We start from the raw sequence: 70,865 nt of genomic DNA, 5'->3' as shown, positions 1-70,865 counted from the left end.
CTATGAGGAGATGAAGGACGATGTTTCTAGAAGTTAGAAGGGATCTTCTGCAACATTTAGTGAACCCCTGTATTTCTCAGATGGGGAAACAGGTTCAGAGAGGTTGAGAGACTTAACCCGAGGTCACACAGCTGGTGAGCACAGAGCCAGGCGGCACTGAGCGCTCTCGCCAGCATTCAGTGCTGCCTCTGCGAGGTTTCTGGTGCATCTTTTTGGGTCTTGCCCTTGTCCTCCAGAGAAGAGAAATCAGTGCTTCTTACATTTCTATTTCAGGGATAATAACATAGGGTCCTCATTACTGACTTATCCAACAGATCAGATTTGCAACAAAAGAGGAATGATAGTAATAGTGATAATAACAAATGCCATTGTTAAGTTGCCTGAGACCCTCCAAAAGCTTTGGCACATCATCTCACGGAATGCTCATCTTATGCTACTCATGCATTCATCAACGACTGATTAAGACTTCAGAGTGTTTCAGGCATGGGGGTGCCACAATGAGCGGACAAGCTCCCTGCTCTCGTGCAGCCTGCATTCTGCTGAGAATTGAGAGAGACTGACAAAGACAATCACACATCTAAGATGATTTCAGAGAGTGTTGAGAGCTTTGAGAAGACAGAACACGTGATGTGATGGAAAGTGCCTGGGAACCAGGGAACTGAAACTGAGCAGGACCCTGCGGGGCCCTCCCCCATACAAAAGCCCCTCTGTGTCCCTCACCCCCCTTCTTGTTTGTAGAAAAAGGCTTAAGTCTCCTAGGCCTTCTGAGAGTTCCAAAGAGCACACCCAAGCACTTACTAATTAGAGTGAATGCAGAAACAGAGGGAAAGCGGTCAAGAAATGATAGCTCAGGGATAAAACTAAGTCCTAGTTCCTCCTCAAAGGGTATGCGTAACAATCTGATACAGATCTTTGAGTTGTTTTTCAGGCACTAAGGCTCCCATCCGGGTGGAGGATGGTAACTACCTGCTGGGACCCTAGACTGGTCAGAACCAGTAGGTTCCAATTGAGATTCCTGGTCACCTCACCACCAACCCGAAGACAGTCATGCACCCTTCAGCCCTCACCCCAAATTTTGCCTTTAAAAAGTCTTCCTTGAAGCCATTGGGGAGTGCAGGTCTTTTAAGCCCAAGCCACCTGTTCTCCTTGCTTGGCCCTGCAATAAACCTTTCTCTGCTCCAAATTCCATCATCTTGGTTTATTTGGCCTCACTGTGTGTCAGGCACATGGAGTTGGGTTCAACAACAGAACCAAAGGCTTGTGGGTCCAGAAAAGCCTCTCCAAGGAGGTGACATCTGAGCAGAGCCCTGGACAATGAGAAAGAGCCTGCCACGCTAAGGTCTGGGAGGAGAGCTTGCCGGCCAGTGAACAAGGCAAGTCATCAGAAGTGGCTTGGTGTGTTCATTGACCTGGAAGGAGGCCGGTGAGCAGTAACAGAAGCCAACAGCTGGAGGGGAGATGCATCTGGAGAAGGCGGGGAGGGCAGCTCTGTGATGGTCCAGCCTGCCTGTCCAGCCCCTGCCCCAGGACATACCCTTAAGCAGGTAGTTACTTCCCTTCCCTTGGGAAAAATAGTGCAGGGAGGACTTTGGGGGAGGGGTAATGGGAGGCTTTTGGAAAATAGTGGCATAACTTTAAGAGGTGAGTATTATTTAACTTGTTTCACACAGGAGGCCCTGAGCCAGGGCGGGTTGAATGATGGCTTCTGTTTCCTTCCAAACCGTGCCTCTCATTTTCTCTCATCCATGCCTTTCGGTATACGAGAGGCTTACCCTCCTCTCAGCCCAATCCTGCCCCTCCCCAGCTGTCGCGGGGCCCCCCCTCCTCTTTGAGCCTCTCGGAGCTCAGAGCTGAGCTCTCAAAGGGACTCTGGTAGTCGGCCTTGTTCTCAGGTCCCTGTTCCTATTGGAATTAAAACCCACTTCCTTTTGTGTACATGTCTATCGCTAGTCTATGCCGAGGCCTTTTCTCTTCTCTGTTTATTAAGTGACACCATCTGTCTTCCAGGTTGTCTCTGGACTCATGCTACCCCCTTGAAGGCTTCCCGAGGGGCTGCTGGGGATGAGGGAAGGGCCTCCTCACCTTGCCAGCAGCCTATATAGTGACAGTAGCCAATTAGGAATGTATTTCACTCTGGATTTTACAAGTAAACGACGTCAGCTTTGGTTTCTAAAGGAAAGAAACGGAAGACACTTCCCTCTGGGACTCGGTTGATGGTCATGTCCCTCACATAGCTTCCTACTCTCAGCCTGGGAAAAGAATTCCCTCATCCAGTCATACATTTACACAAGCCCTACTACATGCCAAGCCCGGGGACTAGAATTCAGTCTTTGAACTTCATGGAGTCACAGCAGAATAATAATGTCGGGCACAGTCTATAATACTGTTCCCCTGTGTTCTTTCATTTGAGGGTCATAATCACCCTTGGCGGGTGGGGTAGCTGTGGGTATGGTGGTCTCCTTCTGTGTGTTGTCCAAGGTCACAGCAGGTTCCTGCAAGAACTGGGCCCAACCCAGGCCTCTCAACTCTGTTTTTATTCCCCTGGAACCTTAATCCTTTCGACTTTAGAATGGGTGAATTCAGGACATTGGGGGTTAGGTTTCAACATATGAATTTGGGGGAGATGAGTGTTCCGTCTACACCACCATCTCCCATCACTCCATTTCTAGCCACACTGGCCCCCTTGCTGTTCCTCAAACAACCGCAGCACACTTGCCTCAGGACCTTTGCACTTCCTGTTGCCAGTGTCTCAAATTCTTAGGTGCCTTCTTCCCTTTGCCCTTATCCCAGATGTGTGCAGCTTGTGCTCTCATTTCATTCAGTCTCCTCTCAGATGTGCCTTTGCCTGGCCATTCAGTCTCACGTGGCACCCCAGCACACGCCCACCATCATTCTCTCTCTCTCCATCCCGCTTTACTTTTCTTTGTGACATGGCTCACCTGACATTACTTCCTTGTATGTGTGTTTATTATCTGTCTCCTCCTAAGCACAGTTAAAGTCTGAGAGGGTAAGGATTTTGATTTTGCTCACTGCTCCACGCACTGTGCCTAGTATAGTACCTGGCGTATCAATAAAATTAATATGGGTCAACAGAATGGAAGAACTCACACATCATCTGTCTGAAAGAATGTATTTTTTGAAAATACAACCAAATGGATGCCTTAAAACCAGGCCATCATCACAGGGTTTGTTGTTGTTTTTTTTCCCATTCTACATATTTAAATTGGTTTAAATCAAGAATAAGATTTCATGAGGGCTTCCCTGGTGGCGCAGTGGTTGGGAGTCTGCCTCCCGATGCAGGGGACATGGGTTCGTGCCCCGGCCCAGGAAGATCCCACATGCCGCAGAGCGGCTGGGCCCGTGAGCCATGGCCGCTGAGCCTGCGCATCCGGAGCCTGTGCTCCGCAACGGGAGAGGCCACAACAGTGAGAGGCCCGCGTACAGCAAAAAATAAAAATAAAAAAAGAAAAAAGAAACCTCGGAAAGTTATTGCTTCACAACCAGGTAGGCCTCCCCAGCACAAAAGGAAGTAGAGATTGGGTAAAATAAACATCCTGTCTAGATAAAATCAGGGCATCTGACATCCAAATTGGTCACGTTATTTAGGTAATTGCCGAATGTCTATTTCATGTTGTGACAACCAGCTGAGCTCGCAAAGGCTCATTTATTCAAACAGTGGGGGCATGGGATAGAATATCTGTGCAAAATAGTGATGAATTGTAAACTTGGCCTTTTATTTAAAAAGGAAACAAGGGCCTGACACTGTCGTAGAAACTGACTGCTGAGAACTCTTTGAGAGGTGACTGGTTTGTCACAGTTGGGGGTGAATATACGTATGGGCGCAAAACGACTGTATGTACTGTGGTCAGCTGGATAATGGACCCACAGATACCCAGATCCTAATTCCCAGAACTTGTGCTGTCAACTTATATGGCAAAAGAGACTTTGTAGATGGGATTAAGTTAAGCATCTTGAGATGGGCAAGCTACCCTGGATTATCAGGATGGACCCTAAACGTAAATCACAAGGATCCTTGTAAGAGGGGGGCAGAGGGAGATTAGACCACAGAAGAGAAGGCGGCGATGTGACGGTGGAAGCAAAGCTTGGAATGATGTGCTTTGAACATGGAGGAAGAGGCCACAAGCCAAGAAATAGAGGCCATCCGTAGAAGCTGAAGAAAGCAATGAAACAGATTCTCCTCTGAGAGCCCCCAGAAGGAACCAGCCCTGCTAACACCTTGATTTCAGCTGGCTGGAACTGATTGCAGACTTCTGATCTCCAGAGCTGTCAGAATAAGTTTGTGTTGTTTTAAGCCACAAAGTTTAAGACCACTTGTTACGGCGGCAATAGGAAATTTACACAAGTGCATTGTGGGAATTCTTGGCTCCGGAGGAGTGGGAACCGGAGCATCTGAATCAGAAAGGAGCTTCCTAGATGTGACATGTGCACATTGGCTGCTACGTTAGCAACAAGCAGAACCTGAGGCTTTTAGGTGTGCAAGCCCCAGGCAGTGAGGGAAGTAAAGCAAGGAAGGAGGCGTAGACTCGCTCTGCGATATGTTACCGCCTGGCCTCTGCTCTGCAGTGAGCTGTGAAGAGACACAGCGGGTTGTTCAATGGCACATCAGGGTTGCAAAGAGGAGCTATTCCTCAGAGTAGTCCACAGAGAGAGGAAGGAGAGAAAATGTCTGTCTTGCTCAGGTTTCTCATTCCCAGTTGGTCAAGGTTCATCCATGTCGGGGTGGAGGGTGGCGTTAATGCCCTGGAACTTGGAGTTGATTCCATCCAGCCCTCAGAGGCTGCCTAGGAAATCCTATCCTAAGCCTCAGACTCTGTTGCTTCTTTTACATCCGAAACTGAAGTTCAAGTTCATACTGTGGTTGGGTAAGAGACTGAACAAAAGCTGGAAGCTTCTTGAGGCCCAGCCTCGGAACCCACACAGCGCCTTTCCAGCACATTCTAACGGTCCAAGCGGCCACAGGCCAGTCCAGACTCAGCGGGTGTGAAAATTGATTCCATCTCTTGACGGGAGAAGCTGTGGAGGACCTGGCTGGCAAGAGGGGAAGGAAGGATTGGGAGTTTTTTGCAAATAACTTACAACAGGCAGTTAGCAGAGGAAAGGAGTGGAGGGGGCCGGGCGGGAAGAGCACGGAGCTTGGACACTGGGAGGCAGAGGTACCGCGGGTGTGACCAGAGCTGAGACCAGCTTAGCGGCCGTGGCGCGGAGGAAGATGGGCGGAAGCCGAGAGCCGCATCACGAAGGGCCCCGGGTGCCGAGCCCGGGCATTCGGATTTTGTTCAGAAGGCAGCAAGGAAGCACGAAGGGGAGGGAGACCCGCAGGCTTTCCGTTCTGAAAGCTCTTCTGACTGGGACGCAGAAAGTAGGTCATCCAGGCAGGCCTAGGGGCCGGGGGCCGGCAGCACGGGAAGGAGATGACGGTGGCCTGATGGAGGGATGTGTGGAGGGGGACACAGTGGATGTGTGGCGGGCATATGGAGGAAGGAGATGCACCGGGACGTGACGGAGGCGATGGAGGTCTGGTCAACGTAAAGGAAGAGGAATGAAGGCAAGATGCTGGACCGAGAAATGGGTACCACGGTCAATAGTTAAGGAAAGGAGGTAAAGAGTAGGGTATTCAGACAAGGGAAAGAGCCCCACACTGGTCCGGAACGACTGAAAGATACCCTTCCCGTTCAGCTGGATACCAGGCTGAGCGTCAGAATTTCATTATCCTGTATCATCCAGGAAAGGGAATGGGAGTGGTTATTGCCACCCACCAGCCCTCAGAAACCACTATTTTATGTTCTTGATGCTCTTGAGCACAGTCCATTTCCAAGTGTATTTGTGTGGTTCTAACAGGCCTTTGAAGAAAAGGTGGGGTGGGGTTGGAGCAGGGGCCTTTGCTGTGGCCGCCACTTCCTGCTTTGTAAAGCTTGCAAACAAACTCACAGGGGTCTGATATAGAAAACTCAGAATGTCACTTCCTGTATGTTAAGTGAAAAATACAGAGTAGATGTGAAACTTGTAGTCACTGCCCAGAACATTTTCCCCCAAAGCAAAGCTATACAGGAAGTTAAGTGATCGTCAGGGTGCTTGGTAAATCCATCTCCTGAGCCTCGATTTCTCTGTCTAGAAAATGGGGGTAATAATTCCTACTTCCCATGGGTTGTTACAAGGATTAAACAAAATAATGTGTGTCACACACAGCACATAAACATGATTTTATAAACCTTGAGCCCAAAAGTCAATTGCTGAAATAAATTTAAAAACTGACTATATATAATTTTATAACTAATGACAATGTGAATAACCATATCCTATTAAGTGAATTCTTGGCAATCAGACCTGTTTGGTTCAGAAGTTAGAAAGATTGGACCCTTACTACAACGGACCCCAAGTCTGTGTCCCCTCAAAATTCATATGTTGAAATCCTAACCTCAGTGTGATGGTGTTAGGAGGTGTCACCTTCGGGAAGTGATCAGGTCATGAGGGTGGATCCCTCATGAATGGGATGAGCGCCCCTATAAAAGGGACCCTACAGAGCTGTCTTGCCCTCTTTCTGCCATGTGGGGACACAGCGAGAAGACGGCAGTCTGTAACCCAGAAGATGGCTTCACCGGCACCCTCATCGCAGAGTTCCAGCCTCCAGAACTGAAAGAAATAGATGTTTATTGTTTATAAGCCACCCAGTCCATGGTATTCTGTTAGAGCAGCCCAAACTGACTAAGACGGTTACCAAGGTTAATTCTGAATTATCTAACAAAGGCCACACTTAAGATGCAGGGTGGTAAATGCTGTGTTGCACAAAACTGTCCTATAAAATTCCCCTCAAGGCAACATTTTGCTTGGTGTTATGTTCGTATTCCTGGTATCAAGCCTTTAAGACTGTATGCTTTCGCTTTGCTTTCTGGTAATTCCCTGGAAATCTTTAAAAGTATAGCCTCCTTAGATGAATTTCACTGTAGCTTTTGCACTTTACTGCCTTTGTCAGCTCTAACTATGTCCTTTATCAAGGTCACCTCCCAATGAATAGTGTCTCATGATCCTGTTTACAGTCCAAAGTAGTTATTTGGCCTCAGGACTTTTTCAGTTTGGAAGAATTATACTCAGCGGATTTTCCTCAGTCACCCAGAATGTTAGCCCAGGGAATCTTAATTCCACTTAATTGCCCTCTCTGAATCCTGCTGTTTTCTCTTGAGTGTTCTGAGTTTTTCTGGAGATGAGAAATTTTTCTAGAGGAAAGTGTTTAAAGTCAGAGGACAAACAGGTGCAGAGTAAGGACGAGTCCAAAAGGAGATGAGGGAGAGGAAGCCCTTTGGTAAAATTCTAGATTCTCTGTCAGACAACAAGTGTCATGGAGCAGCTATTATGTACAAAACACTGTGCTCATTGATGGTAAAGAGAAGCATAAAGACGTGATATCAACACTAGATTTGAGAGATAAGATTTCAACTTATGAAAAGTTAAATAATATAAGAGAGGGACTTCCCTGGTGGTCCAGTGGTTAAGCCTCCACACTTCCACTGCAGGGGGCACTGGTTGGATCCCTGGTCAGGGAACTAAGATCCCTCATGCCACGCAGGGCGGCCAAAAAGAAAAATAATAATAACAACACAAGAGAAATACCAAGCTAGGCTGATGGCCGTTGCTATTAAATAGTGCAGTAATAGCATCAGCAGAGTCATTCTTTCACTACGTACTTGGTCCCAGCCACTGGGTTGTAATAGTGAACAAGCCACACGGTGAGGCATCCTGGAGGACTGGCCATCCATTCCAACTCAAGTGAGGAGAGAGGGAAATGACAGTGTGAACAGAGGCACTAAAATCTGGGATGGATTTATGGGACCAGGAGTAAATCATTTGAATTATTTCTTCCAAAGCACAATAGCTGACATGAGAGAAACTTGTTAGGAGGCTTAATTTTTTTTTTAAGAGAATTTTTAAAAATTCATTTATTTATTTTATTTTTGGCTATGTTGAGTCTTCGTTGCTGTGCGCGGGCTTTCTCTGGTTGCAGCGAGCGGGGGCTACTCTTCGTTGCAGTGCGTGGACTTCTCATTGCAGTGGCTTCTCTTGTTGCAGAGCACGGGCTCTAGGCACGCGGGCTTCAGTAGTTGTGGCACACAGGCTCAGTAGTTGTAGCTCGTGGGCTCTAGAGTGCAGGCTCAGTAGTTGTGGCGCACGGGCTTAGTTGCTCCGTGGCATGTGGGATCTTCCTGGACCAGGGCTGGAACCCCTGTTCCCTGCATTGGCAGGTGGATTCTTAACCTCTGCACCACCAGGGAAGTCCCGAGGCTTAATTTTTGATAGAGCAGCTCTGAGCTCTCCTCAAATTAGGTCAGTCACTTTCACTTTCTGGTCAGAAGAGGCCCTGTTGTGCTGGAACCTGGCATGACATGCGGGATAAAGGTCTAGGACAAGCTTGGGGCACAGTTCTGAAAGATGGGAGGAAAGTGGGAGCTGACACACCTGTGCTTGAACCCAAAAGGCCTGGGACCTGCAGCAGCGCCCTGTTGCACTCCCAAACTCCCTGTGTTCTAACTCCGGGCATCAGTGGCCCTGCTGAGCTGGGGCAGCTCTTCCTGTTCTAACCAGGGAAGCAGGGACTCCAGGGTTCTCTAGGGTGGGAGACCCCTGTGAGTAGACCTGTCTCACCTACCGCAGCACCTGGTCTGATTCCATTCCCTGGGACTCAGTGGGACCCTTTGAGGAGGAACTGGAGAAAGGCTAGGACACCATTTGCATTAACAGAGTCCGTCTTAAAGGAGTAAGGAAACTTTGAGGTCGCCCAGGTTCACGTCTTTGCTGAGAGATGGTCAGACGCAGCTTGTTAGTGACAGAGCCGACCCAGAGCTCCACCACGCTTCCCGTCTTTTGTGGGAAGCGTGATGTCATTCAACTCCTGGGCTAGTGTGTCACCAGCTGTTGTAGGTAATCTCAACTCCCATGTGTCTCTGACACTATTATTTGCCTTTTTCTTCGTCTCTGAGTCCTCTTTTTATCCTCCCTTGGTTCTTCACTTCTTTCTCAGAAGAAAAGGTAGTATCCTCCACCCCAGAGTTTATCTCATTTGTCCTTTGGTAAGCGATGGGTCGGCCATTCCTTCCCAGGGGCACTGCCCCCTCGCTGGCTCTCTGGCCCATGGCTCCATGTTGGCCTCTTTGGAGGTGGCTTCTCAACCATCACTCATCTCACTGTCCCTGGGAGCCCACAGCCAGAGCTGTGGACTCCCCTGCTGCTTGTATAACTTCAGTTAGTCTACATTCATTTCTAGCTCCTTATTTCCTGAGCTCTAGAGCCGTGTAACAAATTGACTTAGACACTTCCATGTTAAGTCTCTCAGACGCCTTAAACCAGCATACCTCAAACAGAAGCATCTCCTTTACCTGTAAGCTGCCCTCTTCCCCGCAGTCTCTGCTCTGAGTGGCACCACCAGACACCTTTGGACACAAGTCAGGAACCCAGGCGTCTGCCTCAACTACTTCTCCTCCACCTCCATGGTGACCAGTCAGGCTCTGTGCATTCTGCCTTGCTCACCTCCCCAGTTCCCACTATCACTGTCTTATGTAGCTCTTCAACTGGGAAACCTACATTGATTCTTCAAGACTTGGGCATCGCAAGTGTCATCTCCCCCAGGAAGCTTTCCAAAAGCCTGTTCAGACCATTAAATAATTGTTAGGTTCTTTTTTTTTTCTTTTTCATTAGACCATAAATCCCTAAAGGCAAAGTCTTTAAAGTCTTCTTTCCCCTTGTACACAACATGGCACTTAATCAGTGATGGTTCAGTCCATGAATGCATGAGTATATAAATGACCAAGGTGAGAAAATAATTCTTATTTTCCATAGCTGCACGTAGGATTCATGGTCGAATGTGGGTGTTTCCATTTTTACCTACCACTCTCCACAGGTTTTATCAGTTTTTTTCCTAGGCATGTTTTCTCTTGTTCTATTTCATTCTCTGCTTTTTACTAAATACAAAGGGAAATAAGACTCAAGACTCAGGATACACACTAGTGGCTGGAAATTCAATTCTGCTTTCCTGGACCAGAGAATTAAGTGAATATGAATCTTCAAAGGAAGTTAAATTTGCAAACCACAGTTAGACCAAATTAGCAATCAGAAACCCCACTGTTCTACACAGGAGAATCTTTTTACATCTCTCCCAGGGGCTGGCTGTGGAAACATCACTGTTAGGCAATGTACCTCCCTCCTCTTCTCGTGGGATAGTTGGCTGTTATGTTTCATTTTAAGGTAAAGTGTTGTTAGGGAGTGAGTGCAAATAATAAAATGTGAACTTCGAGACATTCATTATGGATAAGCCCTGACGGTGTTCTTGTGATATTCTCACAGAAAACGGAGGCCAGAAAACAACTGTCAGCCTGCTCTTGAGAATTTCCAGATTGGCGTCACTGATTATAATTTACCTATCACTTATTAATTAGTCACATCTTGCTGTGTATCATATAGTCACAACTGGGAAAGCCACCTGGCCATCCCACCAACATTTTTTCTTTACAGCATAAATGGAAAGCGAACATCACACAGAAACCATCCTTAGTTTTTATTTTTCCGTGAATTCTGATTAAAGGAAACATATTTGGGGAAAGGGTCATCCTGTTTGTTTATATAGGACTTTTTTTAATTTGGGAAAGAGACGGCTGAGTCAAAGTGTGGAGGGCATTCTCTTGAACTGATCAATAGGCCTCACCTAAGGTAAGTAGGTGAAAGGGTAACAGTGGTAATGTGTGTCCTTGTTGCTCTGGCTGTAGAATTTTCTCCAGGCTGCTGGAAAATCTAAATTAAGGACAGGGGCTCCTGGTCATATATTTAGGGACTGCTATCAGTTCAGAGCCCCTGTGTGATGTTAGTGGAACAAGTCTGGTATTTGTCCACTCTGAGAGGAAGGCATGTTCGTGGAAGGCATGTTCATGTGACTCAGCCCGTCAAGTGAGAACCGGCCTTGACCTGTGGGGACGGACGGTGATGATGAGAGAAACCCGACCCGACATTATCAGTTTCAACAGAAGCGTGGGGTGGAGACGTGGCTGCTGCTTGTTCCGCAGAGGACTTTGTTAGTTAACCAGCCCTGGTTGAGTGTCTGCTTGATTTAGAGTTCCTGTTATGTGGGCTGCCTAAAGGATGTGCTCTTCAACTCATAACTACAGTGAGCATTTTGAATAGACAATGTGTGTGTGGCTTGTATCTCTCTAGGAACCATCCGCTAATTATTTTATGTAGGGTTGCGTCGATTCTGTGATAGTTGTCTTTAACATAAGCAGTGATCAGGTATGCTTAACTGCGTCAATAATTCGGTTCTTCGCGTTCTTACTGCATGAAACCACGTCCAGCAGCCAACGTGAGCAGTGTCTGTGTAAGAGGCACATTCAGACATAAATTATTCCCTTTCAGATGCCTCCGCAGAGCCTAGGCACTGACCTGTGCAGAGGCTGGGTCCCCTTCGTGCGTCTCCTTAGCAAAACCCAACGTGATGAAAAAAAAAAAAAAACCCAACGTGATGTTTCAAACTGGAGATTGTATAAGGAGTTGTTGGAACAATTGGATGCCTCTGTGGAATGAATAATGTGCAATTCTTAGAAGTGTACTTAAGGCGATTATAAATCTATAAGACATATTTTGTTATTAGTTTTACGTATACACTAGTATATGTGTTAGTGTTACCACAGAGGAAATCTGCAAGTAATAATGCTTGCTTAAAGTGATACTTTTCTCATAGAACCAGAAGTCTGGAGGTCAGAAGCGGCAGGCATTGGCGTAGCTTCCCAACAATGCCAGTAAGGACCCTGACTGTCTTCCGGTCCTGCCCCTCTTAGCACGTGCTCTTTTGTTACCATGCTTGTCATTTTGTGATCGGCTGCCACAGCTCCGGGTACCATGTCTGTATTACAGGTGGGAGGATGGGGAAGGGCAGTGCCTGTGGCCGCTGCTCCTGGGCCTGGCCCTTTTATTAAAAAGTAAAAGCTTCCTCAGACACTCTCCCTTCCCCACAGGAGCGACACCTTTGTCTCTTTGGCCGGAACTTGTCACTTGGCCATGCTTAGCTGCAGAAGGACTGGGAAAGGAAGTATTACATTTCCCAGCTTCTGTACTGGAGGATGACAAAGCAGAGGAGGGTTAGGGAGAAGCTGTCCTACCAATAACATCAGAGAGCAGCCCATCAGGGAAGCAGCGAGTGGCCAGAATCCTTTGGGTTGCTTCCTTTTGTGGCACTTAAATCAGATTCTACCCAGTTTCAAGTCAAGACACCTCCTTAGGTGACTTCTACTCACAGGCTCCACAGGGAGGTAAAGGAAATGGGAAGACACTGGAAGTTGTCTCAGGCTACACCGTCAGGCAGAGTAAGATGGTCCCACGTGTAGTCTTTGCTCCATTACTCCGATAGCAGCTCTGGTGACACCGTCACAACAATGCCTGGTAGGCGACTCTTCAGAATGGGGCGCTGTGGATCCGTGCTTTGGGCTCTGCCATGATGGTGACTCAGATATTTTGCCTCTGAACCTGCTACTTCTGCCTTTTCCAGCGCTTTTCCTGTGTCTTCTATCAAATGTCCCAAGAGGGACTCAGCTGGACAGCACTCATTATCCACTGGAGGCACCCCTATGGGGCGGGTGCTCGTTCAAGGCCACCTCAGGCCTCTGGCTGGCTTGGCAATGGCTCCCTTGGTCTAGTAGTGTGACCGGGGTGAAGGATCGCTTTCCACCTACCAGTCTTGGTCATCTCAGGGGTGACCAAGGGGACCGTGGGGGAGGGAGGCTCCCTGAGACTTTACAGAGGAGTTAATGAAACTGTGGCTGGTCCTGGATTCCTAGTTCTAGGCTATTTGCTAAGCTGTGTCAGACTGGCCTTTTTTGGGGGGTGGAGGTGGGGATTGGAGCTGCTTTACTATTTACAAAGAGTTATCTGCCTTTCTAGCTTCATTTGCTCAAAGTTAAAACCCTAAAAGTTTTCTGCATTGACTACCCAGAGTATCAGAAATCTAGAATAAATAAATAAAACAACAACAAAAAACCCCTACATTGCTCTGGTGGTATGTATTCCTCCGGTTTTTTTCCATTAAAAAAAATTGAGGTGAGGGACTTCCCTGGCGGTCCAGTGGTTAGGGCCCCGCACTTCCACTGCAGGGGGCGCTGGTTCGATCCCTGGTCGGGGAACTAAGATCCTGCATGATGTGCGTTGTGGCAAAAAAATAAATAAATAAAATAAATAAATGGAGGTGAAATTCACAGAAGATAGACCTAACCATTTAAAAAGTGTATTTAGTGGCATTTAGTGTATTTACAATGTTGTAACCATCCCTCTATCCAGACCCAAAGGTATGGTTTTTTGTTTGTTTGTTTTTTAACATGTTTATTGGAGTATAATTGCTTTACAATGTTATCTTAGTTTCTGCTTTATAACAAAGTGAATCAGCTATATGTATACATATATCCCCGTATCCCCTCCCTCTTGCGTCTCCCTCCCACCCTCCCTATCCCACCCCTCTAGGTGGTCACAAAGCACCAAGCTTTGTGTCACAAAGCACTGAGCTGATCTCCCTGTGCTGTGCGGCCGCGTCCCACTAGCTATCTATTTTACATTTGGTAGTGTATATATGTCCATGCCACTCTCTCACTTTGCCCCAGCTTACCCTTCCCCCTCCCTGTGGCCTCAAGTCCATTCTCTACGTCTGCATCAAAGATACGTTTTTGAACAAGTGATCATGAATGCTGAGGATGATCTGGTCCTCTGTGTTGAAAAGACTGTTGGCGCTGCCCGCCAGCCTCACCCCAGGAGCCATGTGCTTATGGATTCGGTATAGACTTTAATGAAGAAAAAGCTATCTTTCTGACTGTTACCGGACATCTGTCCTAATTCTCAGAAACCTCTCACTCTCCCCCTTTCAAACATCCCTCAGCTGCAAAAGTTGCAGTGAGAAGCTGTTTGTTTGCTGAGGATTTGTTGTTTAACCACTTTTTTTTTTTTTTTTTTTTTTTGTTTAACCACTTTATGGTGGCTTAGATAGCAGTTAATTCACAGCAAAACCAGCAAATGATGACCAAACTGAGTCAGGTTCAAGGCCATGGGTGGACTTGGTGTGACATGAAAATAGAACCTCTCCTTTGATTCACCCACTGGGAGAGGAATTTTCCAGGTTAAGTCCTTAAGATGAGTTATCGGATGGCCAAGTCACTATTCAACCTTAACAGCGTTTGTCGCAGAGCCCTTTCCCCTTCTTTGGCATACTCGCCGAGTCAGCTCATGGGATCCTCACGGTAGTCCAACGAAGGAGGCAGGGCAGATGTTGCCATCTCGCGAGAAGAGGACCCTGTACTCTGAGAGCATCGCCCGCAATCAGACAGTGGTTTCCTCTCTTCTAGGCACTCACCTCCTCTAACTGTAGAGATAGGAAAGGAGGGCTGCAGAGGCCCCTCTAATTACAGAATAACTCGGAGAGAGTATGATTTGATTTGACTTTTATAACCAGTAGTTTTCAAACTGTGGGTTTTCCATTTAGTGGGTTATGAATAGTATGAACAAAATGAAAGAAAATAGAATAATAAATATCAGAGTGCATTGTAGTCATAGTAAGTATTCTTTCCTGAAATGTTTGCCTCAGTTGTATGTGTGTGTGTGTGTGTGTGTATATATGTATGTGTACTGGGTCGTGATGTACAATGTGTTTCTTAATGTGGGTTACAGTTTAACAAATTCAGATTTGAAAGCCGTGGAGAGAAATGGCTGCAGTCCCTTCAGCACTGTTCAGATCTGAGCACTGCCACCCTCAGGCCTCGCCTGCTGCCCAGACCCTCCAGATATTACCAGGATGGAAATGTCATGTGTGTGTTCAGAGTACTGTGCTCTTTATCAGGGGCAAAAATTTAGTGTGACCATCTGCCCCAAAGGCAAGTTCCAAGAACCAAGATCATGACTGTCACTGGTTATACAACTTTTTGACTTTCCAGTGGTAAAAACAGTGTCAGTCCTGGCTTTGCTGTACCCAGTTATTTTGTGAATGTCCTCGAACATTCTAGGGCATTTCTTTTTTTTAAATTTAAATTATTTATTTTATTTTATTTTTGGCTGCGTTGGATCTTTGTTGCTGCATGCGGGCTTTTCTCTAGCTGTGGCTAGCGGGGACTACTCTTTGTTGCGGTGCGTGGGCTTCTTATTGCGGTGGCTTCTCTTGTTGCAGAGCACGGGCTTTAAGCGCGTGGGCTTTAGTAGTTGTGGCTTGTGGGCTCTAGAGCGCAGGCTCAGTAGTTGTGGCTTGCGGGCTCTAGAGCACAGGCTCAGCAGTTGTGGCTCACGGGCCCTAGAGCGCAGGCTCAGTAGTGGTGGTGCACAGACTTAGTTGCTCTGTGGCATGTGGGATCTTCCCGGACCAGCACTCGAACCAGTGTCCCCTGCATTGGCAGGTAAATTCTTAACCACTGCGCCACCAGGGAAGCCCTCTAGGGCACTTCTACAGTCGCTGGCGAGCGCACAGACCTCCCTCCCGGCCCCAAGAAGCACGCTGCAGGGAGCCCTGGCTAAAATTACCCTGCAGAGGCTACCTGTTAACCTCCTTTTATCCTGCGCCTCTCGGCATCAGGCAGCCCGGATCACTTACACTTCCCCAAATCCTTTTTTGTGGAAAAAGCCATTTATTCTATCTACTGGAGATTTCAGTTGGCCCCTTTATTTTGCTTCTGATAAACTGAAGTCTGATAGTTTCTTAGGCAGTGTCTACGTGAGGGCACCCAGAAGGGGAGTAAAATATTTAACCAAATGATTGACTTAAAGAAATGCAGGACTTCCCTGGTGGCGCAGTGGTTAAGAATCCGCCTGCCAATGCAGGGGACACGGGTTCGAGCCCTGGTCCAGGAAGATCCCACATGCCGCGGAGCAACTAAGTCTGTGCGCCACAACTACTGAGCCTGCACTCTAGAGCCCGTGAGCCACAACTACTGAAGCCCGCGCGCCTACAGCCTGTGCTCCGCAACAAGAGAAGCCACCGCAGTGAGAAGCCCGCCCATTGCAACGAAGAGTAGCCCCCGCTCCCTACAACTAGAGGAAGCCCGTGCGCAGCAATGAAGACCCAATGTAAATAAAAATAAAATAAAATAAAAGAGAAATGCAGACAGGGACTTCCCTGGCAGTGCCGTGGTTAAGACTTCGTGCTTCCACTGCAGGGTGCGCGGGCCCCATCCCTGGTCCCGGTAGTGGGAACTAAGATCCCACATGCCGCTGGGCACCGCCAAAAAAAAAAAAAAAAAAAATGCGGACAATTCTAATTAAAGCCCAGAATGATTTTTTTTTCGGGGGGGGGGGGCACGTTGAATTGGCTAATTTTCATAGTGTTCCGAAGATATGACTTGCCATAAGAGCAAGTAAGTAGCCATTTTGGTTTCTGTTCCTATTACATTTTTGAAGCTGTATCACTCAATAAAAATTAATTGGAAGTGCTGAGTGTAAATCTCAGGACAAAACCACTAAGAAACATGAAAGCCTTTAATTTTAGACTCTTACCCTGTTAGCAATACTGGTTTTACTTAAATGGACCAAACAGGGATTGAAGCCAGGCCCTCGGCAGTGAGAGCGCAGAGTCCTAAGCACTGCACCTCCAGGGAATTCCCAATGGAGTGGGCCTTTCGTATATAACATGAAAGAGTCATTTGGAATAATGACAATCATAACGACGGTAATACTAACAGTGGCAATAGTGATGTTGATTATACACAAGGCACTGTGTTCACGATTCCATTTATTTCCTTTAATTCTTACAAAAACCCTCTGAAGAAAGTATGTTTATGATTTGACTTTGAAGAGAACTGAGAATTATAAAGAAGGTAAATAACTTTTAAAGTTCTCCTGAGTTGGATGCCAAATCCCCTCCTTTGTGGAGGCAGAGAAATTCGCCAGGCATGTGGACCCTTTGAGCCATCTTCATGGAGGTGTTTATACTTTTTTGTTCCCCCACCTACCTGACGGTTCTGCCTGTCAACTCACCAGGTGCAAAACCGGAGGGGAGGGAATTCCCTGGCGGTCCAGTGGTTGGGACTCAACGCTCCCTGGTCGGGGACCTAAGATCCAGGCAGTGGGGGGACCGGCGGTTGGGGGAGAAAGAAAAAAAAAAAAACTGGAAGGGAAAAACTTCAACACATTCCTGAGTGTTTATGGAGAGACCGGGAGAAGTGAAGGTCAGTTCCCAGGAGCAGGTCTCAGAAGACCCAGGCGTGGACCCGCCAGAGATCCAGATGTGCAAGGGAAGAACAGAGGTCTTGTTGGGGAGGGAGATTAGTTGCAGACCCAGCTGACATGGCAGGGAGATGAGGGTGGTCAGGGGAAGAGTCAGTGAACATGGGTTAGCGTCCTATTGCTGCTGTGACAAATTACCAGACTTGATGCTATAAAACAATAAACATTTATCTTTTGTTCTAGAGGTCAGAAGTCTGGACTGGAACTCATTAGACAAAACTCAAGGGCGTTTCAGGGCTGTATTCCTTCTGGTGGCTCCAGGGGAGAATCAGTTTCCTTGACTGATGGGGCAGCTTTGGGCGCTGCCCACCTTCCTTGGTTTATGACTCTTTTCCATCTTCAGAGCCGACAATGGCAGATAGAGTTCTTCTCACATCAAATCACTCCAACCTACTTCCACAGTCATATTGTATCTCTGACTTTTCCACATCCCTCTTTCACTTATAAGGACCCATGTGATTACATCGGACCCACTCACTGTCTCATTATCTTGGATAATCCCAAATAACCTCCCTACCTGAAGGCCAGTTGATTAGCCACTTTAATTCTATCTGTAATCTTTTTTTTTTTTTTTTTTTGCGGTACGCGGGCCTCTCACTGCTGTGGCCTCTCCCGTTGCGGAGCACAGGCTCTGGACGCGCAGGCTCAGCGGCCATGGCTCATGGGCCCAGCCGCTCCGCGGCACGTGGGATCGTCCCGGACCGGGCCACGAACCCGTGGCCTAACATAGTCACAGATTCCAGGGATTAGGACGTAGAGTTCTTTGGGGCTGTTACTGTGACTATCACAGTGGCCTCTTGGATGAAGCAACATTTGTCTTGAGACTAAAAACATGGGTAAATGTCAGGTTGTGAAAAGAGGGAGCAGGACGGTAGTATTCCAAGCAGAGGTGACAACCTGTGCAGATGAAGAAGAACTTGGCACAGTGGAAGAACCCACGTCATGCTGGCCTCCAAGGCTGGCATAAGGATTTGGGGGCTAATGTTAAGTACAGTGGAAAGCTTTTAGGCAGCAGGAAGACTTGATCCAGGTCACTGTGCTCTGTGGAGATGGATGAGGGAGGCAAGCGTGGACATGAGAGGCTAGCTATTATCATATACCTTCCCTCCTGGAAGTACATTCTGCCAAAGTGGGAAGAGATTCACCAGATATTCACCAAAATCCATTTTCTTTTCCTAGATATACAATTAAAGCACACTTCCCAGTATCTTGATATTTTAGTGGGGCTTTGGGACTAATTCTTGCTTATGGATTGTGACCAGAGGCAGTAAAGAGCAGGTGGGCCTTCCCCATGCTCTTTTCTTTCTTTTTTTAAAAAATTAATTAATTTTTGGCTGCGTTGGGTCTTTGTTGCTGCGCGTGGGCTTTCTCTAGTTGCGTTGAGCGGGGGCTACTCTTTGTTGCGGTGCACGGGCTTCTCATTGCGGTGGCTTCTCTTGTTGCAGAGCATGGGCTCTAGGCACGTGAGCTTCAGTAGTTGTGGCACGTGGGCTCAGTAGTTGTGGCTCGCGGGCTAGAGCACAGGCACACTAGTTGTGGCACACGGGCTTAATTACTCTGCGGCATGTGGAATCTTCCCGGACCAGGGCACGAACCTGTGTCCCCTGCATTGACAGGCGGATTCTTAACCACTGTGCCACCAGGGAAGTCCTCAGCTGTTTCTTCTGGCATTTACCTCCTTGATTTCTAATAAGCTGACTTATCTGCCATTTCCTGATTTTTCTCCTTTGATATCTATAGACTTCCTTCTTCTGAAGACAAAGATTTACGCCCATCCACACTCACTCTCACACCTACTCACACAGACACACAAAGCTCTTCACTATCCTCTAATTACAATTATATCACCAGTTTTGGTTAAACCAATATATAGTTTGTTTTTTTTTTTTATGAACATTTTTCTTTAGCAGTGCCTCACGGTTTGCAGGATCTTAGTTCCCAGACTAGGGATCGAACCCCTGCCCCCTGCAGTGGAAGCATGGAGTCCTAGCCACTGGACCGCCAGGGAATTCCCAATATGTAGTGTTTTAATTACTCTGACTTTGTAAATGTTATTCATAGCTGAGCCATGTAGTATACCATGATTATGTTTCCTCTTTTTATGACCTCTGGTTTTCCCTGGAATTAAAAATTGTCATCACTTAAAAGGTTTTTGGGGACTTCCCTGGTGGCACAGTGGTTAAGAATCTGCCTGCCAATTCAGGGGACACGGGTTCGAGCCCTGGTCCAGGAAGATCCCACATGCCGCGGAGCAACTAAGCCTGAGTGCCGCAACTACTGAATCCTCCGTGCTTAGAGCCCGTGCTCCGCAACAAGAGAAGCCACCACAATGAGAAGCCCACACACCACAATGAAGAGTAGTTCCCGCTCGCCGCAACTAGAGAAAGCCCGAGCACAGCAAAAAATAATAATAATTGGGCTTACTTTTCTGGGTGCCTATTTCAAATTCATCCCCAAACTCTCTCTTTGTAGTTAAAGCCCCCTATCACTACTTTCACAAACATCAGGTGATTTATCAGTCTCAGTTTTTCTCTGCAATATATTTCCAGGATCTCTTTGTATCCCTGCTCTGATCTAGGCTGGTTGCTGTTGTCCTGAGATTGATTTTCACCGTCATCTTAGGAAGTCCTTTCCCCACCCTCCTGTGTTGGAACTCCTATTTCCCATGTAAACCTTTAAAAAAAGTTTATTCCTTAGTTTTGAGGAAATATATCCTTTATTAGCTTTTCTGAGGACACATACAGGAGAGGCTAATTCTTTGAGACCTTGCACGTCTGTAGCTTTTAAATTTTTTTGGTTAGATATGGTGTTACAGTTTGGCAATCATTTTCCCTCACATTTAAGGCATTGTTTCGTTGTTTTCTAGCTTCCAGTATTGCTGTTGAGAAGTTTGAAATTGTTAGTATTCTCAATCCTTTAAATGTGACTTGCTTCTCTCTCTCTCTCCACCTAAATCAGGCTCTAAAACAAACAAATTGGGTTTGCTGAGGGAAAATGACCAGGGATGAAGATAGAGAAACAAAATTCCAAATGAAAGGCTTAGACTTGAGGTCCCTGCTACGTATCAGATACAGCTCCTCTGTAAAAAGGGAACACATAACTGGAGTGTATCTCACAACACTTCAAGATAATCTTATTGATGTCCTGATTTTTTTCATTATCTAGTTACTCAGCTGACCTGAGCTAGTAAATCTGCTATTAGTTGGGTACATTATTATATGATTATATAACCCCGAGAAGGTTTAGAATTAAATATAGCAATGGTGAGCTAAATCAAGCCCATAGTACTAATATTTTTAGTACTAACCTTGAAGTGTAACACAACCCTTACGTGTCTGTTATTTATGTGCAGTGCCTGTAATAAAAATAGAAACTATACTCTAGAGAATCTGACAGAATACCTTGTGATTTCAATTTGAAGTGTGTACTTGATTTTATATTTATGATTTTAAAGTGAAGGTGCAAGAGAATTTGGTTAAGTGTGTAAACTGCATTGATTGTATTAAGAGAATCATGGTACAAATCTGTCCTGTCAGGTGCCAGGGGTCTTTGTGAGGGTCTCGTGATAGTCGGTTCTGCTACCATCAGCTGTCACAAGGCTGTGCTCTTCCCCCTTTACCAAATGAGCCCCAACATGCTGATGACACAATAGCCAAAGCACAGCTGAGACCAGAATGGAATATTTAAACGCAAATATGCTAAAGGATAGAGCAGTGGTCAGCACGCTTCTTCTGTAGAGGACCAGATTGTAAATATTTTGCTCTTTAGTCCAGGAGGCAAAATTGAGGATATTCTGTAGGTACTTACATAGCTATTCAAAATGTAACTATTGGGAACTCCCTGGCGGTCCAGTGGTTAGGACTCTGTGCTTCCATGGCCGGGGTCACGGGTTCGATCCCTGTTCTGGGAACTGAGATCCCACGTGCCATGTGCGGTCTGGCAAAAAAAAAAAGTAACCATTAAAAAAATGTAACAACCATTTCTATGGCTATACAAAAACAGGCAACTGTCCGTATTTGGCCCATAGACCATAGTTTGCCAGCTCCTGGGCATAAAAATTAAAAGGATACTAAAAGGATACTAAAAAGGAAAACAATGCAGAGAGTAGCATAAAGGTAGATAAATGAGATCTCCAAGTACAGCTCACCAGAATTCATGTGAGATTCTCTGCACTATTCTTCCATTTTCTCTACTGAAGCACAGCTAGGGAAGCTTTGATCAAACAAAACACACAACTGATATCAATGAGAGGAAGACGGGGTGGACCATTTTGAAAAGCCTTTCATCTCTCTGCCAGATCCCAGATTATGTAGACTCTTCAAATGTGTGTATATTAATTGACTGCCTACCACATCAGGTGCTGGACTGGGTACTAGGAATACAGTAGTGAGCGAGACTGCATCCCCACCCCGAGGAGCTTACTGTCTGGCGGGGAGACTGACAAAGGAAACGTTAATTCTACTGAAGTGCCGTAACTGTTCTGATTGCAGGATGGGTGTGCATGGGGGCACCTACTATGCCTAGATTTCAGGAATCAGGAGAGACTTCCTGGAGGAGATGATGTCCAAACTGAAGCCTGAAGGATGAGAAGAAATTAGCAAGAGAAAGAACTTAGCAGGTGCAACTTAGCGTGTGCAAGTTTCCAGAGGTGAAAGGGAGCAATGGCATGTTCAGGGAGCTGCAACTGTTTTATACAAATGAACACTCACAGACTTATGCAAACGATGTGCTCTCAGAAGAGCACCTGTAACCAAGAAAAACATACGCCAAAAGCAACATTCCTACAAAACAGGATTTTTCAAACCTCAGCCCTATTGCTGTTTTGATAGTTCTTTGTTGTGGAGGCCTTTCCTGGGCATTGTAGGATGTTTAGCAGCATGTCTGGTCCCTACCCAAAAGATGCTAGTAGCCATCACTCAGTTGTGACAACAAAAAATGTCTCCAGGGACTTCCCTGGTGGTGCAGTGGTTAAGAATCCGCCTGCCAATGCAGGGGACACGGGTTCAATCCCTGGTCCGGGAAGATCCCACGTGCCACGGAGCAACTAAGCCCGTGCGCCACAACTACTGAGCCTGCGCTCCACACCCTGCGAGCCACAACTACTGAAGCCCGTGAACCACAACTACTGAGCCTGCGCTCTAGAGCCTGCAAGCCACAACTACTGAAGCCCACACGCCCTAGAGCCTGTGCTCCACAACAAGAGAAGCCACCGCAATGGGAAGCCCTCTCGCCACAACTAAAGAAAGCCCGTGGACAGCAACGAAGAACCAACGCAACCAAAAAAAAAAAAAAAGTCTCCAGACATTGCCAAATGTCCTCTGGGGGGCAAATCTCCTGGTTGGTATCCACTGCTGTAAGAGGTGAGGATAAAGAATTTCACTGGCTCATTCCCCGAGCATACCAGCTGGGAACACCGCCTATCCAGCTGTTCTTGTTAGGAGTAGCTATCGCTCATTACTGCTCCACTTTGCCAGGAGCAGGGGAAGGTGACCAGATGTCTCAGATACAATGTTCTCCTCCCCCACCGATCACTGAAGGCTACCCTAAAAGTGGTCTGATTCAGGCCTTTCATTCTGCATGGCATCAAGCATCCAGAAGAACTCAAGAGACTCCTTCCTGACAAATGTAGGGCCATATTACAATCTATCGATATCATTCCTGTAGTTTAAGTTAGTTGCATACACACTTATTAAATTCTAGCTGATTCCAAATCATTTGTTCTTCATCACAGTACAAATGTAACTACCAAGATGATGAAAACCAAGATGTGGGTGAGGAATGGTTCTTGCTGCCTCCTCATGAGGCCTGGCATAGCCCAACTTATAGACTGTGGCTTGTTTGAGGACCTTACTGTTCTAAACAGTGGCATACACAATGTGCTAATAAAGGGCCGAAATGGAAATACGGTGAAGAGTCCAGCTCCTTGAGATGATGGGGAACTGATTCCTGTGACTGGAAGCTCTAAAAACCACACGGGGAGGGGCTTCTCTGCCAGGCTAAGGGCTTATCCTTGACTCTGAGGACACTGGGAAGACAAGGAAGAATTTTAAGCTCGTGAGTGACATAGCCAGATGAATTTAGAAGATATTTCCACAGCACCTACATTTTACAGTGTGTTTTTGCACACATCACCTCATTTAACATTCTGTAAGGGAGGTATTGTTTGCACTTTGCAGCTGAGGACTTAGAGAAATAAATTAATCAAGGTCGGAGAGCTAATACAGTTTGGCCAAGATTGAGTAGAATTTAGGTCTTCATTTCCATATTGCCATCTGGGTGTCTTGACTGTAGTCAGATAAAACGCACATATGAAGGGCTGTTGCAGGGCAAAGGTGAGAGCAAAGAATAGGTGAGAAATTAGCTGTGTTTAGCAGGGACTGGCACTGAGTAGTTAGTAGATTTGTTTCTTGACTTACCATTTCTTTTTTGTTATTCTTGTTGTTTCAAAACTGGTTATGATGATGTAACCATGTTACTATTCCCTAGAGCAGTGATTTCCAACCCGTGGATCAGGACCCTTGGGGGAACCCAAGGTTGTTCAGAGGGTCCTCAAGTTCGGTGTGAATTTTCTTGATAGATGCTGAAAGTACCACCATCCATTTTATAGGGACTCCAAGATTTTTTTTTTTTTTGTCTAAAAGACAATTCACTGTGCACATTTTATTTGTAGTTTTGTACACTGTCTTAATATGAATGGGACCGCTTTTCTACTTGAGCCATTTTTTTTTTTTTTTTTTTTTTTTTGTTTGCTGTACGCGGGCCTCTCACTGTTGTGGCCTCTCCCGTTGCGGAGCACAGGCTCAGCAGCCATGGCTCACGGGCCCAGCCGCTCCGCGGCATGTGGGATCCTCCCGGACTGGGGCACGAACCCACATCCCCTGCATCTGCAGGCGGACTCCCAACCACCGCGCCACCAGGGAAGCCCTTGAGCCATTTTTTAACCAAAGCAAAATAACCTAAGTATAACAAAGTGTTAAAATACAGCATAAAGATACAAAAACAGACATACTAATTCTAATTAGGAATGTAATTATGATGTGACATTTTTTATAATCCACAATTAAGTTTAGGAAATCACACAAACATAGATCACTGATTTGAATGAAATGCATAAATTTGTAGCAAAGCTTTGTAGTTACAAAAAAAAAGAAATTACCAAAGAATGCACAAAATTGTTTATTCCACCTTTGTGTCGTATTCCTGGATCCTTCACCAATGTTACATGAGGAAGAAAAAGCAAAACAAATGAAAAACTGAAATCAGAATCACTAATGTTATCAAGTAGGGAAACAAATAAATTAAAATCTAGCAGCCATCAGCAAGAGTGCTGTAAAAAGAAACAAAGAAAATTGTTAGAAAGCTGTGTGCTTCATACTGTTTCAAACCAGCAAAATATGCTCCTGCAGACAATGGAACATAAACAGAATCGCTCTCTTGTAAGGTACAGAAATGCAAATTCTTTTAATATTGTAGATGGGTCAAATGTGTTTGTAAATCGTTAATTCTTTTAAGCTATTACAGAGTGGGCCAGGAACACATTTATGGATTCTGGGGACGATGTGTACTGTAATTCTTTGATTGGGATAGCGGACACTCTAGCCAAAATTAAAAAAAAAAAAAAAAGAACACAGAAGTACAAGACAAAGGCGAATGAGACGTCTCTTATATCTTAGCAACATTTAGATGGAAATCAAATTTAAATGCAGTCCACTCTGCTTTTGAAGAGGCTTTGGTTCAGCTCTCAAATCTCGATCGCTTGACGCAGTCTCCTATGAGAATACTCAGGAGGTGTCTTCTTAAACAACAAACCTATTTTTAGTGGTGGAGCCGCTCTTAGTAGCTGTGTCTGCGTGGGACTGGTAAGCAATCACTATCTTTGGAGGAAGTCCTAACCTTTCCTTGTATCCCCTCCCTATATGTGTAACTGCTTCTCTGTTTTCACATTCAGTAGTCCACATTGCTATTTTATCACCTTTAGCTCTAACATTAACCACAGCTCCACATACGTCATCGCTGTAGTCATCAAAAGACTCTCCAGTAAGACACAGCAGTGTCTCTAGCCAAAAGCGATGGAGGTCACTTCGTCTCTGCTGTTTGTTCAATGTAATTAGCCATCGTCCTCCTCGTTTGTTTTTCTCATCTTCCCACATAGGCACAATACCATCCTTAAAAAGTGAGTAGTCACAGCCAGGCATTAAATTACTAGACAACTGGATATGGTTGTACAGAGTCCAAAAGTCCTCAACAGTATCAAACTTAGAGATCAGCCGAAGGTTTGCTTGCCAACTTTTGCTTTTATTTTTATTTTTATTTTTTTCTGTGGTACACGGGCGTCTCACTGCCGCGGCCCCTCCCGTTGCGGAGCACAGGCTCCGGACGCGCAGGCTCAGCGGCCATGGCTCACGGGCCCAGCTGCTCCGCGGCATGTGGGATCTTCCCGGACCGGGGCACGAACCCGCGTCCCCTGCATCGGCAGGCGGACTCTCAACCACTGCGCCACCAGGGAAGCCCTGCTTTTATCATTTTTAAAAAAACCAGAGTGCCCATCTGTTCTGTAAAGGATGTTTAATATAGTGTTCTGTGTTAGCAACCTCCTGATTAGATTCTGTTTTCTCTTCTTCTGTAGGTGGGGGATTAGGAGTAGGGGTGGTTTCCGGTTCCACAGTCGGCATCTTAGATCGATCTGATCGCACAACCCAGGGACTCCAAGATTTTTAAAAATTTAGTTTGTATTACAGACGGATCTTTATTCTTGAAAGGGATCTTCATACTAAATATAAATTACTGGATATTATCTGTGTATTACTAAGGATGATATGCCTACTAGCAGAGGCTGGTGGGGCACGGGAAAATAGTGGAGTTTGGGTGTCTAAAGAATCTATAGGAAAGGGTGTGTCACACAGTCATGAGTCTGGAAAGGACTTGGTGAGGTGAGAGCTGGGGTAGAAAAAGTCATGTTCTTATTTCCCTGCCCTAGAAAGGAAAGCATTCCAATGACTTTCTCCACAGCCTGGGGATTACATTTGGTTTTTTGTTTGTTTGTTCGTTTTGTTTTTTTCAGGAACTGGTATTTATTATCAAAGTCATATTCGAGGGCTTCCCTGATGGCGCAGTGGTTGAGAGTCTGCCTGCCGATGCAGGGGACATGGGTTCGTGCCCCGGTCCGGGAAGATCCCACGTGCCGCGGAGCATCTGGGCCCGTGAGCCATGGCTGCTGAGCCTGCGCGTCCGGAGCCTGTGCTCCGCAACGGGAGAGGCCACAACAGTGAGAGGCCCGCGTACCGCAAAAAAAAAAAAAAAAAGTCATATTCGATGTCAACAAGATGCCACAACTACAAAAAACAGTGTGCACATTGCAGTCTCAATGCACGCGTACATTTGTTTTTTGTTTTTTTTTTGCGGTACGCAAGCATGTGGGATCTTCCTGGACTGGGGCACGAACCCATTTCCCCTGCATCGGCAGGCAGACTCTCAATCACTGCGCCACCAGGGAAACCCCTACGTACATTTGTTTTTACGGCAGGATTCACGTGAAACCTCAAACAGTTCTAAACTGTACTGACATCAAAACGGTGAGTTGACAAAACTCCAGGGTCTCACTTAGAGCTCAAGTTGGAGAGTGGAAATTGGGATTGTTTAAGCCCAGCCTGGAGCCTGAGCTACAGAAACTGGAAAAGGGAATGAGAGAGAGGGGACTTTGGTCTCTGGCTCTGGTATAGACCAGTTACCTCTTGAAACCTCAATTTCCTCATTTATATGATGGAAATAACACTTTTTTTGGCTTGAATGAACCATTGAATATAAAGATTCCTGGAGGAGCGCTTTGCATCAATAAATGCAGGTTTTGTACACATGCATTTGCTTTTTTTTTTTTTTTTTTTTTTGCGGTATGCAGGCCTCTCACTGTTGTGGCCTCTCCCGTTGCGGAGCACAGGCTCCGGACGCACAGGCTCAGCGGCCATGGCTCACGGGCCCAGCCGCTCCGCAGCATGTGGGATCTTCCCGGATCGGGGCACGAACCCGCGTCCCCTGCATCGGCAGGCGGACTCTCAACCACTGCGCCACCAGGGAAGCCCACATTTGCTTTTTGACCCAACAATCCCACTTCTGGGAATTTACCCTGAAGCTATACCTCCTCCAATGAACGCAATATATGCAAAAGTTTCTTCATTATCTCACTATTTGTCATAGCAAAAGATTGCAAACCAACTCTATGCCACATTTATTCGTTTTCTATTGCTGCATAATATAAAACCACAAGTTTAGCTTCAAGTGACACCCATTTGGTAGTCGATCAGAAGTGTGGCGTGGTGTGGCTGGGTTCTCCACTCAGGGTGTCACAAGGCTGAAATCAAGGTGCCGGCTTGGTTTAGTTCTCATCTAGAGTCGTCATCCTTATTGCTGGTAGAATGTAGTTTCTCGTGGTGGCAGGACCGAGGATGCTGCACCTCGTGGGGTGTCAGCTCGGGACGCTCTCAGCTCCTAGAGGCACCCTCATTCCTTGCCGTGTGAAGCCTCATTGTCAAGCCGGTGTGTCAAATCCTTCTTGTGATTTGAAGCTCTGACTTTCCTTCTGTGACCAGCTAGAGAAAATTCTCTGCTTTTAAAGGGCTCATATGACTAGGTCAGGCCCACTAAATAATCTCCCTATCATAGGGGCAACTGACTTGGGACTTTATTTTTATTTTTTAAAATTTATTTATTTGGTTGCACCGGGTCTTAGTTGTGGCAGGCAGGCTCCTTAGTTGTGGCATGCATGCGGGATCTAGTTCCTTAAGTAGGGACCGAACCCGGGTCCCTTGCATTGGGAGCATGGAGTCTTAACCACTGTGCTACCGGGGAAGTCGCTGGGACTTTAATATACATGGAAAATCCTTTCACAGACTTACCTAGATTAGTGTTTGATTGAATGACTAGGAGAAGGCACATCAGGGGCCAAGAATTTTAGGGGCCATCTTAGAATTCTGCCTATCACACTACAAGAAGCTAACTGTTAAATAACGTGGGTCCATCCACATGAGGGAGAACTATGCTGTAGTAATGAAGGATGAGAAAGGCCTCTGGGAACTGTCTTTTTTTTTTTTTTAATTGGAGCACAGCTTATTTACAATGTCATGTTAGTTTCAGGTGTACAGCACAGTGATTCAGTTATACATATACATACTTTTTCAGATTCTTTTCCCTTATAGGTTATTACAAAATAATGAATGTAGTACTGGGCACTGCTTTTGTTTCCGAGTCAAACTTGGGTCACCTGCTTGCAGTAAAGCCAGTCTACTGACATAGGGTTGTGGTGAAGGAAATTGCAACATTTATTGCAGGTGCCAAGCAAGGAGTCCAGGGCAGCTAGTGCTCAAAACACCCGAGCGCCCCAGTGGGTTTCAGGAAAACATTTTTGTTTATTTATTTATTATTTATTTATTTTTTGGCCGAACCACACTGCTTGTGAGATCTTAGTTCCCCAACCAGGGACTGAACCTGGGCCCTCGGCAGTGAGAGCACGGAGTCCTAACCACTGGACCGCCAGGGAATTCCCGGGAAAGCATTTTTAAAGGCAAGGTGGGCGGGGGTGGTGTCACAGGGTGTGTGATCAGTTCGGGCACAATTCTTTTTTTTTTTTTAACTTATTTATTTTATTTAATTTTGGCTGCATTGGGTCTTCGTTGCTGTGCGCAGGCTTTCTCTAATTGTGGAGAGCGGGGGCTACTCTTCGAAGCCTTCATGGCACACAGGCTTCTGATTCTGGTGGCTTCTCTTGTTGCGGAGCACAGGCTCTAGAGCACAGGCTCAGTAGTTGTGGCGCACGGGCTTAGTTGCTCCGCGGCATGTGGGATCTTCCCGGACCAGGGCTCAAACCCGTGTCCCGTGCATTGGCAGGCAGATTCTTAACCACTGTGCTACCAGGGAAGCCCTTGTGCACAATTCTGATTGGTTGATGGTGAGGACGGTGTCACAGGGGTCAACAGGATCCATCCTTAGGCACCAGTAGGTCTGGGGGCTGTGTGCTCATGGTCATCATGTAGTTAAAGTCTTCTATTTGGTAGGGGTTTTAGCATCTGTAAAACAACTCAGGAAATGTGCATCAGATAACTGTTATCTGGGTGCTTCAGGGAGGAGCTAAAGCAGAAGATGGGGGAGGGGTCTGTCCTGGGAAGGCCCCATAGGGTCCTGCTCAGTTATACTCCAGAGTGACTTCCAGGATACATTATCTACTGTTAAACAGCAAAAATAGCAAGGAAGAATAAAATGTGCTACCTTTCATGGAAGAAAAAAGGGGAAGTAAAATAAAATATATAAATCGTGGCAGGCAGCCTCTGAGATGGCCCCCCTGATCATTGCCTATTGTGTAATCCTTTCCCCTTGAGTGTGGGCTGGACTTAATGACTCTAGAAAAGCAAGTAAAATATAGCAGAAGTAGTGGGATGTCACTGTTAAATAATGTTACAAAAAGACCGCGCCTTCCATGCTGGAATCTCTCTCTCTTTTTTCCTTTTTCTCTGTAGTGCAAGCAAGCTGCCATGTTGTGAGTAGTTTTACTGAGAAACCACGATGCAAGAAACTGATATTTTCGGTGGTTGTGGGTTGAATTGTGTCTCCCAGAAAGACATACTGAAGTCCTAATCCACCTGGTATCTGTGAAGTGACCTTATTTGGAAACAGGGTCTTTGCTACTGCAATCAAGTTAAGCCAAGGTCATACTGGATTAGGGTGGACCCAAATACAATGACTGGTGTCCTTAGCAGCAGGAAATTTGGACACAGACACACACACACACAAACACACAGAGACACACACACAATGTGATGTAAAGGCAGAGGCAGAGACAAAAGTTATTCAGTTACAAGCCAAGAACACCAAGGATAGCTGGTAACTGCTAGAAGCCTGGAGAGAGGCAATAAAGGATTCTTCCCTGCTGACATCTTGATTTTGAACTTCTAGCCTTCAGAACTGTGAGAGAATAAACCCCCCATTTTTTTTTAACATCATTATTGGAGTATAATTGCTTTACGGTGTTGTGTTAGTTTCTGCTGTATAACAAAGAACCCCCCATTTTTTATAAACCATCCTGTTTGTGGTAATTTATTAAGGCAGCCCCAAGAAACTAATTCACTGCCTGACAGCCAGCAGCGACCTGAGATCTGCCAACAGTCACGTGAGGTAGCTTGAAAGAGGATCTTCTGAGGCCAACTAACAGCCAGGTTGAGTGAGTTTGGAGGCAGATCCTCCCCCAGTCCAGACTTGAGAGGATTGTAGCCCCAAGTGCCATCTTCATTGCATTCTTGGAAGAGACCTGGAGCCAGAGGTAGCTACCTAAGCCCTCTTGGATTTCGTTATTTTCTTTTTCTTAAAAAATTTATTTATTTATTTATTTTTGGCTGTGTTGGGTCTTCGTTGATGAACGGGGGCTTTCTCTAGTTGCGGTGAGCAGGGGCTACTCTTCATTGCGTTGCGCAAGCTTCTCGCTGTGGTGGCTTCTCTTATTGCAGAGCACAGGCTCTAGGCGCATGGGCTTCAGTAGTTGTGGCACGTGGGCTCAGTAGTTGTGGCTCCCGGACTCTAGAGTGCAGGCTCAGTAGCTGTGGCGCATGGGCTTAGTTGCTCTGCGGCATGTGGGATCTTCCCGGACCAGGGCTCGAACCCGTGTCCCCTGCATTGACAGGTGGATTCTTAACCACTGCGCCACCAGGGAACTCTCTTCTTGGATTTCTGATGCACAGAAACTGTGAGGTAATAAATGTTTGTTGTTTTAAGCTGCAAAGCATAATTATACAGCAATAGATACCAAACAAATAAATAAATATTCTTAATTTTTGGGGGGGGAATGGGAGAATAAACTAGAAACTAATGACAATGGTTAGTGATAGGAGGTGAGTGGGAACAGAGTGCAGGAAACAGGAAGGGAGAGCTTCCTCTGAATAAAACATTTGTAAGATTTGATTTTGAACCAGGTGAATGCTTTATACATTAAAAAAATAAAACTAGGGGCTTCCCTGGTGGGGCAGTGGTTGAGTCCACCTGCTGATGCAGGGGACACAGGTTCGTGCCCCAGTCTGGGAAGATCCCACATGCCACGGAGCGGCTGGGCCCATGAGCCATGGCCGCTGAGCCTGCGTGTCCGGAGCCTGTGCTCCACAACGGGAGAGGCCACAACAGTGAGAGGCCCGCGTACCGCAAAAAAAAAAAAAAAAAAAAAAAAAAAAAACTAGATAAGAAAGATGAAAAAAGCAAACTAAAATTATGCAAATAAAAATAACAAACCTAACAATATATCACATATATTGCACATCGTTGAGAAGGGCCATATTTATAAAGATAAAGAGAACTGCAAAGAAATCCTGAACTTAGAAGTTTTGCTGCTGGTATTAGTACTGAAGTCTCAGCTCTTTTGTGTATATTGTAGGATAGAATAAATGAGTAAATATATTGATGCTGATGGGAACCAGCATTTTCCTGCATTTTTACCCCTGCCATGTTTACTGTTTTTGACATCATATTTCATATCTTTTTGTTAGTAACCAGGGTTACTTTGTGGTAGAAAAAAGATATAAATATGGAAAGAGGAAGACTAGAATGAACCTCGCGGTGTTCAATTTTTAATTGGGGTTATCAGTATGAACTCATGATTTTAAAATATATTTGGGTAAATACTATACTGTTTACTGTTTTTTTTTTCTTTTTTCTTTTTGCGGTACGCGGGCCTCTCACTGTTGTGGCCTCTCCCGTTGTGGAGCACAGGCTCTGGACGCGCAGGCTCAGCGGCCATGGCTCACGGGCCCAGCCGCTCCGCAGCATGTGGGATCTTCCCGGACCAGGGCACGAACCCTCGTCCCCTGCATTGGCAGGCGGACTCTCAACCACTGCGCCACCAGGGAAGCCCTGTTTACTGTTTTATATCTATATGAATACATATACACTTGGTCCACTGAAAGGGCCTAGAAGAAATGACATCCCAGTAGCAAACACTCAGATTTAGTTTTCCAAGTACCATTTCCTACTAAAAGGAACTAAGGTTTCTCTGCATAAGGCAGAGAAAATGCAAGGAGAGCTTGGGAGGTCCTGGGTCAGAAAGCAAGGTAATGTTGAAAGACTGATAGGATATATGTAAGGAAAAAGGAGCCGGGTAGGGGGCTTCCACGGCTCACAAAAGGGCAATTTGAGCACCACAAATAATAATGGTATTTGATTACAGTAATTTAATTAAATTGAATTTTAAAAGAATGCCAGAGTTCACAGTTATTCAGAAGAAGGTGGGGGAGGGGAATTGTGAAGGGGAAGAGAAACAAAAAAGAAAAGGAGAAAGTGGGGGTCGGGAGTCCTCTTCTTTAGAAAGGAATGCCAGCTAATAAACGGAGAAGGAATGATAGAATTAGAAAATCTCCATTTTATAACGTTTGCACTAAGTGTTTGCTACCCCTATTGGGTGAAAATACTCATCTGATTTCAGCCTAGCATTGCAGATATCTGTTGCAGAGGGAGAGACGATCTTTGTGGAGAGAACTACCAGACCACCCTTGATCAAGTGATCAAGCTTGACATCACGGATAATAGGCCAAAAGGATACTGTGCCTGCTGATGGAAGTACATAGCATCACCTCCGACTTTTCTTACTAAAAAGTTTGACTTGAATCTAACCATGGAGAAACAGTTCAATAAACCCATACTGATATAGTCTACAATTGGCCTGGACTTTTCAAATATGTCAAAGTAATGAAAGTGTAACGGAGCAGGACCCCATGGGGCCTTCCAGGGACAGGCCTTCCCCCATCTCCTCTGTCCTGGCTCCTCTCTGAAGAACCTAGATAATAGTATTTGATGCACACTTCCTGAGTTGTTTGCAGAAGTGAACACCCCTTCCCGCCCCCGCCCCCCAACAAATGGAAGATGTTAATTACTTGACAACCTCTGTGAGCAACTAGCCCCAGGCCTCCTGGAGCCTGAGGACAGATACTGTTGACCCCTGTGACACCACCCTGCTACCTCACCGTCAGCCAGTCAGAGAACTGTGCACAAGCTAATCACATTCCCAGCGACGCCCCCTCTCTCACCTGGCTTTTAAAAGTGCTTTGCTGAAACCCTTTTGGGGAGTTCGTTGCTTTTAGGGCGTGAGCCGCCTGTCTCCTTGCAATAAGCTTTTCTCTGCTCCAAACTCTGATGTTTCAGTTTGTTTGGTCTCGCTGTGCCTCCACCCACGAACTTGTGTTAACAAACGATTCTTTTTAAAGTGAGAGTACTAGTACTAGGGTAGTAGACTAAAGGAGTTTGTACAGAGAGGCATGAAATCAAATGCAACGAATCCTGGGTAGATCTCGAACTGGAAAAAAAAAGTGTGTGTGAGACCTTTAGGGACAACAAAGGAAATTTAAATATGGACAGTATATTGGATTTGACTGAAATGGTATTTAATTTCTTGCATGTTCTAATGCCGAGGTATTTTGGGGGTGAAGCAGTGTTGTTTGCAACTTTCCAATGGTTCGGGGTAAAAAAAAAAAACTATACAATGAGAGAGAACGCAAATACTGTGAAATGTTAGCATTTAATTTAGTGCAGGGTATACTGTTCAAGTCTTCAGTCGGTTTATAAATTTTCACACTAAAAAGCTGTTTTTTTTTAAAAAAAGGAGTGCAAGTTTACTTCCTTCTGACTGCGGAGGTTCACGTGAACAAAAAGAATCAGCACCCTGAGAAGGCTCTTCCGTGGCTCTTAAGTTTCTCTTTCACCGCAGAGTTGACCTCGAGGCCGTCGGAGGCGTCACCGAGTCCGGGCAGCTCCTACCCCCGCCAGCGGCGAGCCGGAGTCCCGCAGTCCACTCCCTCTACGGCCCCTCTCCGCCGGCTGCCGGGCGCGCGACCTGGGCGTGGCCTGTGCCGGGAGCGGCCAATGGGAGCCAAGGCTGCGGGCGGGGCCGCGCAGGGCGGGGCGGGGCTGCGCGCGGGCTCTTGGGCCGCCCCCGCCGCTCCCTAGCCTTTCCTCCAGTTCCCGTGCGGCCGCTGGAGCCGGCAGCTGCTGCGCCTGGGGAGTAGGAGGTGCAGGGCAGCCGCCACCCGGTAAGTGTCTGACTTCCCGGCTGGGGCCGCGCTGGCCGCTCCGCGCCTGCTCCGGATCGCCCCTACTCCGGCCCGCCCTCCATTGCCCCCCGGTGTCCAGAACCACTGGCGCGGAACTCCCGGCCCCAACGCGGCGGCGCTGCCCCCCCTGGTCGGCCGCGGTCCCGGAGAGCCCCGGCGTCGGCGGCCCTACGGGGCCACCTCTGCTCTCCGGTTCGTTTGCGGGGCCTGGCTCGGTGGGGCGCGAGGTTCCGGCGTGGGCCCTGCTCCTCGGGCTGCAGCTGCCTGCGGCCGGGCCGGTTCTGCAGGAGAGCTGGCTCCCGGCCCTCATCACTCGGTGGCGTAGGGGGTGATTTCTCTTCCAGCGTCACCTAGATCAGGCGTGAGGCCCGTCTGGCATCTCGGCGTGTGTGCCCTTGCCACCGAGGTGCGTTTCTCCTGCCTCTGCATCCCTCACACCTGCGGTTCATTCAAGAGCGTGCAGCCCGGGCATCCGTGAGCTGCCTGCTATGGGAAAAGGCTTTCTGTACTTTGAATTGCTCCTGGAACACACCAGGCTGGCTCACGTTAGCAAGGACCGGTTGAATTCATTTGCTCGGAAAGTTAATGCAGCTCTGGATTTTAGCGTAATTCTAGGTGTGAGTAATTTCGTGTAAAACAGTTGAAATGGCATTGTTCCTGCGCAGGAATAGCAAAACGTGTCGAACTGCCCTGCAAGAGTCGAGATTCGGCCTCCTCTGGCGAGGAAAGTTGAAAGGCATGAATTCTGTTCTTGACTTTGCTGCTGCCAAGCTCTGTGACCATGGACTCAGTTAATTCACGTGAAATAAGATACATTTCTAAGATTCCCTTCAAATCGCACGTGTCATTAGTCTGATGAGCTTATTTTTCGCCCCGTACCTTTAAAAAGAATGAGAAATAGGAAAAAGCCATGAAAGGCAGCCCTGCGAGGAACAAAGATTTATGAGCGCGCAGAAGTTTAGAGACTGGATTGGGGTTTAAGATTGGGGACTGAAAAGGGAGCACAGTAAAAGAGAAAGAACTTAGCCAGAATCGATTGTATAAGAGAAACTTGGAAAGCTTTCGGAAGTTCCAGCAGCAATTACTGTTTTTAATTCCCTCTCTTTGTAGCTGTATAGATGAGGTAAGGAGAAAATAAATGCTGTTATAGAAAATGTAGTAGAGAGGAATGTAACTTTAGCATATATCTTAGGTGTAGGGAGAATCCTTTGTAGTTCTTAATTTGTATAGACACTTCTGCTCAGAAAACACTTTTTTTGGTTGTTAAATAGATAAAAATTTTTGTACATCCCGCTCAGGAAAACCCTACCTGTATTTTGAATATGTCGATTAACTACCCTCCCACTCACCGCTTTTTATTGTATTCTTATTATTTGCGCCAGTATTTTTAACAGCCTTTGGTAAATAGCGTTTGGCTTTGTAGTACACAGAGGAAGGATCAGCTTTCCCTCAGGGAGAGCTCAGTTTGAGTACTTCATAGCTGTGTGACTAGGCACAGTCACTTTCCCTCTCTCAGGCTGTCTTTCCTCAATTGTGAAATGCCTGACATGTTAGGTATTAATCATGACAGTATTGTGTTCATAGTGCAGCACAGAGAAGTGGTCTCTGGGTTTTAGTTTGGCTAGAAGGTAGGGCCCCAAGAGGAGAACAAAGTAGCAAGCGATCAATAGCCACTTCCGTGCCGGACGCTGGAACTTTTGCAGGTTGTAAGCCCTTCCTTCCCTGAGTCTCAGGCTGAGCTGCTGCTCAGACACTAGTGATCGCTAAGGGACACATCAATCTCCCTGACTGTGTTGGCCTGTTAGTCTTGACACTTGAGTAGCGTTGGGATTTTTCCCAAAAATTGAGCTAGCAAGTTAAGGAATGTGTGTGAGGAGAACCCCTCAAAGAGCTCAAAAACAAAGAAGTGGTTTAGTTTACTGAACAGAGAATTCAGCCCAAGATAACTGAAGCCCTTCACCGCTTGCCCTGGCCAGTACAGCTTACTTATTCTTTATTTGACTCTGCAAACAGTAACCTGGGAAGGCACGGTAGTCTTAACTGCTCAGGAAGCTAGGCCTAGCTTTGGGAAAGGAAAAGAGAAGAGCCCCAAAGTTAATTTACCCTCGTCTTAGTTAACTTTTAAACATTGTAGTGAATAGACTGTACTTTCTTACAGTTTAACCAGGGATACTGGAGGGGGGACCCTTGTTTGTGGAAGATAAGTTATTGTGGGGTAATATCTGAATAGGAACTAATGGGTGTGTGCTTCATCCCATGTGATTCAAAACCCTGGGAGGCAATTCCACAACAAGGTCGAGCTCTACTTGAGTAGTTGCATAAAACCCAGAACCTCTGGGTTTTAATATTATAACTAACTAAAAATTTAATATCAAAACCAACAGAAGAAAAAGTAGCCAGATCTCATTAAACTTAAACTGGCAAAAGTATTGGCAGGAAATCAGAAAGTTAATGGGTGAGATGGCATGAAGTCACATGACAATATAGTTTGTTTTTTTTAAAAATAAATTTATTTTTCGCTGCGTTGGGTCTCCGTTGCGGTACGTGGGCTTCTCATTGCGGTGGCTTGTCTTGTTGCGGAGCGCAGGCTCTAGGCTCACGGGCTCAGTAGTTGTGGCTTGCGGGCTCTAGAGCGCAGGCTCAGTAGTTGTGGTGTATGGGCTTAGTCGCTCCGCGGCATGTGGGATCTTCCCGGACCAGGGCTCGAACCTGTGTCCCCTGCACTGGCAGGCGGATTCTTAACCACTGCCCCACCAGGGAAGCCCCCCGACGACATAGTTTCTAAAAAATGTTTTGTTTCTAATTAGAGATCAGAAGTTGTAATCACATTCCGAATAACGTTTTTGCTGACATTTTAGAGGATATCTTGTGTGTGTATGTCTATTTTGTACATATACATTTATGTATACACTGTAGGAAAAAAAATCTCTACTAAATAAGATGAATGCCAAGAAGAACCGGCTATAATGTCAACACTACCTAATTTTAAGTGATACGTATTCCAAGGCCATCATTTATTTGACTCATTGATGCTTGGGATTTCCCTCATTCAGTGGCCGGGGCCCTGTGTGTCTACTTTTAAGAAGCTCCTCAGCCAGGTTAGGAACTGCTAATAAGGAGTCCTGTGTTCCACAGAGATGCTTGATGCATGTATAGTATCACAGCCAAGAAAATAAGAATCATAGAGGCTAGGGGGAGGGGGAATGGAGAGGAACTGCTTAATGGTTTCCTTTTGGGGTGATGGAATATTTTGGGGCTAGCTAGAGTTGGCGGTTGTACAAAATTAGAATGTACTAAGTGCCACTGAATTATTTGCTAACATGGTTTATTTTATTTTTGTTTGTTTGTTTTTGCCTGTACCACGCGGCTTGTGAGATCTTAGTTCCTCGACCTGGGGACCAGGGATTGAACCCTGGCCCGGTGAGTGAAAGTGCCCAGTCCTAACCACTGGACTGCCAGGGACTTCCCTGGTTTATTTTGCAGTACGTGAATTCACCTCAGTAAAAAAACTTTGGGAAAAAATACGAATACTATCTTTGTATACTGTGTATTGGAAAAATTAATTATAACTGTTTAGATTGACTACCTTCTGAATATATATTTTTCTCTTAAGACTTTTCTCTTAAAGCACATTTTCATTGTTTCTAAGGTACATCTTATCAGTAGTACCTTTTCCAAGGTGCTTGGTAATATTTTCTCCTTAATTAAAATGCCATCACTCCTTTTTGATCATGTACAGCCTCAGGTGGTAGCAGAAAGAACACTAAACTTGGGATCAAAGCATTTGGGGGTTGGAGGTCCACTTCTGCCCCATCAGCCATGTGGCCTTGGACAAGTTGCCTTCCTGAAACTGGGTTTCCTTGTCTCTTTTTCTGTCCTATCCCAAACTTGAGGGGGAATCCACTGAAGTCACTTATGTTGAACACTTTTGTAACGGCAAGTTACAGTGCGTCCAGACGCTAACGTTATGTAGTTATTTTGCTTTTTTTTTTTGCGGTGCGCGGACCTCTCACTGTTGTGGCCTCTCCCATTGCGGAGCACAGGCTCCGGACGCGCAGGCTCAGCGGCCATGGCTCACGGGCCCAGCGGCTCCGCGGCATGTGGGATCTTCCGGACCGGGGCACAAACCCGTGTCCCCGGCATCGGCAGGCAGACTCCCAACCACTGCGCCACCAGGGAAGCCCTGTTTTGCTTTTTAACTTGGACTCGGCAAAACCCAAGAATGGGTTGAGGACAGTAATGAATTATTGGATTTATTATTAATGTGTTTTATAGTCTGTAACTTATAGTGTTAATCGTTCCCTTAGTTGTGAATTTAGTAAGGCTAAGAATTAAGTACAGATATTAAACTTTTTCAAGGCTAATAGTGAGATGAGTTTTGGGGAACAGGACTTGTTCTTTGGTACTGAAATACATAAAACATGATGATTTTTTAAGTTCCATGCTCAGGGAGCCTTCTACCTTAGTCATCTGTAACCACTCTGAATTTGGTTAATGTCTGTAGATGAGGAACAGGTATCTGTATGTCTGTTAGGGTCCTTTTTGAGTTCCTTTGTTTTCTCTTGGTGTAAGGAAGCCCCTTGGCCATCTTGTGAAGTGACGTTCTTGGCAGTGGTGACTTGTGGTAGGTCTCCTGGGAAATACAGACTTGGGAACACTCCCAAACGTGCAAAGTAAAAACATTGGGCATATTGCTTGCCAATGACTATAGTAAATTAGGATTTTATTTTAAACTGACAAGAATTAGAGTTGATAGTATATACAGAGAAGTGTGCTAATTTCCATGTGTCTCCTGTTAATTGGCGCAAGGCCAGATCTGCCGACGGAAATCGCATAAAACTGCAGAACACGGAATGAATGTGGGGGGCCTGGCTGTGGCAGGTGCGTGCATATATGTCACAGTGAGGACCTATACAAGGAAAGGAGGATGGAGGCAACATTTGTGTCTTTTTTTTTTAATAGATCTTTATTGGAGTATAATTGCTTCACAATATCGTGTTAGTTTCTGTTGGACAACAAAGCCCATCAGCCATATGCATACACATGTCCCCATATCCCTTCCCTCTTGAGCCTCCCTCCCACCCTCTCTATCCCACCCCTCCAGGTCCTTGCAAGGCACTGAGCTGATCTTCCTGTGCTGTGCTGCTGCTTCCCACCAGCCAACTATTTTACATTCCGTAGTGTATATATGTCGATGCTACTCTCACTTCGCCCCAGCTTCGCCCTCCCACCCCGTGTCCTCATGTCCATTCTCTATGTCTACCTCTTTATTCCTGCCCTGCAACTAGGTCATCAGTACCATTTTTTTTTTTTTAGATTCCATATTATATGTCAGCATATGGTATTTGTTTTTCTCTTTCTGACTTACTTCACTCTGTATGACAGACTCTAGGTCCATCCACCTCACTACAAATAACTCAATTTTGTTTCTTTTTATGGCTGAGTAACACTCCATTGTATATATGTGCCACATCTTTATCCATTCATCTGTCGATGGACATTTAGGTTTGTTCCATGTCCTGGCTGTTGTAAATAGTGCTGCAATGAACATTGTGGTACATGACTCCTTTTGAATTACGATTTTCTCAGGGTATATGGCCAGTGGTGGGATTGCTGTGTCATATGGTAGTTCTATTTTTAGTTTTTTAAGGAACCTCCGCACTGTTTTCCATAGTGGTTGTATCAATTTACATTCCCACCAACAGTGCAGGAGGGCTCCCTTTTCACCACACTCTTTCCAGCATTTATTGTTTCTAGATTTTTTGATAATGGCTATTCCGACTGGTGTGAGGTGATAACTAATTGTAGTTTTGACTTGCACTTCTTTAATAATTAGTGATGTTGAGCATCTTTTCATGTGCCTCTTGGCCATCTGTATGCCTTCCTTGGTGAAATGTCTATTTAGGTCTTCCGCCCATTTTTTAACTGGATTGTTTGTTTTTTTGATATTGAGCTCTATGAGCTGTTTGTGTATTTTGGAGATTAATCATTTGTTGTTTCATTTGCAAATACTTTCTCCCATTTTGAGGGTTGTCTTTTTGTCTTGTTTATGGTTTCCTTTGCTGTGCAAAAGCTTTTAAGTTTAATTAAGTCCCTTTTGTTTATTTTTGTTTTTATTTCCGTTACTCTAGGAGGTGGGTCAAAAAAGATCTTGCTGTGGCTTATGTCAAAGAGTGTTTTTCCTATGTTTTACTCTTAAGAGTTTTATAGTGTCTGGTCTTAATTTAAGTCTTTAATCCATTTGGAGTTTATTTTTGTGTATGGTGTTAGGTAGTGTTCTAATATCATTCTTTACATGTAGCTGTCCAGTTTTCCCAGCACCATTTATTGAAGAGTCTGTCTTTTCTCCATTGTATGTTCTTGCCCTCCTTTGTTGTAAATTAGGTTCCCCTATGTGCGTGGATTTATCTCTGGGCATTCTATCTTGTACCGTTGATCTATATTTCTGTTTTTGTGCCAGTACCATACTGTCTTGATTTACTGTAGCTTTGTGGTATAGTTTGAAGTTGGGGAGACTGATTCCTCCAACTCCATTTTTCTTTCTCAAGATTGCTTTGTCTATTCGGGTCTTTTGTGTTCCATATGAATGTAAAATTTTTTGTTCTAATTCTGTGAAAAATGCCATTGGTAGTTTGATAGGGATTTGCAATGAATCTGTAGATTGCTTTGGGTAGTTATAGTCATTTTCTATAATATTGATTCTTCCAATCCAAGAACATGGTATATTTCTCCATCTGTTTATGTCATCTTTCATTTCTTTCATCAGTGTTTTATAGTTTCTGAGTACAACTCTTTCGCCTCCTTAGGCAGGTTTATTCCTAGGTATTTATTCTTTTTGTTGCAGTGGTAAATGTGAGTGTTTCCTTAATTTCTCTTCCTGAGTTTTTGCTGTTGGTGTGTGGGAATGCCAGAGATTTCAGTGCATTAATTTTGTTTCCTGCAACCTTACCAAATCCATTGATTAGTTCTAGTAGTTTTCTGGTAGCACCTTAGGATTTTCTATGTATAGTATCATGTCATCAGCAAGCAGTGACAGTTTTACTTCTTCCTTTCCAATTTGTATTCTTTTTATTTCTTTTTCTTCTCTGATTGCCGTGGCTAGGACTTCCAAAACTATGTTGAATAATAGTGGTGAGAGTGGACATCCTTGTCTTGTTCCTGATCTTAGAGGAAATGCTTTCAGTTTTTCACCATTGAGTATGATGCTTGCTGTGGATGTGTCATATATGGCCTTTATTATGTTGAGGTAGTTTCTCTCTGTGCCCATTTTCTTGAGAGTTTTTATCATAAATGTGTGTTGAATTTTGTCAGAAGCTTTTTCTGCATCTATTGAGAGCATATGTTTTTATTCCTTAATTTGTTAATGTAGTGTATCACATTGATGTGTGTATTTTGAAGAATCCTTGCATCCCTGGGATAAATCCCACTTGATCATGGTGTATGATCCTTTTCATGTGCTGTTGGAATCTGTTTGCTAGTATTTTGTTGAGGATTTTGCATCTATGTCATCAGTGATATGGTCTGTAGTTTTCTTTTTTTGTGATATCCTTTTCTGGTTTTGGTATCAGGGTGATGGTGGCTTCGTAGAATGAATTTGGGAGTGTTTCTCCCTCTGCAATTTTTGGAGGAGTTTGAGAAGGATCAGTGTTAGCTCTTCTCTAAATGTTTGATAGAATTCGCCTGTGAAGCCGTCTGGTCCTGGGGTTGTTTGTTGGAAGATTTTTAATTATGGTTTCAATTTCATTACTTGTGATAGGTCTGTTTATATTTTCTAATTCTTTCTGGTTCAGTCCTGGAAAAATTGTACCTTTCCAAGAATTTGTCCATTTCTTCGTGGTTGTCCATTTTATTGGCATATAGTTGTTTGTAGTAGTCTCTTAGGATGCTTTGTATTTCTGTGTGTCAGTTGTGATTTCTCCTTTTTCATTTGTAATTTTATTGATTTGTGTCCTCTCCCTTTTTTTCTTGATGAGTCTGGCTAAGGGTTTATCAATTTTGTTTATCCTCTCAAGAACCAGCTTTTAGTTTTATTGATCTTCGCTTTTTTCTTGTTTCTGTTCATTTATTTCTGCTCTGACCTTTATGATTTCTTTCCTTCTACTGACTTTGGGTTTCTTTTTTCTTGTTTCTCTCTTTTTTTTTTTTTTTTTTTGCGGTACGTGGGCCTCTCGACTGTTGTAGCCTCTCCCGTTGCGGAGCACAGCTCCGGACGCGCAGGCCTCAGCAGCCATGGCTCACGGGCCCAGCCGTTCCGCGGCATGTGGGATCTTCCCGGACCGGGGCACGAACCCGTGTCCCCTGCATCGGCAGGCGGACTCTCAACCACTTGCGCCCCCAGGGAAGCCCTTTTCTTGTTTCTCTCTAGTTGCTTTAAGTGTAGGGTTAGATGTTTATTTGAGATTTTTCTTGTTTCTTGAGGTGAGATTGAATTGCTATAAACTTCCCTCTTAGAACTGCTTTTTGCTGTGTCCCATAGGTTTTTGGGTTGTCATGTTTTCGTTGTCATGTGTTTCTATGTATTTTTTTTATTTCCTTGATTTCCTTCACTGATCTCTCGATTATTTAATAGCACATTGTTTAGCCTCCATGTATTTGTGGTTTTTACAGTTTTTTTTCCTGTAATTGATTTCCAGTCTCATAGCCATTGTGGTCAGAAAAGATGCTTGATACAATTTCAGTTTTCTTAAATTTTCCGGGTCTTGTTTCTGTATTCATCCAGTCAGTCTGTGTCTTTTGGGACATTTAATCCATTTACATTCAAGGTTATTATCAATATGTTTGTTCCTATTACCATTTTCTTAATTGTTTTGGGTTTGGTTTTGTGTGTCTTTTTCTTCTCTTATGTTTCCCCCGCTTAGAGAAGTTTCTTTAGCATTTGTTGTAAAGCTGGTTTGGTGGTGCTGAATTCTCTTAGCTTTTGCTTGTCTGAAAAGCTTTTGACTTCTTTATTGAATCTGAATGAGATCCTTGATGGGTAGAGTAATCTTTGTTGTAGGTTTTTCTCTTTCATCACTTTAAGTATATCCTGCCACTCCCTTCTCGCCTGCAGAGTTTCCTCTGAAAAATCAGCTGATAACCTTATGGGGATTCCTTTGTATGTTATTTTTTGTTTTTCCCTTGTTGCTTTTAATATTTTTTCTTTGAATTTAATTTTTGTTAGTTTGATTAATATGTGTCTTGGTGTGTTTTTCCTAGGGTTTATCCTATATGGGACTCTCTGTGCTTCCAGGACTTGGGTGACTATTTCCTTTCCCATGTTAGGGAAGTTTTCGACTATATCTCTTCAAATATTTCTCAGATCCTTTCTTTTTCTCTTCTTCTTCTGGGACCCCTATATTCCAACGTTGGTGCGTTTAGTGTTGTCCCAGAGATCTCTGAGATTGTCTTCCGTCCTTTTCATCCTATTTTCTTTATTCTGCTCCTTGGCAGTTATTTCCACCGTTTTGTCTTCCAGCTCACTTATTCGTTCTGCCTCAGTTATTCTGTTATTGGTTCCTTCTAGTGTATTTTTCACTTCAGTTATTGTGTTGTTCATCTCTGTTTGTTTGTTCTTCAGTTCTTCTAGATCTTTGTTAAACTTTCTTGTATTTTCTCATCCGTGCCTCCATTCTATTTCTGAGATTCTGGATCATCTTTACTCTCATTACTCTGAATTCTTTTTCAGGTAGATTGCCTATTTCCTCTGCATTTATTTGGTCTTGTAGGTTTTTACCTTGCTTCTTCATCTGTGATATATTTTTTTGCCGTCTCTTTTTTTTTATGAGTGGGATTGTGTTCCTGTCTTACTGGTTGTTTGGCCTGAGGCTTCCAACACTAGGGTTTGTAGGCTGTTGGGTAGAGCTGGGTCTTGGTGCTGAGATGAGGAACTCCGTGAGACCTCACTCCGATGACTATTCCCTGGGGTATGAGGTTCTCTGTTAGTCCAGTGGTTCAGACTTGGACCTCCCACCGCAGGAGCTTCCACCCAACTCTGGGCTCGTGAACGAGGGTCCCGCAAGCCGCCTGGGGTGGCAAAAAAAAAAAAAAAACCAAAGTAAAAAATAAAATTCGACTAGGAAACTAATAGACATGTTAGGAAGAATATAAAAATAAAAATATAGATGAATCAACAACCTGAAGGTGCATCTTTACCATAATAATAAATAAAGAGGAGGAGGGAAAAGAAAAAAAGCAAGTGTGGGGGAAGTCCTTGGCTGTGGAGGCGGGGCCTAAGCAAGGGCGAGGTTTGGGCGGGGCCAATGCTCAGGACGCACAGGACTGGAAAAGGGGGGCTGTGAGGAACAGAAGGGGCCTAGGCGTGCCCCCCAGCCCTGGTCTCAGAGGGCAGGGGACCTCACCTGGGAGCCCCGCAGGCTCCCCAGGCCCGAGTGGCTGGGGCAAGCACCCTCCACTCCTCTCGCTTCTCTTGCATGGCCTCTTCAGCCGGCCTCTCCTGATCTCCCCAGCCTCCCTCCTGTGCCCCCAGGACCCACGTGGCCTGGATGGGGTTTGGTGGGGGGATACCGGCCTGGGAGCTCAGCAGGGGGCCTGAGTGGGCAGGGCAATCGCCCTCCACTCCTCTCCCACTGCTCCAGGAGAGTCCCTCCTGCCTGCCTCTCCTGAGCTGGCCTCAGGGGCGCCGATCTTGTCTGGCCTCCGCTCTTTCTCTCCCCTCAGTCCCCCTACATCCTGGTTCACTTTGGGGTCTCTCCCGTCTCCTTGAGCGTCAGAGTCTCCAGGCAGGCGCACTAATTGTGGGGAGACGCTAACTCTGCGTCTTCTCACACCACTATCTTGACTCCACCTCCCGTGAGTGTCTTTTTTGTATTTAATTTCCACAGTAGGCATGAGTAAAGGTGCGGACTCTACCCCTAATTGGTTGTATTGGCTGCTTCAACTATGATGATGATGATGGAGAATTTAAAAACCTAGAGGTTAACAGGAAGTTTACTAGGAAGGGGGTGATGAGGCTCTGACTCCATAGTCTGCCTCGTTCCTTCATCCCGGGCCACCTCACAGCTAGTAACATAACGTGAGTAAGAGAAGAGAGCTAACATTTATAAACTACAGGTTCATTTTGATCATTTAAGTAATTATCATTTAGCTGGTGACACTGGGTTGCAACATTTTTCTGCTTCTGTGTATCTGAAAGACTCCAGTACCTCCTGGGAGGGACTCACTAAGACAGTGGCAAGCAAATAGCAGATATTTATTAAGTGAAGAACAGATTTAAGATAACATGGACTACCCAGAAAATCACCTCCATTGTACTACACTAATCAACGCATATCAAGATATCAATATATTGGCTTATTTAAGGCCTGTGTTAGAATTAAGGCAACTGATCGAGTGATTTGGGTTTAGGAAATAGGGGTGCTTTCCTTTATAAGGTGAGGATCATCTTGGGAACCGTGCATGTGTGGGTGGGGGCAGGGTTCAGGGGTAGCATCTGGTAGTGCTCACTCCTGAAACACGAGCTTAAAGAAACTGCCTGGGGCTTCCCTGGTGGCGCAGTGGTTGAGAGTCCGCCTGCCAATGCAGGGTACACGGGTTCGTGCCCCGGTCCGGGGAAGATCCCACATGCCGTGGAGCGGCTGGGCCCGTGAGCCATTGGTCGCTGCGCCTGCGCGTCCGGAGCCTGTGCTCCGCAACGGGAGAGGCCACAGCAGTGAGAGGCCCGCGTACCAGAAAAGGAAAAAAAAAAAAAAAAAAAAAGAAGAAACTGTCTGTGTGAGAAGTTACAGCATTGAAACACCTTACTTTTGTGTCCAGGAAAAACCCTGTTGGAGGCTATGCGTCTGTGAACAAAGGAGAAGGGACAGCGGTGAGCATGTCAGCCCTGAACTGGAAGCCCTTCGTGTACGGAGGCCTGGCCTCCATCACAGCGGAGTGCGGTAAGGAGCCCAGGACGAGGCCGGTCAGCTGCCTGCTGTACGTGATGAGGCTGAGACTTATGGGTGTGATCGTTGGGTGTCATAAGACTTATGGTGTGAGTGTAGTTCAGGCACAGAATGTGAGCTTATGAAACACTGAATCTCAGGATTCACAATTTCTTTCTTGCTTTGTGATACTTTTAAGACAAAATAGTGACTTTGGCTGCTTATTAGCAGTTTAGGGTTGAAAGTTCAGTGGGGAGACAGTTGGACCTGTTGCTCAAACGGAAGTTTCATGGAGTCCATTGTTGGATGCCATCTGTCCCCGTTCTCCTTGTCCTTTTCCCCGCTTCATCACTGTTAACACATTTGGCTTTAAAAGAGGTTTAGGGAGCCCCAGGGCCTTCCTGAGCCGGAGGCGAGTGACTGTCATCGTGTCATCATGTTCTAATCATGCCTGTTGTTCATGTCCTGCTGGTGACTTCCTCATCCGCTCAGCTCCAGTCAGATCCTATTTGTTACTTTGTTTATTCCCCGGATCATTCATTCAGCGCATGTTGATTGATGGGAATTCCCGGGCATCGGTGGTTAGGACTCTGCACTTTCACTGCCCCAGGGCCCGGGTTCAATCCCTGGTTGGGGGAACTAAGATCCCACGAGCTGTGTGGCGTGGCCAAAACCAAAACAAAACACATGTTGATCGAGATGCTGCCAAGTGCAGGTGCTGGGCTGAATCGCTGCTGTCCTGGGACAGAGGCTGCCCACTGAGGAGCCAGTGGGGAACCTGGGCTGAGGGGTTGAGGTACATTAACCACCGACCACTGGCTTAGGCTCCCCATGTGGATTCATCGACACAGTGACTCAAGGTTACTGTGTATGGGTTTATATGTTTGGATGGACTATCTCTTAGGTACTACATTAAACGTTTTTACCTACATTAACAGAGTCACTTTTAGGCTGCAACACACAGGTGAGAAATTCCTTTAGAAAACGCATTTATCTCCGTTCATGTTGAACCCGTATCACCTTCACATGTGTGAAAAATAGTAACTTACATTTTATTTTTATTTTATTATTATTATTATTATTTCTTGGCTGCACTGCGCGGCCTGCGGGATCTAAGTTCCCCAACAAGGGGTTGAACCCAGGCCCCAGCAGTGAAAGTGCCGAGTCCTAACCACAGGACTGCCAGGGACTTCCCAGTAACTTATATTTGAAAGTGGATTTCCTGTTTGTGTAAATCATTCCACGTACCTACTTTTGATAGCAGTGCAGCCTCCTCAAATCCTAGGTAGAATAAGATGGGACATAAATAAAAACGTACAGAAAACACAGTTATGCATTTTTAAAAAGATTTAAAAAAATCTTTTGGTTCCTAATTTTTTTTTTTAAATAGGAAGATTGCAGAGTATCTGCCATTTCTTATTTCTGTTTCTTAGTTTACGTTATAGCCTGAATGTTTCCTCAGTAATGTATCCCTGTGTATCCTTTGTTTAGTGAAATTTCTTTTTATTAAGTGGAACATTTCCTTCTTAAAAATTTTAAGGTACTTTTCCAATTGATTTAACCAAGACACGGCTCCAGATTCAAGGTCAGAAGAATGATGCAAACTTTAAAGAAATCAGATATCGAGGAACGTTGCATGCGTTAGTGAGGATAGGCAGAGAGGAAGGCCTAAAAGCGCTGTATTCAGGGTAAGTAGACCTTCGTGTGTTTATATTTCAGTGTTGAGCTTTCAAATGAACAGACTTCACACTAAGACTTCATAGAGAAAAAAATACAAGTTTGGGGTGTATTCAAGAGCAAGTAGCAATCGTGATTTTTTTTTTTATTTCAACTTTATTTTCTATATATGTGTTTTAATGTAGCGAGTGTTGTGGTGAAACTGTTTTTCATTATATTCAAATACAGATAATAATACAAAAATTACATTTGTTTTAATAGCCCTTCCCCTGGGTTATTCTGAATTACTGAGGTTTTTGCTATAATGAAAATGATATGATATTCTCCATAGGTAGAGTTGCAGTGAACAGCTTTTCTTTAATCCAACATTTAAACGACCAGTGTACTGCAGGCACTGGATAGGAAAGTGAGTAAGGCGGGGTCCTGCCTATGTCAGTCAGAGGCCCTGCAGGAAACAATGTGTTCGGGTGGTTTAAATGAAGGGAGATTAATGAAAGGGCTACTTAAGGGTTAAGGGAGCGAATAAAGGATTTTGAGGTACCTAGAAACTAGCAAAATGAGAAATTGTTACCAACCCTAGGACCAGAGAGACAAGGACAGGAATGATGTTAGCAGAGCCTACTAGGGCTGGAGCCTTGAAGGACCCAACAGGAGTTGTTGAGAGATGCCTTGCTAGTGCCCAGGGAGAGGAAGAAATACCTCCACTTCTTCCCCCTCTCTCCCTCCCTCCCTCCCTCCCTCCCTCTCTCCCATCTTCTACTGGCTGGAATCAGCTGGCAGGGGAGCCGGGGTGGTGTCCATCCATGGCGCCAGCCTCGGCACAGAGCAGCACGGAGAGGGGCGAGACTGGATCTGGGTGGACACATGGGAATCGGCAGCAGCCCCCTGCCCTGAAGGAACTGTGGTTGAGTGGGGACTGCAGATGTGCAAATGGGATTACAGTGGCGTCTGCCGAGTACTAGACTCTGGTTGAGGCAGGGCATCAATCCCAGACTAAGAGGCCCTGGATCTGATCTTGAAGGACCAGGTCCAGATCCCAAACTGATGTCTCACAGCCCTCCCACCCACGGGTCCCCAAAGGTTTTTGTCTTTCAGTCGAGCCAGTCTTTTAAATGCGAGAAGTTGAACATAAAAACCATTCGATCTTCTCAAGAAAGCTAACATCTGGGCCCACATTGGGTCACTTAGGATAATAGTAACTGGTGTTAAGGATGCTTTCTCTGGTTTACCAAACCTCTGGCACTTACATAGCTTAGGTGTGCAATTAGACTCAGCCCGCTTCACGCTCTCATAGCATCTGCCCGGTACCTGTAAATGTGTGAGTTTACTATACCTGTGGCAGACAGAAGCCACTGAAGGGTTTTAAGTAGAGGGACTGACATGATCAGGTTTCCGTTGTAAAAAATTCCCGCCTGCCATTGGGAGAAAGAGAGACAGTGACAGTGGAAGCAGGCTAGCACATAGGAAGCAGAGACAAGGATCTGACCTGAGGAATTGTCTTGGGGATGGAGAGAAAGAAGGCAGGCTGTTTAGGGCAGAGGATCGACATAGTGTACGACCTCATACATGAGGGGTGGTGGGCATGGAGGAGACGGGCTAGTGTCTCTTTCTGGTTCTGGCCAGTGTGCAGATGGAGGTGCCATTTCTTGGTCTAGGACACAGAAGAGGAGAGCGGATTGTTTGGAGAGGGAGGATAATTAGTTGGGTGAGACACTTGCTCTGGTGGTAGGTGTAGGACATGTGAATTGAAAAATCTGGGAAGCAGCTGGAAATGCTTCTTGGGATCAGTGTTGGAAACATGAATTTAGGAGTCATCACTCTTTGGACAGTTGAAGCCATGCGAGTAGATGAGCTCATCTGGGGAGTGTGTGGAGCCGTGAGAGAAGAGAGGAAGGACAGAACTCCTGGGCCCCTCAGAGGACAGAGGTAGAATGTACAGAGAAAGAAGAGGAATTGGAGAGAGTGAAGTTATGGCAGCTCAGGGAGGAGACGGCTGCACGCAGGACAAAGAGTGGACCATAGCAAATACTGGAAAGACAGAGAGGCTTTATAAGATGCTGATTGAAAAGCATCATTTAATTTAGCTACAGAGATGTCCCTTGGGCCCCTTTTGGTGAGGGGGCTATTGATGAAGAGGGTGGAAGGAAGCCGCACTGCAGTCTGAGAAGGAGGTGGGAAGTGTGGCAGGAGAGCCTGCGAGTATGAATGCCACAGGGTGGTTTTGGGGTGGGGAGGGTCCTGGAGGAGGGAGAGGGAATAAGTGGAACAGGGCCCCCAGGGAGGTGGGAGATGAGCTCGAGCAACCCTGGAGGATGCTTACAGGGGCCAGATTTCACCAGGTGCTTTGTCCTGAGAAAGGAAAGCCCTTCCATTATAATGTGAATGGGCAAATAGAACTCCGTGTGTTTTCATTGAGGATAAATACGAGAGGCTGAGCTATCACTTAGGGAACTAATAACTTGCACACATTTAACTGAACCCATATACACGCACACCACACACACACACACACACACATATACATATATTTTATTTTTTGTTCCACTGTGTGGCTTGTGGGAGCTTAGTTCCCCGACCAGGGATTGAACCTGGGCCCTTGGCATTGAAAGAGCGCCTAGTCCTAACCACTGGACTGCCAGGGAATTCCCAAGAACCCACCTTTTTTTTTTTTTTTTTTTTAATTTTTATTTATTTATTTTTGGTTGTGTGTGGGCTTTCTCTAGTTGTGGCGAGCCGGGGCTACTCTTCATTGCAGTGCGTGGGCTTCTCATTGCGGTGGCCTCTCCTGCCGCGGAGCACGGGCTCCAGGTGCGCGGGCCTCAGCAGCCGTGGCACACAGGCTCAGCAGCTGCAGCCCCCGGGCTCCAGAGCGCAAGCTCAGCAGTCGTGGCTCACAGGCCCAGCCGCTCCGTGGCACGTGGGATCCTTCCGGACTAGGAATCGAACCCATGTCACCTGCATTGGCAGGCCGACTCCCATCCACTGTGCCACCAGGGAAGTCCCAGAACCCACCTTGATAAAAAAACTTTTTAAAACTTTTTTCTTAAAATATTTTTAAATTAACTACTTATTTTTTTTAATTTAATTTTTATTTATTTTTGGCTGTGTTGGGTCTTTGTTGCTGTGCGTGGGCTCTCTCTAGTTGCAGCAAGCTGGGGCTACTCTTCATTGCAGTGCGCGGGCTTCTTTTTTTTTTTTTTTTTTTTTTTTGCGGTACGCGGGCGTCTCACTGTTGTGGCCTCTCCAGGCTCCGGACGCGTAGGCTCAGCGGTCACGGCTCACGGGCCCAGCCGCTCCGTGGCATGTGGGATCTTCCCGGACCGGGGCACGAACCCGTGTCCCCTGCATCGGCAGGCGGACTCTCAATCACTGCGCCACCAGGGAAGCCCCGGTGGCTTCTTGTTGCAGAGCACGGGCTCTAGGCACGCTGGCTTCAGTAGTTGTGGCTCGTGGGCTCTAGAGCACAGGCTCAGTAGTTGTGGCGCATGGGCTTAGTTGCTCCGTGGCATGTGGGATCTTTCCGGACTAGGGCTTGAACCCATGTCCCCTGCATTGGCAGGCGGATTCTTAACCACTGCGCCACCAGGGAAGTCCCTATTTATTATTTAGTTTGTTTATTTTTGGCTGCGTCGGGTCTTAGTTGCAGCATGCAGGATCTTCGTTGAGGCATGCTGGATCTTTCGTTGTGGCGCACGGGCTTCTCTCTAGTTACAGTGTGTAGGCTCCAGGGCACGTGAGCTCTGTAGTTTGCAGCACACGGGCTCTAGTTGAGGCGCAAGAGCTCAGTAGTTGTGGCACTAGGGCTCTAGTTGAGGTGCGTGAGCTTAGTTGCCCCACAGCCTGTGAGATCTTAGTTCCCTGGCCAGGGATTGAACCCACGTCCCCTGCATTGTAAGGCGGATCCTTTACTGCTGGACAACCAGGGAAGTCCTCCACCTATATTTTTGCTGGATTTTAAACTCTTAAGAAATCTGTCTTAGTGTAGTTTGATTGTGGAAGGCAGATACGTGATTACTTCTCCTATGTGTGTCTTCTAGAGGATTTTAAGTGGTTTTTTAGAATTTTGTTTGTCCCTTTGTCCGTTGGTTTGGCAGGATTGCTCCTGCGATGTTGCGCCAGGCTTCCTATGGCACCATCAAGATAGGCACCTACCAGAGCTTGAAGCGGTTATTTGTCGAGAGCCCAGAAGGTGAGTGGGGAATTCTTTTTCCACTTACGGACAGGAGGTGGGTTGTTTGTCTTTTTGTTCAAGTGGTTTGGGATCGATTTTCTTATTTGTGTCTTTACTACTGTGGAGGAGAACTTTGGGTTGGGTGTAAAATCTAAATGAATTGTACTTGCTTATATAAATAAGCAAGTCGGATATCAGCTGAATTTAGGGGGGCAACAGAGCTATCTTACAAACATCTTTATGAGTTGTCCTTGTTTCTGCAATGTCCAGACTAGAGGGTATGTTGTTGTAGTTCTAGCCCACTTAAAATTCTCTACCATCATAGGAATTATCACCTATTTTTCAGGAAAGCAGTGACTGCATTTTTTTCTTGGTATTAAGAACTCTGAGTTCTGATATTCTCTTGCTGGTTGGATTATTCGACTTTGCTTTAATCCCTAGAAGTTTCTGTCTTTTTTACAAAGAGATAAGCACTAGTCACTGTTCTATGAGAGCAGTGAGCCAGGAGCAAAGGTGTTTTAAAAGTGCTTCAGTATATTTCAAATTAAATATGTATGATGTGCTTTAAAATTTTATCTCCACCTTATCTCATAGGAGGGCATCTTTTATTCTCCTACCAGTTGGTGTACGACCTCATCTTAATTACAGTGGTCTGCACTTACACACAAATGTGAATTATGGTTCACTTCCATGATGATTCACATGGTTACTCTTGCGTGATAATTCACATTCCTTTTTAGGTATCAAGAAATTTTGCTAAGCAAAATCCCTTCAGCCAGCAAAATCCCTAATCCTTTGAAAATTACTTGATTTATTGAGCATGTATTTCTTTAGTCTCTTAAATGAACAAGTGATGTGTAAGTGAATTACACCTATACATGAGTTACTCATATGAAGAGCCCTGTATGTATGAAGAATCAAATAATATGTCTTTGTTTGCAGATGAGACCCTTCTGATAAATGTGGTCTGCGGAATTCTCTCTGGAGTCATATCCTCAACCATTGCTAATCCAACTGATGTTTTGAAAGTAAGCAGTGCTATCTATGTCTTACAGGCGCACTCTGCATTTTCTTATTGCAATCAACGTTCAGATAATGAAAATCTGTGAATATAACATATACTATGTATGTGTGAATCTTTACAGTTTTAGTGCCATGAAGACTCAGAAACATACACTAGGTGGATTTCCCAGTGATACAGATAAGCTCACAAGTAGGGCCCATTTTTGGAGACTTTGGAGGTTTTGGTGATTAACCAGAAAAAGAAAATTAGGCTTAGATGCATTTGAATTTCATTTTTCATTGAAAATCTCCCTTGTTTTTATTGTTTCATTAAAATAGATGGGCTGTTGGGAATTGCCCGTTGGTCCAGTGGTTAGGACTTGGCGCTTTCACTGCTGAGGGTGTGGGTTCAGTCCCTGGTCGGGGAACTAAGATCTCGAAAGCCACACAACGCAGCCAAAAAGTAAAAAATAAATAAAACAGATGGACTGCAAGTTTTACAGCAGTCTAGGCAGCTTGTTGATGACCGTTTCTGAAGGCGTTACGTTTTCCACTAATTTGATTTCAGGAAATAGTAATGAAAATATTTACATAACTACAATTAGACATAACGCATTAGATGACCTTATCAACAATACCAGGGATACAGCCTCCTTAAATCCTTTTTGTAATAAGGCAAGGGACTAACTAATTAAAGAAAATCAAAATTAGTTGTGAGTTATTGGTCACACCCTCTGAAGATATTCCTTTCCTTCCCTCATTCTTTTTCTTTCCCCCATTATTTAAGCAGCATTCACCGTGCTTCTACCTTGCACCAGTTGGTGTACTATATGCTTAGAATCCAAAAATGAGTCAGGCAAGGACCCCCGCCTTCAGCTTTCAATCTAACAGGAGATTCCGACAACATCAACATTGCATGCAGCAGGGTGTTGGGTGCACTACAGTTACACGCGGTGTGAATAGAAGGACCAGGCGCTTTTGCCCTGAGTTTACCCTGTGCTGGGGTAGAATTGCTGGAGAAGAATATCCGCACTCCTGTTAACCTCTTAAAGCTATATCAGGGCTGTGGAAAGGCGGTTCCTGCATTTTGTTTTCTCATGTTAGCCTGGCAGTAACAGTTCCCTGTAGAATTAGAGGGTAATGCATGTGCTCCCTAAACCAAAATAAGGTACCAGTTTCTTAGTGAGAAATCCCTTTTTACTCTTAAAAATGCAGAGCTACATCAAACATTATTTTTATGTTGGAATATTGGTCATGTGAATTCCATGGCGGTTGTAAAGTTCACTTGTAAGTTCCCGTGTAACAGAGTGATGGACATCACACGGCCATCCTTTGGCCAGCCCGTCTGTGTACCTTAGGGTTTGGCTGGTTGGAAATAATAGGGCTTGGAGTAACTAATTTAAGAAATGTGCTTGCCAGTGCTTGGTGCTGCCAGGTACACTGGTTACTCATAAATTATGTTAAATCTTTAGAATTAACCATGATATTCTCTCTTTCCTATTTAGTAACCTGGAGGGAGATATGCCATTTTCTTTCCTTTTTAAAAGACTATTCAAAAAAAATTTCTTTTTGATACTTAACGAGCTACTGCATGCAAGACTGGATTCTACTAGATGCTTTTTGTTGATTCTAAAGTGCCTAAGAACCAATCCTGATAAATTTAAACTAGCATTGTAGTATTATTTATATTACAGTTTTTTTCTTTTAATGATTACTAAACAACAAATTGAATAATTTTTTTTTTTTTAAGTCTGCATTTGTGGAGAAACATGCTAGTTTCTTTCTCACGTTAGTCTTTAATTTCTAGATTCGGATGCAAGCACAAAATAGCTCCCTTCAAGGAGGAATGATAGGCAACTTCATTCACATTTACCAGCAAGAGGGAACAAGAGGACTTTGGAAGGTAAGCTTCAGAAACAGACCCAACTGACTTAGTTCTTCCCATTTTAAAAAAATTTATTTTCCTATTTTTATTATTTTATTTAATCCAAATGGTATAATGGAGTAAAGGAAGAAGGATGACATCTGCCCTTGAAGAGATCTTCTTCCTTAATTTCCTTAATTTGTAAAAGTGAAAATGTCATGATTTTACATAAGGAGTATGTCGTGATTTTAAAGTACCTTTTGAAAAATTCGTATATAAGAAATTCTGTGAGGGTTGAAAACTTGTTTTGTTTGCTTTTTTTCCCCCTAAGTTCTTATGGAGAAGAGGTTATAGTTACATTGGATTTTTTGATCTGTATGGTTTCATGGCTCTTAAGTGAAGACTGTTAGGCAAGCGCTGGTATGGAATGCTATTTCCTAGTATTCTAGGGACTGTCATCTCATAGATTAGACCCTAAAGGTCATCCAGTCCGATCCTCTCCATACATACAAGGAAACCGGAAGCTCTGAGAGGTGACTCGTCCTGGTCAAAGTTGTACAGTTAGTGCCAGAATCAGAATTAGACTTTGGGCTTCTGACTTCTTACCGTCCACATTTTTCTACTCTTTCACTCTACATTTCTACCTACCAGCAGGAAAATGTAAAAATTGGCCATAGTTTGTAGGGGAGCCATATCTGACTTGATATTATTGATATTTTTACCCAGGGCGTGTCCCTTACTGCTCAGAGGGCCGCTATTGTTGTTGGTGTGGAGCTGCCGGTCTACGACCTCACCAAGAAGCATCTGATTCTCTCGGGCTTGATGGGAGACACTGTGTATACCCATTTCCTGTATGTTTATGGATTTTAAAAAAATTAATATTTTAGATATGCATGAGCTTAGGGTAGAACTTTGCTGCAAATTTATAGACTTTTTTTTTATAGACATTTTAAAGAAAGTTTATTATAAAAGTATTATATTCTCATATTTGAAAAATTATGATACGGAAGTAAACCAGGAAAAAGTATGTCCTTACCCCTTTACGTAGGTAGCCATTGTTAACTGTTTGATTATGTACCTTCAGGTGTTTTCTATGCATATGCAAATATGTCTACAAAAGTATATTACACGTGCTTTATTATACAGCTACGATCAGGCTTGGCATTCTCTTGCTTGCTTTTTATTTTTATATTTTTTTATTTTTCGGCTTTATTGAGGTATAATTGGCAAGTAGAATTGTAAGATACTTAAAGTGCACAATATGGTTAGATACACGTGTGCGTTCTGAAATGATTACCCTCATCGAGTTAATTAACACCTCCATCATTTTACGTCTGTGTGAAAACATTTAAATTCTACTCTCGTAGCAAATTTAAATTATATATAATACTGTGTGGTCAACCATAATCACCGTGCTATACATTAGATCCTCAGACCGTATTCATCTCATAACTGAAGTTTTTGTACGCTTTTACCAAGTTCTTCCCAACCCCAAGCTCTGGCAACCACTTTTTGACTCTGTTTCTATGACGTTTGGCAGTTTTGGAGACTGTTCTGATTCTTATGTGCTAATGACACCTACTGGGTGGAGGCCAGCGAGCTGCTAAACATCTTACAGACATCCACAACAAAGAATTCTCTGTTCCAAAATGTTAGTAGTGCTGAAGTTGTGAAACCCTACTCTGTGTTAGTTGATACCAGGGCTGGTCTATGGTAGTCTTGTGACTGAAAGTTTAGTAGAACCCAGGGTCCTGGTGGGCATCACATTACAGTGAGGAAATCTTCTTCTCTGAGCTCTAAGAGCAATGTAGTTATGAGATGGCTAAAACTCTGATGCCTATTTGTAGGTGAATAGATAGATGAAATAGATCGTCCTTGGAGGACATTCCTTCCTGTTTCTATGATTCGTTGACATTCCAGAACCTCAAAAGTATTCTTAGCCGAGGCTGGAATTTATAAGCCAGTATAAACAATGCTGGTGTTTAAGAAGTCTGTGCAGCTCTTTAGATAAGGGCCTCATTCTCATATATTCCATCTTGTTACCTGTTACTTTAACCTAGTTTGGGAGCAGGCTGTTTCCTGCCCTTGATAGTAGGGGCTGCAGCTCAGGGGTATTAAACTTTTTATTTTTCAAATGGTCTCTTCTTTATAGCTCAAGCTTCACATGTGGGCTGGCGGGGGCCCTGGCCTCAAACCCTGTTGATGTGGTGAGAACACGTATGATGAATCAGAGAGTCCTTCGAGATGGCAGATGCCCTGGCTACACAGGTTCCCTGGATTGCTTGTTACAGGTGAGCGGGGTCGTCCATCTGTACGCTGTTGTTGAATGCCTTTCGTGGCTCATTGGCTTCCATGTTGCCTTCTGAAGAGTTTCTTTTCAGGATTTAAAAACACAAGGGTTTAGAGCCTGACGAACCTGTGATTCTGTCATTTGTGATCGTGTGACTTTGGTCAAGGTACAGACTCTGTACACCTCGGTTTCCTCACAAGTGAAATGGGACAATAAATAATAGCACCTACATCACAGGATTATTATAAAAATCATTGAGATCATACCTACAAAATAGCACGGTGCCTGGAATAATGTTAGGTAGAAACATCATATACATTTATAATAATAAGTATAGACATAATAATAAAACCTTGTTAGTATAATAATAAGGGACACTGGTGAAGTAAGCACATTTATTTAAGTTAGTCTTCAACATTCTAGTGGATTGCTTCAATCCGTGAAACAGCCCCCCAAATATATATTTGTATTTATATTTATTTAACCAAAGGAGTATCTAAATTTTGAGGGCTAATATAACTAAGACGAGTGATGCTCTAAAGTCTTGAGATGGTACAGAGTTTTTGCCACACAGGGGCTAATTTTTTAAATACAAAACCTAAATGAATATTGAGAAATGAAAGTTCATTTTTCTTATATCTCTGCTCTGCTGTGAAGCGTGAGAAAATAGTCATATTTCCTGTGATTGTAGTAGAACTGTGTCTCCTTCCAGAATGTATCACCTTCCTGTTGAGTCAAACTGGAATGAACATCCTTCATTCAGACATCTCTCAAAGGAACACATGAATCTTACCTTAATTCTCAGTTTAAATAATTGGGCCTACTGTTCCTGCGTAGATGAAAGTTTGTGACTGTCTCCCCTGCTGGGTTGCCAGCAGCCAAAGATGAGGGACCACGTTTGTGGTTGCTGTTTACAGGCGTGATGCTGGCACATCCCTAGACTTCAAATATTGCTTTAATGAAGCAAAGATACTTAATGTTATCTATCCAACAACATGAAATAGTGGTACTCTGAATTATGTCTTTACTGCCATTGCCTCCTTTTTTCATTTCTGACCTGCTGTAAGCCCACATGGCAAGGAGGCAGAAGACTCTAGTTGGAATTAAATCTCATTTCTTATTCATCCAACTGCTGTTTGCTTTGGGTGTGGGATAGTTTGGTACAGAGCCTTCGTCTTCACCTATGCAGAAACCTTTAAAGAAAGAAGAGAGGCAGTGGGCAATGATTTCTTAGATAGTCCTTCCAAATGGAATTTTGTTTTTAAGAAAAATATATCAGTTCAGTCTGGCTACTAATTATTAATGCATATTTGACATAATTGGAAAGTTGGACGTTAACTTTTCTTCCCCCTCCCTTATAACAGACATGGAAGAATGAAGGGTTTTTTGCTCTATATAAAGGGTTTTGGCCAAATTGGTTGAGACTTGGTCCTTGGAATATTATTGTATCCTTTTCTGTTGGAGTAGATCTGAAAAAAGATACAGCTGAACAATGTTGTTTATATAAACTGTCATGTTATTAATTATAATTTAGAAGTAGGTTCTTCTTCTGTTAAGTTCCTCTGATTCAAGAAATAACTATTCAGTTTCTTTTTCAGGAGGTATAAAGTCTCTGCTAGGCACTGTGAAACTTGGTTTCATGGTGGTGTTATTGAAAGGCAATGGTAGCAATAAAAACTTTTCTTTACACTCTGCTCTAGGAGCTGAGAGTGTTTATGATTTCCGAGAGAGGAGAGACAAGGATTTATTTGTTTATTTTTTCAATCCCTAGCCACCCTTGGGAAGGATGTGGCTTGGCAGCCGTGTTCTAGAATGCTTATTTCAGAGAGTGCCAGGGGATAGACAGGAATTAGCTCCAGAATTATTTGGCTGATTAGCACTTTTCACTCTATGCCAAAGTGAGAGGCAGGACGGAAGAGACAGTTTATTAGAAATGAAAGGACAGAATTATAAAGCAGGGGATGTCGGTTTGCACCATCCTTGTTTATCTGCACCTCCCTCCCAGGCAAGCTTGCCTACCGGCAGCCCTAGAGGAGAGCTCCCCGGGGTCGCTCTCTTTCTCTTTCTCACAGAATTTACTGTTCTGTGACGTATTCCCAAAAGTTCAGAAAAGCTAGCAGTGCAGACGTAATCTTAGAAGCTTTTGGAGCTGATGCAGGGGATTTATGTGTCTCAGTTGTGCTCTGTCTCTTCCAAGCTGATCTTGGGAAGGTTAATGGGGAGATCTCTTGGGGTGGTTGAGGGTGGAGCCCCTCATGTTTAATCATGTCCACGGCATGTGGTCTGCCCAGAAATATTTGTTAGGAGGTGTGCTATTCGTGGGTCTGTTTTGATGCATTAGGGTTAAGATGGCATAAAATGTCAGCCTTAACTAATACCTGCAGTTCTTTGTGACATATGAGCAGTTGAAGAAATTGGATTTGTGACAAGTCAAGACTGCATGAGACATCCTGCTGAAAATGCTCACGTCTGAAATAGCAAAGCTTCCTGTCTTTCCCACTGCTTCTCACTGCTTGGCCCGCCACAGATTCTGAGGTGTGAGCAACAGGTGAAGACTGGGTTAGCTCGGATTGCTGTGTCCTGGCATTGGACGCTCTGCACCAGGTGTTTAATGGCATAGACTGTAACATCCAGACACTAGTCCTTACCATTCAAGTGCCCTTCGACATCAAAGATAACATGAAATGCATGTTTCTTGCTAAAGAAAACTTGCATGAAGATCAGGAATTGTGGACTGATTCTCTCAGGGGAGAATAACTCCTGATGCATCTCAGCTCATAGCTGAGACTCTCAGACTTTTCGAAAGAAGGTCTTTGGAACCATGGAATGAATAGAGCCTCCAAGAGGGTGTTATTGTTCCTGAACTCCTGGGGGGGCTTTGGCTTCGTGTCTGCTGAAGAAATTCACACATGGAGACCTGGTATACCCCAGGTATAAACAGTGCAGGATATAGATCCCTGGGATATTGCACTGCTTTCTAATTTCCAATTTTGGCAGGACCTTTCACTTATAATAAGTGATTTTTAAGCCTTTGACCACTCGACCTTTGTGAGGAATTGTTACAAAGCATTCATATCTAAACTCATGATGGTGTGATAGGTTGGCTTGGAAGGTGGCGAAGTCTGTGCTGGTGGGAGGTGTTATTAATCTACTTGGGTTCTGTCTTAAGTAATGTTTGTAATTTGCTTTGTGATTTTAGCAGAGTTTCTATTTCCCAATCTGTAAAATGGGGATAATAACATCTATTGATATTGAGGGTCAGGTGAAGAAGATAGTAGCTGCTACTACTTGACTTGTAGGATTAGTGTGTTTACATCATGCTGTCATCCAGCCGTCATCCCAGAATAAATGGTCCGTGTGTATGGAAGAGAGTCATTTTATCATGGGCTTCTCCTGAGTGACATCCTTTGTTAAAAGCCTTGTGCAAGAAAGAGGTTAAGGTTTCGTTAGGTTTTCCGTAGCAAAATGTTGCAAGTGAATCAAAGAGTTGATTTTTTTCCAGATTTCCCGGGTTTTACTTTAGTTCTGGTCACATTTGTCAAAATACGTCCTGTCTTGGACTTCCTAATCAGTTTGGAATGAAAATACTTGCTTGAAATTCAAAAGGTGATTTTTTTGTGTGTGTGCCTGTTTATCTGGAGTCTGATAAGAGGTATGTCTTCCTTCTTCTAAAGACAGGATATCATTCTTCTTTTTCATCTTCATCTTATTCTTTTCAAAATAAAAAGTGATTCTCAGAGCCCCACGATCTTTACCCTTCTAGAAGACAGCCCCAGGAAAGGGACGATATTGAATATTTACTTGGGTACCTTCGGTTCCACTCTTTGCGAGTAACATTAAATACATACTCCCTGTGGCCTCCAGGACAGACACCTCTGCAGTATATGCAGGTTTCCAGTGGGTCCAGCCCCTGGGCTGCTTCCTCCCTTGAAGCAGAATGGAAGGCACGCATGTTTTTCTTGGGGATTGGGCAGTTTTGCTCCCAGTCACCTTGACCTTGCCTTCTTTGAAAAAGATTTTGTGAAGCAGAATTTTAGTTCCAAAAGTAAGAGCTAAGTCAAGAAAGGAGGAGGTCGGAAGGGCAGGTAGGTGTTGATTGCTTCAAGGCTCAGATGGAAGCCCAGTTCTCCCTGACCAGTTCTGGACATGACTCTGGAGAGCTGAGCCCGTTCAGGCCTCGCCCCTCGTACTAAACCATATCTTCAGAGAGCAGATTATTATTCTTCTTACTAAAACATTCCATTGATATGGTAAGGGCTTTCTATAGAAAGCCTTTTTCACTTTTGAGTTACTTGAGTTTAAAGGATGACTTTTTATGAGCCACTCTTTTTTTTTTTTTTTTAACGTAGAAAACATGTTAAGTGTACATACAATTCCTAAAACAGTAGAAGCAAGTTCATTTTGAAGACAATGTAAAGATTGAATGTCATGCAATATTGATTATATCACTTTATTCAAAAATGTACATGTTCATACCAGGATGAAAGGAAAGCCAAACCTCACTGTAAAAGGTAAGTGTGTGTTTGTTTTTTTTTTATAAATTTATTAATTTTATTTATTTAGTTTTGGCTGTGTTGAGTCTTCGTTGCTGTGCGTGGGCTTTCTCTAGTTGTGGTGAGCAGGGCCTACTGTTCATTGCAGTGCTCGGGCTTTTCATTGCGGCAGCTTCTCTTGTTGTGGAGCACGGGCTCTAGGTGCGCGGGCTTCAATAGTTGTGGCACGCGGGCTCAGTAGTTGTGGCTCGCGGGCTCTAGAGCTCAGGCTCAATAGTTGTGGCTCATGGGCTTAGTTGCTCCGCGGCATGTGGGATCTTCCCGGACCAGGGCTCGAACCCGTGTCCCCTGCATTGGCAGGCGGATTCTTAACCACTGCACCATCAGGGAAGCCTAGTAAGCATGTATTTAAGATGAAAATACAGTATTTCTTCAGTGCAGGTTTATTAAATACCTTATAGAACAGAGTCTTGTTTTGATTTTTTTTCTGCTTCTTGAAAGAGTTATGCAGTTGTTGAAGCTTCTAACCAAGAAAGAAACTTGAAGAACTGGGAGACTTGGTCCCCTTGTTTCCAGGGCCGTGACTACAAGTCATCCATCCCCTTGGGTATTGCTACATGTGGCAAAGGGATTTTTAGCTTTGAAAACCAAAATGATGAAAGTGGATTTTTTTGTTTGCTTGTGGGTTTGTGTAATCATTGATGCTAAATGTTGGCTGATTGTTATATAAAAAAATGGCTTCTTTTCTCCATATTTATTCATGTACTAGAAATAGTGTATATTATATAAAGGCTATAAAAGTTTTCATAAGCCTTTATATTTTGAGCTCTTTATATAAACATTGTTGGAATATGTGGCATAAACTGGTTTCAGTATTTAATAAACTGGAGTAATATATAATAGTAAAAAATGCTCCGTGGTTATTTCAGATGAATAGAAACGTTTAAACAGAGATAAGCGGCAAAGCGTCCGGGAGGCTGGAGTAGAAATAGCATTCGTGAAAGTGGCTACAGACATTTCTCTCTGCTTAGAGAAGTTGTTGGGATCATCTTACTAATTGCCTAGAGACTTGTGTGGCCTGCCAGTCTATGAAACACTGCACCTCAGTAGAGGCCAGTGAATTCGGTTCGTGGGCTTGCTGGGCAAGGCACCTTGGAGATTCAGAACACCAGTGGTATGCCATCAGTGCCTTGAAATTTCAGGACCCCTCAGTCCTTCTTCTAGCGTCTGGTGTTAGCTAGAGGCGGAGCCGGGATCCTTGGTTAACTGTGGGCCAGGCAGAGACACCTCTGGTTGGTATAAAACAGCCAGTGAATGAAATGCAAACCTGGTTCATTATTTTTTTTATTTGTAAATGTTTTCAAGGTGCCTGTCTTAATATTTGAGTTAAACACAGTGGTCTATTGAAAAAACAGAATTGGCAAAAAGAGGGAGTCTTAAATGCCTGGAGAACTCATGTCCCACTGGATCAGGGCACCTGTTAGAAGCATTAGGCATGAAATCCAGGCTACTTTTTTTTTTTTTTTTTTTTGGCCACGTTGGGTCTTTGCTGCTTCGCATGGGCTTTCTCTAGTTGCGGCGAGCCGGGGCTACTCTTCATTGAGGTGCGTGGGCTTCTCATTGCGGTGGCTTCTCTTGTTGTGGAGCATGGGCTCTAGGTGTGTGGGCTTCAGTAGTTGTGGCTCGTGGGCTCAGTAGTTGTGGCTCAAGGGCTGTAGAGCGCAGGTTCAGTAGTTGTGGTGCACAGGCCTGTGCTTAGTTGTTCCACGGCATGTGGGATCTTCCCGGAGCAGGGATCGAACCCATGTCCCCTGCGTTGGCAGGCAGATTCTTAACCATTGCTCCCCCAGGGAAGTCCCAGGCTATTTAATTTTAAATGGACAGCTGAGAAAAACTGATGGTAAAGTTTTGATAGCTTACAAGTATCTCCAGCCTGCAGCAAAGCATGGCAATATAAGACAAAGGCATGGATAAATCTGTTTATTGAAAGCTTGATGCAAATCATGTAACCAAGAGCAAAAAACTGGAAACTCTCTATGTCTATATGTTGAAATAATAATCTATACAGTGGCTTATCACATGGCTCATGAGAAGAATGAGTTACGTCTCAGCCTGCTGACCTGGGAAGATGTCCATGATATGCTATTACATAGGAAAAAGTTGAGATGCAAACTTCTTGGTGTATCATGAACGCATCTCTTAGGGGAAAAAAAGCATAAACTTCTGTAAGGAGGGAATGGATATAAAGGTTGTGTATTAGGGTTCTCCAGGGAAAACCAGATCAGTGGGCTGAGTGTGTGTGCCCACACATGGTTCACTTTACGGAGTAGACTTATGTGATTGTGGAGGCTGGCAAGTCTAAAATCTGTAGGGCAGTTGGGCCAGCAGACTGGAAACTCAGGCAGGCGTTTGTCTTTGTTGTTTTTTGGGCTGTGCTGCATGGCTGGTGGGAATTTTAGTTACCGCCCCCCCCAACCAGGGAGCGAACCCAGGCCACGGTAGTGAAAGTTCTGACAACTGGACCGCCAGGGAATTCCCTCTCTTTTAGTCTTGAGTCAGAATTCCTTCTCTGGGAAATAAGTTTTTCCCTCCTAAGATCTTTAACTGATTGAATGAGGCACACGCATATTATGGAGTGTAATCTTAAAGTCAGATGATGGTAGATGTTATTCAGGGCTACCAGTACCTTCATGGCAACACCTAGATCTGTGTTTGCCATACAACTGGGCACTGTGGCCGGGTCAGATTGACACAAAATTTTGCCATCACAGGATATAAAATTATTAATATTTTCTTGATGCATAATTGTATTAGTTGGTTTGAAAACTGATATTCTGCTGTTGAAAACAAAATCTTAAAAAGGACTAGCTTGGAATATAGATGTCCAAGTTACATCTAAGTGAAGGGAATTGGGGGGAAAGTGAGAGTTGCAGTATATATAATATTCTACTTATATTTTAACTATACTGTGTTTCTGAAAGTATACTAAATGTCAAACATAAAATTGAGCTGAAAGTTTAAATGGGAAACTTTTGCTGTTTATTTCAGTTTTTAACTACTTCTTTAGTTCCTCAATGAACTTAATACTTCTATAATTAAAAAGTTTTTTAACTTTTTTTTTTTTTTTGACAGTGAGGAGAAACCTCTAGAAGAGTGGTGTATCATGTGGAATACATACTTAGCCTCCGAACTCCTGGAGTATTTTATATAATTATTAGTCTCCCTCTTACATACTGATTTTCAAATTATATTTGTTTTCATTGCATCATGTGGTAGAGTGACAACTACATTTTCATTTAAGAGGTTTTGCTTCATCAATTAAAATCTTGCAAATATATTTCTGAAACACCCCACAATTCTTTTTTTTTTTTTTTCGGTACGCGGGCCTCTCACTGCTGTGGCCTCTGCCGCCGCGGACCACAGGCTCCGGACGCGCAGGTTCAGCGGCCACGGCCCACGGGCCCACGGGCCCAGCCTATCCACGGCATGTGGGATCCTCCCGGACCGGGGCACGAACCCGCGTCCCCTGCCTCGGCAGGCGGACTCCCAACCACTGCGCCACCAGGGAAGCCCCCACCCCACAATTCTTTACGGAAAGAGAAGCTGACTAAATATAAGCTATTACCTCTGTCCACTGAATGTATGTGTGAGAGTTCCAATGATTCTAGACTTAAAAGGAGTCTGCATCTTACAGTTAATGCCTGGGTTACGAACATCCAAAAACTGCTTTATCTTGAATTGCATCACTATTTAACCTCTTTTTTTTGGCCTGTGCAGCACGCGGGATCTTAGTTCCCCGACCAGAGATCGAACCCGTGCCCCCTGCAGTGGAAGTGCAGAGTCCTAACCACTGGACCGCCAGGGACTTCCTTCATCACTTTTTTAATTTGCTGCACTGCTTTGTGCTTTTTTAGCATAATAATTTGCGCAGAGTAGATAATACCAAAAATACTTGCCGTGTTGAATGGAAGCAACTTACTAAGATTTGCTCATTACTTCTGGGATTCTTATGGAATAAATGTGATCTAAGGTCACCAAGGAGTCTGAGAATTGGGTTGAGAGCACTGCGTGTAGTATTTCCTACTGACTGCTTTATTTACCCAGTTTCTCATGACACTCAAAATCTCTGTCAGCTAGTGTTCAGTTCAGGCTGATATTAATTTGTTTTTAATTGTGGTAAGATATTCATTTAAAAATTTACCATTTTAACCATTTTTAAGTGTACAGTTTTGTGACATTAAGTGCACCACCATCTATCCCCATAACTTTTCATCTTGTGGGACTGAACTCTATATCCATTAAATAAGAAGTCCCCGTTTTCTCTCCTCCTCCCAGCTCCTGGCAACTCCCATTCTACTTTCAGTCTCTAGGATGTCCTCAGGGTTCATCCATGTTTTAGCGTATCGCAGAATTTCCTTTTATTTAAGGCTGAATAATAATTCTGTTATACCTTTATGCCACAGTTCGCTTATTCATTCATCCGTTGGTGGACACTTGGGCTGTTTGCATGTTTTAGCTGTTGTAAATAATGCTGCTATAAATATGAGTGTATGAATATCTCCTTGAGACTCTGCTTTCAGTCCTTTTGATCATATACCCAGAAGTGGAATTGCTGGGTCATACGGTAATTCTATTTTGAATTTTTTGAGGAGCTGCATACTGTTTTCCACACCGATTGTACTGGTTTACATTCTCACCAGTGGTGCGTAAGGGTTCCACTTCCTCTACATCCTTGCTAACACTTGTTTGCTATTTGATAGTAACCATCCTAATGTATGTGAGGTGGTATCGCGTTGTAGTTCTGATTTGCATTTCCCTAATAATTAGTGATGTTGAGCATCTTTTGCTGTTCTTATTGGCCATTTGTATATCTTCTATGCAGAAATGTCTACTCAAGTTCTTTACTTGTTTTTTTAAATTTATTATTAATCCCTCTAGTCATTTCCTTTTTATTAATATTTCTTTTTTTTTTTTTGGCTGCGTCGGGTCTTAGTTGCGGCAGGCAGGATCTTCGTTGTGGTGCTTGGGCTCCTCGTTGCAGCACGTGGGCTTCTCTCTAGTTGTGGCGCACGGGCTCCAGAGCGTGTGGGCTCTCTCGTGGCCCACGTGCTCAGTAGTTGTGGCACTTGGGCTTAGTTTTCCTGAGGCATGTGGGATCTTAGCTCCCCAACCAGGGATCGAACCCACATACCCTGCATTGGAAGGTGGACTCTTAACGCCTGGACCACCAGGGAAGTCCTGTTAGGAGATTTTTAAATTACTGATTCAATCTCCTTACTAGTAACAGGTCTATTCAGATTTTCTATTTCTTCCTGACTTAGTCTTGGTAGGTTTTCTGTTTCTAGGAATTTGTCCATTTCATCTAGATTATCCAATTTGCTGATGTACCATTATTCATAGTAGTCTCCTATAATAATTTTTATTTCTGTAGAATTGGTAGTAATGCCCCTATTTTCATTTTTGATTTTAGTAATTTAGTCCTCTGTTTCTTAGTCCATCTAGCTAAAGGTTTGTGAATTTCGTTAATCTTTTCAAAGAACCAAGTTTTGGTTTCATTTATTTTCTCCATTCTCTATTTAATCTGTCTCTGCTCTAATCTTTATTATTTCCTTCATTCTGCTAGCTTTGGGTTTAGTTCGTTCTTCTTTTTCTAGTTGCTTAAGTTGTAAAGTTGTGTTTCACATTCATTTATCTCTAAGAATTTCTAATTTCCCTTGTGCCTTCTTTGGTACATTGGTTGTTTAAGAGGCAAGGCTAGGAAATCAAGTCACCAGAGCCTAGTGCAAGTTGCAGTTGTGGAGGAGGGGCCATTGGGCTGGAACTGTGATCATAGAAGGACACAGCTATGGCCAGTGACACAGCAGAGAAACAGGGAGAGCATGAAAAAATACCCTGTTCTCTCTCCCTCTCCAATTTCCTGCCGCTATTTTCACTGAATAATCCAACTGGAAAATAGAAAGTAAAAGAGACCTGAGTAATCCAATCCACATTCAAGGAGCCATCACCCAAAAGCATAGAGCAGGGTGTAGATGTAGTAACTCTGGGGGGGGTAATGGAGACTCACCACCTTGACCATGGTCATAGATTCAAGACTTCCAGCCCTGGTGTAGTACAAAGGTACTGTTTGAAGTCTGAGTGGTCAGATTTTCTTTCCCTCCCAGTTATTTTCCAGTGATACTCCTAACTGGAGCTGGCACACTGCAGCAGTCCACTTCTGGTTGGTACCTATATATTGTTCAGAACCATCTATAAACCAGGCTCAGTTTTTTCTTCCTCTGTCAGCTGGCCATAGGGAAATCCCAGTGATGCCATAGGTGTGGTTTGAGGGCAAGGCAGTAATGCAGTAGAACTACCTGCCATGGGAGCCTGAGTCCCGTACTCATGCCTTTAGGAACGGCTCATGCTTGATGCTGTCTGTCTATCCCACACCACTTCCATTTGCTGTCAGACACCCTGACCCCTCTCTGGGCATTTTATTTCAATTCAAGTAAACCTCAAGCCCTGTGGATTTTATCTTAATAGCTCTTCTGTTCATCCTCCTTTCACCATCTCCATTAACACTCCTGAGTTCAGGCCTTCTAGATGCTGAAACAGCCTCCACTCTATGTCCACACCTCTGGTCTGGCCTGTCAATACACACGTCACCCTATCAAGGACCTTTCTGCAGCCAATCTGACAGTGTCCTCACTACCCAGTCTCCTCAGTATAGAGGCCAGGCTCCTTAGCATGGCGCCCAGGGGTTTCCTGGACTCGTCACTGCTGACTTCTTTGGCTTCCTGCCTCATCATCTTTCTACCTGCAACTCCAAATTCCAGCCATATTGTAAAATTTTTGACTTCCTAAAAATGTGGTATATTCTCAGTTCTAGGCCTTAGCTCACCTGTTTCCCTCTGGCTTAAAAGGGTTTCTCCTTCTTTGTCCTATTTTCCTTCAGATGCCAATTCATTCAAAATACACTTATTGAGCATTGACTATATGCCAGACACTGTGCTTAGAGGTCCCTTCCTCTAGGACACCTACCCTGATCTTCCAAGAATGGATTCCATGTTTTTCTTCTGTGCTTTCTGTAATATGTAATTATGCTTATTCCAGTGGGACTGCACCTCAAATCGTAATATACTTTCCAGCATTTGTCGGCTTGTCTTACTAGACTGTAAGCTTCTAGAAGGCACGAAATGTTCTTATTTAGTTTTGAACACTCAGACCAGCACACCACATGGCACCTAGTAAGTACACACCAAAGGTTTCGATAAGTGGATGAGCTAATGAATAAATGGGTAATTGGTTGTTTTGATATCCCTAATGCTATACACATGCCAACAACATAAAAATATATAGGAATAATTAATATATGCCATCATTATAAGTAACACATAGCCATTTAAAAATATATAAAAACAAAAATACCAGTAAAATTTAAACAATTTAAAATCACTGTCTTAGTAGGCCATCAAGCAAATTTACCATAGTTCTATATGTAAATTGCTTACAAATGTTTGTTAGTAGCCTATGATGAACAGCTTTCTGCATAAAGCTTTTTAATTTTTGTTAATTTATTTTGTGTGTGTGTGTGTGTGTGTGTGCTCATGATTTATTGAGGGTGGGAAGGAAGGAAGGGAGGGAGGGAGGGAAGGAAGCAAGATAGGGATGGAGAGGTTGCTGCACGGGAATGTGGTGTTAAGTTCTGCTTTCAACCTGATCTGGAGGGGAGCTCTGGAGGGTAAGCTGAACTGCAGAGTCTGAAGCTTTTTAAAAAAAATATTTAAGGGCTTCCCTGGTGGCGCAGTGGTTGAGAGTCCACCTGCCGATGCAGGGAACACGGGTTCGTGCCCCGGTCCGGGAGGATCCCACATGCCGCGGAGCGGCTGGGCCCGTGAGTCATGGCCGCTGGGCCTGCGCGTCCAGAGCCTGTGCTCCGCAGCGGGAGAAGCCACAACAGTGAGAGGCCCTCGTACCACCAAAAAAAAAAAAAACAGTGAGAGGCCCTCGTACCACCAAAAAAAAAAAAAAAAAATATATATATATATATATATATATATATATATATATTTAAGATTATCATTTTTGAAAGAATCCCAAAGAAGGAGTAAAAAAATGAATATTATAAAGCTAATGACGTTTCCAAAGATGTTTTACCAATGTTGCCAGTGTTTATTTTTATCACCGTAATGTAATAATGCTTTTTATTCCATTTCTTTTCATTTTCTTACTAGCAAAAATGCAGTTCATAGCTTTTTGAGGTTGAAATCTTGACAGGTAATTATGCCTTTCTTCAAAATATGCCTTGATTCAAAATATCCTAAATTCTAAGCTGAGGGACCGTTTGTCTGATCTAAGGAAGCAATTCTTCTGTTATGAAATAGAGCCCAACGTACTATTTAAATAAATTGTCAAGATTTAAAGTGATTTATGCAGTTCACTGATGTGTGAATTAGAAATTGATACAGTAAGTAAGCAAGGAAGTAATTTGAAAAGGGAAACATCTTCAAATACTTGAAACTATAAAAACCAACACCAAGAGAAGTGATTCTGATAATAAGTTGGAGGATCGGACATGAAGAAATTCAGCAATTTCAAATTAACATGCTCTGAAAATTCAGGAGGGAGTTGCAGACGTGCAGGTGGCATAAGAATTTTTTCTTTTAAATCATTTCATTTTGTGACTTCATTGTAAGCAATGAAGTGAAATGGAGCATGATGGGAGAAGCCTGATGTTTTATCTTTCCTCCTCATCGATGCTATGATTTAGTGTTTTGGCGCTTGAACTACTCCTGCCTTATAGTAGAACAGAACCTACCAAAGCTTCAAGCCTTTTCCTCTTAGAGGCATTCCTTCAAGCCTGTAATGCTCACCCTCGGGGCTCATGCTTGCTAAAATGCCCTATTACAGAAAAGCACTAATGGGTTTAAATGTCCATCTTCATGTGACTCCCTTTCATAATACTAGTGTAAAGGAGAAAGAGAAAGTCTTGTCAGGAATCCTGGTTCCGATGACATGTCTGCCCTTTACTAACCATTATCCTGAACAGGTCACAAACCTTCCTGGGATTCAGTTCTTCACTCATTAAATAAAGATAATAGTAATAATATTCACCAACTTCCTCCTGAGTTAAAATTGAGTGGGGCTGACTGAGGTGAGACTTGAAGTACGCATTGGAAGGAGGTCTTGGGATCCCGATCTCCATCTCCTCCCATCCCTGACCTGGAACA

The 70,865-nt window shown here is 44.3% G+C and overlaps 2 protein-coding genes across 4 annotated transcripts; one reads left to right on the top strand and one right to left on the bottom strand.

The window, feature by feature from the left end:
• Positions 1-25,007: 25,007 nt before the first annotated feature.
• Positions 25,008-25,907, bottom strand: LOC116743168 (eukaryotic translation initiation factor 4E-like). Its single transcript, XM_032611476.1, has 2 exons — positions 25,765-25,907; positions 25,008-25,545 (listed from the first exon to the last, which is right to left on the bottom strand). Exons 1-2 carry the CDS (start codon positions 25,905-25,907, stop codon positions 25,032-25,034), a joined length of 657 nt encoding a protein of 218 aa, XP_032467367.1. The 3' UTR covers positions 25,008-25,031.
• Positions 25,908-34,153: 8,246 nt separating this feature from the next.
• On the top strand, positions 34,154-64,921 carry SLC25A30 (solute carrier family 25 member 30). 3 transcript variants are annotated; one of them, XM_032610736.1, is made up of 10 exons: positions 34,154-34,280; positions 46,053-46,174; positions 47,700-47,847; positions 51,931-52,025; positions 52,950-53,035; positions 54,817-54,912; positions 55,600-55,724; positions 57,026-57,164; positions 58,528-58,608; positions 59,548-60,902. In XM_032610736.1, the coding sequence occupies exons 2-10, from the start codon at positions 46,111-46,113 to the stop codon at positions 59,587-59,589; spliced, it is 876 nt and encodes a 291-aa protein (XP_032466627.1). In that variant the 5' UTR covers positions 34,154-34,280; positions 46,053-46,110; the 3' UTR covers positions 59,590-60,902. The 3 variants fall into 3 exon arrangements, with proteins under 3 accessions (XP_032466627.1, XP_032466629.1, XP_032466630.1); XM_032610738.1 differs by lacking the exons at positions 58,528-58,608; positions 59,548-60,902 and adding an exon at positions 64,789-64,921; XM_032610739.1 differs by lacking the exon at positions 47,700-47,847 and having other exon boundaries at positions 34,213-34,280.
• The last annotated feature ends 5,944 nt before the right edge of the window (positions 64,922-70,865 follow it).

The sequence above is a fragment of the Phocoena sinus genome, chromosome 18 (assembly GCF_008692025.1).
Source record: "Phocoena sinus isolate mPhoSin1 chromosome 18, mPhoSin1.pri, whole genome shotgun sequence".
NCBI lineage: Eukaryota > Metazoa > Chordata > Mammalia > Artiodactyla > Phocoenidae > Phocoena > Phocoena sinus.
Note: the sequence above shows the minus strand (reverse complement) of the source record. Positions and strands in the feature narration are given on the sequence as shown.

Bases quoted from the DNA above. Each gene is read 5' to 3' on its own strand.
- LOC116743168 (XM_032611476.1), bottom strand. From the start codon at position 25,907: ATGCCGACTGTGGAACCGGAAACCACCCCTACTCCTAATCCCCCACCT. The intron at 25,546-25,764 runs TTAAAAATGATA...CACAGAAAAAAA, and splicing joins AGATGGGCACTCTGGTTTTT to TAAAAATAAAAATAAAAGCA.
- SLC25A30 (XM_032610736.1), top strand. From the start codon at position 46,111: ATGTCAGCCCTGAACTGGAAGCCCTTCGTGTACGGAGGCCTGGCCTCC. The intron at 53,036-54,816 runs GTAAGCAGTGCT...TTTAATTTCTAG, and splicing joins ATCCAACTGATGTTTTGAAA to ATTCGGATGCAAGCACAAAA. The intron at 54,913-55,599 runs GTAAGCTTCAGA...ATTTTTACCCAG, and splicing joins GAACAAGAGGACTTTGGAAG to GGCGTGTCCCTTACTGCTCA.